The sequence below is a fragment of the Gasterosteus aculeatus genome, chromosome 12 (genome assembly GCF_964276395.1).
Source record: "Gasterosteus aculeatus chromosome 12, fGasAcu3.hap1.1, whole genome shotgun sequence".
Classification (NCBI taxonomy): Eukaryota; Metazoa; Chordata; class Actinopteri; order Perciformes; family Gasterosteidae; genus Gasterosteus; species Gasterosteus aculeatus.
The window spans coordinates 4,116,724-4,177,671 of NC_135700.1; the positions used below are offsets into that span (position 1 = coordinate 4,116,724).

The window sequence follows — 60,948 nt, forward strand, 5'->3', positions numbered from 1 at the left end:
TCCAATGTGACAAGGAGTTGTGGTTCGGAGCAGGAGGCAATAACTCAAAGGTGACACGGTGCATTTTCAAATCTGTTTTTTCAAATCAAAGTACCTTCGCCGGCTAGATGTGAGGGACGAGATTAGATGTTCAATCCCGACTACATCCGTCCCTTTGGCCCGGCAGGCTGCCACATGACATGCCACCACAACCACCTCGTTAGACATGGTGAGTTCAGATGAGCATCGGCTTCAACACTTTCTGACTCACCACCATGGTGCTGAAACAACACTTTTTATCATTTTAAGTCAATGGCAACATATACAAAAAAAAAAAAATTGCATATTGCTGGAGTTGCACATGTGTTCAGTGCTGAAAATTGGGGCCCAGAACCGGAAAAGTTTTGGACCCCGTGGCTTATGATTTGCATTTGAAATGTCCAGCGGGAGGAGCAACTAAACCAGTACCTAAAAAAACAGAGTTCCTGGCAGCCATGAACAAAACCGAAAGTGGTAGTTTTACCCACTGTTTTTGTGTCCAAGGTTACATCTCTAGAACGCTACATACTACAATACACATCGATCAGGATGAGAAGATACACAACATGTAAATGAGCGAAGTCTTGGCCATTGGGTAAATGTAAACATGCATGCAGCATATGGTATGGTATCTCCCAAGGTCTGTTATCTGTCCTTTCGCCGGCTTTAGACAAACTGTAACAAAAGCGAGGCCTCCAAACAAAACTTCCCTCACAGCTGCGCAGTTGTCTGCATTGGAACAAAGAAAAGACTCTTCTCTCCCTCTTGCCTTCTCCGAGGCAGCAAGATGAGAAAATATTAAAAAAGAAAATGACAGCAACACTTGTGGCTCAGTGCTATTGTACCAGCTGAATAACTAATCTGCATCTGCCTGCTGATTTCCACACGGCTACGTCCCTGACGCCCCCAAACAGGGCTGAGGTGGTGCTGGGATGGGGGACGACTCCGCAATCAGTCCCCAGCAGCACGCGGAGGTGCTGCTGTAATTAAGGAGCAGTGTCCTCCATGAATCCCATCCGTGAAGCAGGACTCTAATTCCCCACTAATTGAGGCCAACGCGGAGAGGGCGGAGGGAGGGGCGAGGGGGGTTCGGGGGCTCCTGCCGGGCGGACCGACCACTGAGTCGGATGATTAGCTGAGGTGTAGGAAAAGGTAACTGGCAAACCGAACGGCGGCAGCACAGCCCGACACACCTGCCCACCCTCTCCCAGCCCCCCTGCTCACTCCCCGCTGCTCTCCGATGGAAACCCGACCCCGGGTGGAGGCAAGCGTTCCCATTTTTAGCTCCACTTTAACGATATAGCCGCTTGCTCTGCGGGTTGGAGAGCAGGCGGAAGAGGAAGAGGAGCAGGCGGGCTTGATTGATTCGACTCATTTGGATTCGCGGCTATTGCGGTTGTGATTGCTGGCGACGGAGGTTCGTGCAGACTCCTGAGAGAAGAAAAGGGTGGGGGATGTGTTTACGGCACGCTCCAGTTGCTAAAAGTGCTCCGCCTGATAAAGGGAGTCGTTTGTGAAAATGGGATCTGATTACCCTGCTGTCATCAAGAGTTGCGGGGCCTTTTTTGAAGCTCATCATATTTTAAGTTCATTGCAAAGAAAAAACTAAAGCGAAGGTGGGGAGAGCCGTCACACCCGCTGACTCAGGTGCCTTCAGGTGACAGTTGTTTTGTATTCGTAACTGTGCCGTTCACCATCTGGGATGAACGCGATGACTCCTTTTCATGTGTGCTCTTCACCAGAGGCCCCCCGGGTAAAAAAAAAAGCACTGCGGAAATGGCTGTAAGGCACAATGTCACATCCGTCAACTCCTCTCTGTCTCTGTTTATATATGATATATATCTTTACATTTTAGAGCACTTTCCGACAGCTGACTGAGATCTACCCGCAGTCGTCACCATTGTCGTTGAACCTGCATACCTGCACATAGGGCCGTCACAATATCACATTTTTGTTGTGCGATTATTGCACCAACATTTATTGGGATATGCGATATTATTGCAATTTTCAGACCTGGCGTCCAGAGCGGGCGAAGCATCGGACTTGCGATGCGGTCGGAGGCCGGAAAGGCGCCGCAGCAGCTGCAGGGAGAGACAGGGCGGCTCTGACAGTTGGTCTGCCCGGGAGGAACGCAGGACGGCGTTCCAAAGAGACGGACGAGCAGTCCGGAGGAACCGACAGTAGTTCAGGTTAAAGACCGGGCCGATGGTTGTTGTTTTGGGTGATGTTTTAGCTTTGTTAGCTTAGTTGGGTTCACTGCTCCTCTTCACCAGTCGGTGTCGCTTTGTGTCCGTGTGCACGCTGCCTAAGCCCCGCCCCCCCTTTCCACGAGGAAAAATGACAGAGGCAGCACAATCGACTTATATCTTGGTGACGTTCTTTTTTATATTTATATGTAAAATGAATATCGCACAACCAAAAATGATTGCACGCCATTTCAGATATGCGATATGTGACAGTCCATGAAAACTGCTCATGCACACACAGCGTTTACAGCAGTAAAGTGCTTCTGATTGTGCCGATTACAGTTGTCACAAAACGCCGCTAATTTACTGCACCCCACTACTTACAGGTGGACTCCTTTGGCGCCTTTAGTGTCCTCTAAACATTTAATTCATTTGAAGGCCCCTCACATGGCCAAGTTATTTAGGAGATGTGAGGCCGAGGTAGACTAAAACAAAGCGCCAAATTTGACTTTGTCTAAACTTGCCGTGGATCGTGGGACGACTTTGAGATTTCGATCAAGTTATTCTGGTGCATTAGGCTGATCCGAGCTGTGGAAAGACCGACTTTACTGAGCGGCGATGGATAATTTGTCCTTTCAGAAGGATTCAGAACATCTTTCCATTGAGTTGAAAAAGCAGCAGCTACAGCGAATCTCCCTCTGAAATGACTTCAGAGACATTGTGTTCAAGCACAGGGCCTTTCACTTTAAAAACGCAATCTGTTCAGTCTCGTAAAGGCCTCAATTAGATGAAGGCTACCCTGATGTGGGGGGGGGGGGCTCTTCATCCTCTATGTGTGCCTCTCAATACAACAGAACGTACCGTGGGAGGTCAAGTAATGGGGAGTGCTGGGAAGTGTAGTCATTATGTTTGAGGGTGACGGCAACTAATGTGCGTTCGAAAATAATGTGCCGTTTTGTGACCACTGCTGTGTCCTTGTTTAAAGCACCAGCGCGGCTTGCATGGCACTCAAAAAGAAATAGTTAATTGGTAACCGATCTGACCTTGTTTGTAATTCAGCTTTGCCCCCAACAAGCTGACGGGCACATCAGTTACATGTGGTCTAAGAAATCCAGCCGGACCGGGTTTTATTCTTTATCTTTTTTTTTTATCCACAAGGGGGAAAAATGAAGGATCGCCTCTGAAATCGCATCTGGCATCACAGGCCGGAAAGTTGGCAAAATTGATGGAATTAACATATCTGTTGTGCAATCGCATTCCCCGTGGCCAGCGTGAGTGCGCAGTTCATCCATAAAATATGACCGTCTGAGAAACAAATATTGAAATCACACCTGTCAAAATGAAGTTTGGGCATGTGCATGTAGGGATAATGTTTAATTAGGGAGCAGAGAAGTCAATGCTTTGGCTTTTATGAGACATGGAAATCAAAGAGAATCTATTTGCATACACCTAGTATCGACGTTCGAGTTCCAGTTTATGTTGGCTGTTGTTCTTTGTTCGTGTTGTCGTTTTCCATTTGCATTTACAATGTGGAGGAATAGGGTAATAAAAGTACATCATGGTGTATTTATTGAGGATGCATTGCCCTCTGGTGGGCAGCCATGAAACGGCCTTATTTGTACAGCAGCTACCCAAGTGTGTGTGTGTGTGTGTGTGTGTGTGTGTGCGTGCGTGTGTGTAACAGCTCAAAGCGGGTTCATGCATGAGCTCTCTAGTTTACCTTGATGAATTCACATAGAAACATCTGAACGCCACTAAGACCAGCCGGGCAGGCAGAGCGACACGAGCACGGCGGCTCCGTGGAAGCTATTTCCTCGAGGTCCGAGGGTCAACATGCAGGTGGGTGCTGCTGCAGCTGGTGCCTCCAGGGCCCCCGAGGAACCTAATCATACGTTTCAGGGTGAAATGATGAGAATGCGGCAGCTCAAAGGAAGATTTGAGAGAACAGCGCAGATAAAATATGTAAAGGTTTTTCACTCGATGTGGATCTTCAGTGACACAGCTGGTACGTCCACCTTTTACCCCCTGAATCCCAAAGACCAACAGGACTCTTCAGATCGCTACATGCGTGTGGAGAATGTCGTCCTATGAGTATCTCCCGAAGTGACTATTGTAGAGGTTCGCAAGCACAAACACAGAGGCACGATGGGAAAGGCTGTAATGCTGGTTAGGTCATTAGTACACGTGTGGGGCCCAAAACAATAAAATGGTTAAAAACATTATTGTGTAAAGTGTTTTGCTGGAAAAGGTGCAAAGTTTCTTTTGGGTCAAAGATTTGTTTGCACGTACAGAAAATATTTTGCTTGTGAAAACAACGTCTCTCCCTTTAAAAGTGAACTTGAAGACTCCCAGACGACACCCACTGCAGACAGAAAACACACAGCAGGTGGGGTTATAAAGCGATTTGGGTGCTCCACAAGCCGACACTACAAACTTCTCAGAGTTTACAAAAAGCAAGGCTAACGAGATAAAAGGAGAGCGGGAGCGGCGGCGGAGGCGGGGAGGGCTGGGGAAATCGACGCGGCGTGGGAGGAGGGCCGTGGCGCTGGAGCGCAGAGGTGAAGGAGATGTAAAACAAAAACAAGAAAATGTGATGGAGACGGACGGAGGAGGAGGCTAACGAGAGGCGGGCTGGGATCCGGGCGGAGGGTTCAGCGGAGCCGGGGAGGTTTAGTCAGATATCCACCCGGCTCTTAAATCACCCGTCGTGACGGATGCACAAAGGCCTGGCTTGACGCCGGCGCTGCCGGTCGTCTTCTGAGCTGTTAATCACGGAGACCTGCGAGGGGCCGATCTCTCAACGTCGGCCGTGGAGACGCCTGGCAGCAACACATGAGTCCCACGCTGCGACCGCCGCGCCGCCGCGCGGCTTTCAGGGCCTCTTCGACGCCGCCATCCACCTGCAACCGCCCCGCGGCAAATACCGGGCTCTCCCCTCAGCAGGCGCCCGCGTTATCTGTGCACGTGTGTGTGTGTGAGAGGGAGGGATGGAGGGAGGAGACGAAGCCATGGGTGGGGTGTGTGTCTGTTATCTTTCTGTCTGTGTGGACACGCGCTGGGTGAACTCTGCAGGGATGAGACGGGTGAGGTGCCGTTGAAATATGACACCTCTCACTTGTTCCCGAAGCCTTCCCTCAGAGCGAGCCTTGCAAGAAAATAAATCAGACGCACTTTCTCTCTCACACACACACACACACCTACACGCGCACACTGTGTTACGACGTAGTTAGGCCGCCTGTCAGTTGTGAAGGAGTCCTATCAGGGTTCACTGCAAACAAATGGCCGCCTCAGCCTGACAGTCGGCTAGCGGAGGGACGCCGAAGCTGGAAACAAGCGCCGGCTCTGACTCACAGCTGGAATACGGACCCGGAGAGAAACAGCTGCATCGATCAGACGGGGGAGGGGAGGTATTAAGAGAGACAGGCCGATTTGGGAGTTGACAGAGCGGGGCTTCTGCTTCAGCGCCGCGTCTACGATGTGTAGCCTTTTAACAGAGAGGGTTGAACTGTGCACTTATTTTGTTTCAGACGAGCCTTTCTCGTAGAAGGGGGTTGTTGCATTTTTCATGACGAAGGGGGAGATGCGGAATGGTTTAGAGACAAGACAAAGAGGCGCTTTGTGAGGGGAGTGCAAAGGCACAGCGGGCGCCTCAGGCAAACGCTAACGTCAGCATGCTAACACGCGCACAGCCAGGATGCTAACGTGCTGATGGTGGGCCTGCGACGTGCATCATTAGAGCTCGGTGTGTTCATTTAGACACGGCGCAGCTGCAAGGCCAGTGATTTGTCGGAATGTTGATGTGTTCTGAACGGGACACGAACATCTGTCCTACATAGTTAAAAGGCACGATTCACTAAAAAAAACAAATGTGAAGGTGCATCCCGGAGACGATTTCACTGTGTACCAACAGTTCTACTAAAGGTTGGTCGAGTTGTTCCATACGAAGGCCAACAGGACGGGTTTTCCGCACTCATACCGAGACAATGGACTGTGGAATATCACTGTTTATCTATTAAAAGCCATTTTTCCCGTCTCATCGACCGCAGTAAAACAAAAAAAGCATCAACGTGATTCAAGGAGAGGATGATCGGTTTAAAACACAAGTTAACGAGGAGTCTGGGAAATCATTTGATACCAACTTTCGCCTCAGAGCATATTCTTGGTCGGTACTAAAAATGGTAACGAGGTCCATAACCCAGCCGTACCCGAGGGCACCGATTCTAGCTGAGAATTGACAAATTAAAACGTGCCTCAGCTCTTGTCCAATTCCTGCCTTGATCTGGGTCTTTCATTGTGAAGCTCAGGCTGGATGTGGCTCTGTGCTGAGATTATCAGGAAAATATGTCATTGTGAGCCGACATGGACGGGGGGACTCAGTCCCATGGTGGAAAAATAACTGGGTTGGGGACATCCATATGTGTTCTAAATACACACATACGCACACACAGACGCTATAAATGCATACATTCAACCAGTTAACACATGCGTGCTCCCAGGAAAGCATACCAAACATGCATGCATTGCACGGCCAAATTGCACAAGCATGCTCCACCCCCCCTACACACACACACACACACAACTTCACAGACAGCCTGGCGCTCAATAAACATGATACACATTCGTGTGCGTGGGCCCGGCTTGTAGCGTCTGGCTCACAGCATGGCGGTAAACAGCGTGCAGCCGAGGCGATGTGGGGACGCGTGCAGGCGGGTTGATTAAAGAGCAATCGCTGCCCCCGCGGTGAGAGAAAGGCTGGCGTAATCACCTTAAGACAACACGGTTTGGGAGCATAAGCCTCTACACACCTCAAATTATGAAAGTTTTTAAGAGGGGTGGTAAAAAGTTGTGGGATGCCTGCAGTTGGCAAAGAGGCCAATAATGGTGCAAGTGGATTCCCACTGAGTGGAAGGCAAAAGGGGGGTCTGATATTCACTGTGCTGATGGGGGGGGGGGGGGGGGGTCACACTTTAAGGACTTGATATTTATAGTTTCCAATCTTTTTGCTCTTTATGTTTTCTTCTCACTATGCAGCTATCCGTCTGATGATCTTATTATATATCATCCATATCTTTCAGGGATTTTAATTGTTATGCCATTCAAAACTTTTAAAGCTGCTCTGTGAATCATTTATATCACACAAAGGGGGCTTTTTTAGCACCTAGCGTTTCACTTTCGTAAAGCTCATCACAGTTGTTGTCCTTTGAATAATCCTCACTTCTCCGATCGGTATTTCCAGTCGCAGCCGGTAGATGTTTCCGCTGTATATTTGTAGTATTTTTGTGACCATGAAGAAGCATATGGACAGATTGGGCGTAATAGTTTGAACTATGATGGTTTCTTCTTTGTCTAACTGTATAAGTAGAATTGGTCCGCTTTAAGCAGCCAAATTACCAGGCCAGGGTTGGCGATTAGTGATCTAGGAGTCCACACTTGCAGAGGTCTCCATGGTTCCCGTTCCTATCGAAGGGACATGCACTATGTCACTTGCTCTGCGTGTTGCCATCCCAAATGCCAAAATGATGACCTCACACGTCGCCTTGTATTTTCATAAACAGTTGGTACAAAATGTGGATTCAAGGAAGGTGAAAAGGGGAATCTTGATCCATTATTAGGCTCAATGTGCAAAGAGTCGAACAAAGCCGTGTTTTCTGAACGTGGCTGATTAACGGCAAACTGAATCGTATTGTGGCCTCACTTATCGAAAGACCTCAAACCAAAACCACGTCAGAGGTACCTTTTGATCAGCCTCAGGAACCTCACGCCGTGTTGACTGTACCCACGCTCCCCCCTGCAATCATCCTCTTCACCCTACTCCCCTCTCCTCCAGACCGGCGGACAATGCGGCACATTACCACCCCCCCCCCCGCCCCCCCACATCGTAGCTCTAGTCAATAGAGAGAATGCAGGAAAGAAAAGACAGACCGATGGATGAACGAGTTGTATTACCATAACCGCACACTCTCGCCGCGACAGGACATGGGCATGTTTCACGTACAGCGTTGATGTGGAACAATGTATTCCAGCTTGTTCCAGAAATGATTCAGCAGCATAGAGACAACAAGCAGGGGGGGGGGGGGGGGGGGGGGTGAAGTGTAGGAGGCATCTGACCACTCATTAACTGGCACAATCCTCAGGTATATAAATGACATGTCACAGATCCACTGTACATCTGACAAAAATGTAAAATCATATATTAAGAACCATAATAACTTAAAAGAAGACGTATGGAACCAGACACCTTTAAGAATACAACATGTAAGTAAAGTGAAGCACTAGTGTCCTTTCCTGTTCTCCTGATGGCTTGTAGCTTTCGAGGTTTCAAAAGGTAAACACTCAACAAAACGACAACATGTATATATTACATCCACAATTCTTTCCAGTTACAATGAGATTGATGAAATGACGACTTTCGCTCTTTGGCAGATGAACATCATCAGCCACACGGCGTGCTTTCACAGGGAGAGTTTGTGGTTTCTCTCTTTCGCCCGCTTTCCAAATTCATCAGTCAAGTAGTCCAGGAAGAAAACACACTGCCGAACCACAGTTGTGCGTGTTGTGAGAAAAATATCCACCAAACGGCTTTTGTGGCGTTGAATGCCACCGAGGGCCGAGGCATGGAAAGGTCTCAGAGCCTCCCGCTGGAGCATGACTTGCAGCACTGCTGTCCATAGAACTTGTGGTTACAAACGCCGTGCTGGGGAACCAAGTGACACCAGCTGAAATGATCCACGCAGGGTTCATCTGCAGAGAAAAACACAGAAAAAGAATGATAATAATGTGTAAAAGCAGTATGACTCACGCTGTGTTGCTCTGTGCCTAGTGGGGACATCGCATGAGGCTAGAACTCATGGTTATATTTCCAATGGTTCTACCCATGATGGTTATTACTGTAATACATCACCAACCAACGGTCTAGTAGCCAGATACAAGCAATTTGAATTCTTAATTTAAATATTTTGCTGATGTTTATTTGATAATGAAACAAAAGTTTCCATTTAGAAAGAAAAGAAACAGCAGTTAATCCACTACTAACAGTCCTTTGAGCTAAATCCAATGCCAACGTGCAGATTGTTTAGTGTGTTTTATTGTTCACCATGTTAATCTTAGTTTAGCCAGTTGTTAAATATCAATATAGATGATAAAATAGGCTTGTAGGTGACCATGATGGGAACATCCATAGTTTTGCTGGTGACAAATGACCTACTGTACGCATGGAGAGTTCACTGTTAAATGTGCTGCAGGTACAGCGGTAGCTCACTCCGTAGGGACGTGGCTTTGTGCCCGGAGGGTTGATGATTCAAGTCCCTGCACGGAAAACAAGTGTGGAATGTGGAATGGTGGCTGGAAAGGTGCCAGTTCCCCTCCTGGGCCCTGCGAAGGTGCCCGTAGCATCTCAAAGTGCCCTACAGCTGCCCACTGCATCCTAATATCGGAACTCCATTGGGTGAATGTGTGTGATTTATGTGCGACACCTGCATGAGCTTCCTTTCATCGGAATAAAACCCCGATTTAAAAAACACGGAAACAACTCCCACACACGATTCTCGAGGTTATGAAGTGAAACTGGGTGAAATTCATCCTCACCTTTGCCGTCCGGTGTTGGTCCAGCAGCTGTGACCCGGCCGGGGCGTTGTCCCGTAGCCGGGGGGGCGGCGGGGCAGAAGTGTGTGTTGCACGCCCTGGAAGTGACCGGCCTCTGGTGGGGCAGGCAGCCGCCTGCGGGGCGACCTTGCCGGAGACACTGGATGGACCGAGCCTGGACTCCTCCACCACAGGACACAGAGCACTGTGTGGCAGGGCGAGATGGGGCGGAAGGGTATAAACAGGGAGCAGGCGATGAAACGTCCAAGCGCACAGAGAAAGGAGCAGAAGAGGGAGATGGTGGAGGAGACAAGGAACAGATGAAGAAAACAAACATCCCATCCAGCATGTTCTTGCCCTCCAGCGAGCTGTCAGCAGAAACCTTCTCTGGTGGAAACATACCGGGATCACAAGCTTGAGATCAAGCAGAATACCACGCGTGTGCTATGAGACTTTGCATAATAGATGATATAACACATAGCCTGGATAACCTGCTCCCATAGACTCGGTATCAGTGGGGGGTTTGTGATTGCATCAGAGGTTCAGAACTATGTTCTGCAAACTACCTGCACTGTACAGCTTGTTTTGGGGGAAACGGCTATTAGAGCGCCCATGGTCATGTGTTGTGTATTGATTGATTGTCTTTGGGCCCAGACGCTATCTGATCACTTCAGGGCCTCCCAGAAAAAAGGGATGTAGAGAACAAACATCAATGTTTTTGTTGTAATGTTTTAAGAAGTGGGTATGGGATCAGAATTCTTTAAAAGTTGTTAAACTAAACGAACCAATTTGAATGAAAAGCCTTCTCAGATTCAAATTCATTTTCCATCCTTACAACTGCCTGACTTAAATGTGAGCACTTTAATTCTTTGTCACATCCCAATCCCACTTTTCTTTTGCGCTTGTTTTCCATTGGCCGTTTCATAAGCCTTGTAGTTGTAGTTGTTGTTTGGTACGGCTGTCGTCCTGCCAACTGGGCAATTCATTTTCTCTTACTACAAAAGGGCTCAAAAGAAGGTCTACAGCCCAATGGTTACCACTTCTTCATGTGGAGGAACAAAAGGCTTGAAAGGCCTGCCTTATAATTGTGATAAGGCAGGCCTTGAAGGGGTTTTAGCGAATGGTCGCTTGCAGCTCCTATGGATGAAAACCACGTGCAGTTTTAATGCCGGTAGAGGGAAAGTTACTGCATTACCTCGGAGACGGCGGTGTGACCAACTTCGACTGACTATAGACGTCCTCCCGCACACAGACAACCTGTTCTTTTACTTCAAGTCCCTGCCCAGGTGACTGATGTAAGATTTAAGTTTCATCCCGGATGCGATGGCAAATCCCCATTTGAGCACCCGGTCATGCGCTACATGTCACAAGACTTTCTACCACATGTAAGAGCGCTTCCCAACTGGAAGACTGGCAGCTGGAAGGCGCACAGTCCCACCAGCCTCTCACGGAGACAGATTATGATCAAAGCCTGAGCTGATGTACCTGTTGCCAGGGAGACGGGTACCAGCCCAGGGTCACAGCACCAGAGCTGGTCCTGCCCGGGACGGCCCGAGGCAGCTCTGGGCACGGACCTCTGTTGCAGACCTGCTGGAGATCCACCAAAGGCTTGGCTATATTTCTGCACCTCCGGACGGGAAACTCCACATACCTGTGTGGGAGAGGACAGTTTGTCGGCTGAAAAACGACTTCTCCCCCAGAGCATTGCAACTTTGAAAAGATTGAGACTGCGATCCCACAGATCCCACCGCGGGGTGTGCAGAGCGTCTGAGTGAGCGGTTGAAGGCACATACCCTCCCTGCGAGTCCCTCTCCCCGCAGCGAAGCTCCCTCTTCTGGATGCCCGAGCCACAAGACCTGGAGCACTGAAACGAGAGCGCAGGCAGGAAAGACACTTTTACCAAATCAACTCTCCGATTGTGCAGTGGGGGGGTTACCATGGCAGTGGAAACCACAATGTGTCCTGTGTTTTTATGTGATGTACAGAGCAGTCTGTATGTACATGTGTGAGAGAGCGTAAATGCATCCAAACCAACGCTTATGCGGAACTTTTGCATTCCATTTTCAGCAGCATGAACTAACTGCTCATGAACTCTTGCTCACTCAAACTACTATAAATGAGGACAAGGAAGAATTTACAGAAAACAAGCCAGGTGAGAGCTCACAAATCTTTGGCCCTGGACACTAAAGGAAAAACCTCACTGAATTCATGATTACATAATGAGCAGCATGATGAAGCAGCCGCATGAGTTTCTTAGATTTATACTTTACGGATTCATTAAAACACAGATTTATCTTCCCAGCTGTAGGAATAGTTTAAAAAACACATAAACAACACATCGCAGTTGTTTCGAGGACACTTTGGATTAGTTCTGGAGAAAGCCGGCATATCTTGGAAATGAATAGTGAATCCTGGGTGGAGTAAATCATCCGACAACATCCAACTTTTCATTTTCACAGAAGTAAATTGGCAAGGCAGCAGAGTAAAGATGTAAATATGATGCTGACCTTTCAGCAGACTGGGACATTTATGTTGTGTTTTTGTAACTTATTTTCTTTGTTTTTACTGAACTTTCCTTCAGTTAGGATTTGTGACAGCACATGTTTGCATTGTCCAACCAACAATTCATAATTGGAGAAAATATAACCATATAACAGGTTAAAAGGTTAAAAGAAGAAAGTCCTACATTTGAACATTTTTTCACACTTAATTAATAGATTAATGAATTAAAGTCGGATAAAGTGAATACTTGTTTTCAAATTAGCTCCTTTGACCTTTGCCTTTGCTTCATCATTGGACACATCAGAAGAGTTGAAAAGAAAAATGACAACCATCTGTATTCCACCATAATTCCACTTCATACTTTTTCCATTTAAATGTTTAGTCATCCTTTTTCCCTCTGCACTGTAATGGGAAAATGATATGTGACCCTTTTAAATGCTTCATTCGTATAACCAGTTTATTAGTTGCAAGTGCTTAGGTCACAAAGGCCCTGACATACGAACTGATGTCTCCCACTTGGATTAGATGTTTCCAGCGTCATAGCTGTAGAGACTGAACAAAGTGTTTGTTATGTCTATGACCACCTTTGTTTTAGCATGTTGGGAGAGCAAGGACACGGTCAAAGAACTGATGTGTCTCACATGGACAAGGTGTTCCCAGTACCCTGGCTGTAGATACTCAACAAGATGGTTAACGGTTTCTGTTGACGCCACCGATATCTAAGTTTAGGTATAAGAACTGCCTCGATGTGTTGGGAAGAAAAGGAGGTTCTTGACAGTCTACTGACCACGTAGCTGTTGTGACCCTTTTTCCCTTGCAAGGAAATAAACGGAGAAAAGACATACTTGACTCAGAGCCTTTGATTCTTACTTAACGATTGTCTGTGCAAAATCTTCCGCCACAGCACCCAATCCAGCTCTTCCTTTTCTTTACTCTACAACACCTTCAGTGAAGGGATGCGATGTTCATCATTGCTGGTGATTCAGTGCAGATGTCTTGATACTGTATTGAATTCTGATCCATTGCAAATGCCGGCCTTCTCCCTTGTGTGATTATGACCATTTCTGAGAAACAAAAGCTAGTACGAAGCTTTTATTTTCTTGATTCTGGACAAATAGGCAGGCAACACAACATGGAAACAATGTACTCAACGTAAATCTGATCCTTATAACGCACATGTAGGTGTTTTCAGTTTTTTTTTTTGAGAATTATTAAAGTGAAGAAGTCAGAAGTCTCCTCTCTCCTACCTCCCCCCAAGCCGCGGTGACCCACTGCAGCCGCTCGTTCTTCGGGCAGCGCCGCAGGACGCAGGTCTCCTGGGTTTTGGGCCTGTGGTGCTGTCTGCACATGCTGTCGGGCACCACCACCGCCTTGGCCCCGGGATCAGTGCTGCGGCAGAACGCGCTGCGCTTCCTCAGGCCGCGGCCGCAGGTCTTGGAGCACTGTGAACGGACACCAGGACGTCACGACGGCGGAGAACAAGCGGCGTAATGAGAGGAGGGATTCGCTGTGTGCAAAGGTGAAATGAGCATGCACCAAACTTTTTCAGTACTGCTTTGACCTTAAGCTTTCATCGCCTTCAGCAGAGGTCAAACCCTTTGGCACGGTCAACGCGCTCGTAAATTCGCCACATTACGGTCTAACATTAAATAAAATGCGCCAATAACGAGCAAAAGAGAGTGTGTGACCCCCCCGAGGCATCAAAGCGTCCACCAAAGGCAGTTCTGACTGAAAAGCAGAGGTGGACAGCGGTGTCAAATCGCCCTGCGGGGACCGAGAGACACAGCTGTCAGGGCAGTTAATGTGACAGCGTCACACGAGCCGACGAGACAAAGGACTCGTACACATCTGTGCATACGGATTGACGCGCTCAAACAAGCGTCCCTGTCGTCCCTGTTGTCGCTGAAAACTCTGATTGATGTTTGCACAGACACTGGCCGTTGCCTCTGGGCGACCGCCGACTGAACTCGGACCGGTGGGACCAAAGAGCCCCCCCCCCCTCGTCCCCCCCCCACAGCTGTGACACACCAGCCAATCGTCCGCAGATTGGCGCTTAATGAGCAAACAGAAGCCTGTCTACTGTGTGAAGCTCTGTAGTTGCACTTGGTCAACAGCCAGAGGATCCAAAGGCGTAATAAGCTGTTTGGTGATTCAAAGTGTTTGGTTACTACCTTCGAACTACCTTGAGATTCAAACGTTGAAATAAGATTTCCTAAATAAGAAGGACACGGGGATGAAGGGAGAACATTTCGTTTGGGATGAGTGGGAGTGAAAAGGTTTAGCAGATGTTTGAGGATAAAGGCCGAATAGTCTTACAAGTGCCCAGTTGAACCCATCTGTAGTTTGTTTTTTCGATGTTCGTCCCGTGTCCAACAGAGGGCAGCAGAGTGTTTGATTTAGCATGAGTGAAACCTCTTGACACTTGTGAGAGTGTGTTAGTGTGTGTGTGTGTGTGTGTGTGTGTGTGTGTGGTGGAGTGTGTGCGACTTTCCGTCATGCAAATGTCTCAACGTGCATCTTTGTTTAAACTTGTCGGTGGACGCTGATCACTCATAGCCAACAAATGAATTTTGACAGCTGGCACGCGTAACCTAGCAACATTAGTGGCAATGCTGAAGTCAGCACTTCTGTTTGAACAGCAAGTACAGAGGTAACTACACGTCACAGCAGGAACAGCACAGATGTAAATAAAGAATAGATGAAGTATTTGCCTTATTTCAGCTGCAGGGTCAGAGTAACAACCAGCCTGCAGCCTGCAACACTAGTAACGCGTCATTTGAATACAATAGTGTCACAGAAATCCCTCATGGCAGCGGTTTAATTTACAATAATCATTCCAAACTCATAACGAAGCATATCGTTATGAGACAGAAAATGAATGGATTGAAGAAGCCGGCTCCCTGCAGGCAAACACTCATTTTTGTCTCACAGAATGTATGCATTTGCACGCTTAAACCTACTAACACACACTCGTGCGCGCACACAGGGAGAGAGACTGTCAGATGCCTCTCTATTCCTCTACTGACTCAAGCAGTCAGTAACACAAATTAGCTTCTAAGTCACCGGGCCCCGGGGCCTAAGCGCCGGTAAGTATGTGCATTACAACGTTTTCCTGTAATTTCCCCACAAACTCTCTTAGCTAGATTGTGTCGTGTGGGACATAGAGTATCACTGCTCTGTCTCTTTATTTATACATGTTTGGAGATAAATGTGTCTGTGAACATGCTCATGAGGGGATTTTTATCATCTTGATTTAGCGTAAATAAGCAACTTAACACAAAAGAACTGAGGCTGATTGTCTGAAGTTTTGGAGCTATTTGGCACACCGGCATGTAACAAAGGTGAACAGTTGACCTAAACACACGTATTTTCACGAACCCACCTGTGACCAGGAGCCCGTGCTCCACTCGGGCGGGCAGGCCTGCGTGTGGCACGGCTGGATCTGGGCCGGCGAGATGACGGGGCAGAGGGAGTGAGCCGCCACCTCCTCCCTCTGATAGGTCACCTTCCTCAGGCAGCGCAGCGTCCTGGTCTGCTGACCTCCTCCACACGAGCGGCTGCAGAGGCCCCAGTCTCCGCTCGCCCAGCTGTGGTGGGACAGCGAGAGGGAGCACGTGTGAGTCGGATGGAGCGTTTTAATGCCACATCACTGGGATCCTAATCAGGACAGCCAACCACAGGTTCCGAATCACTTATTCTGGGCCCAAACATGCACACATAGAAAGGACCACTTCACCCTAAGTTAACAGTGACTATTAAACCACCTCATGTTTAAGCAGTTAAAATGTTGGGTCTATCTTGCGTTACTTAAATTCACAAAAAAAACTCAACCTGCCTCTTTTAAAATACTCACAATATATTTCACACATTGACTTTTGGTAGTTAAGGATACATACAAAGAATATATATATATATATATATATATATATATATATCCGTATCCATCCATCTCTTCCCATTCTGAAACTAAACAGGACGACCATATTGTATATACAACGCTCCACAACAGCTTGGCCTGGTCTCCCAATGCCAACCGCAATGTACAAGAGACAATAAGGGACAGTGGACAGCGGATGTCTCTTCCCTCATTCATTCTTCTTCGGCCTCCCAATGCCGGATCATTTTATTTTCCCATCTCCTCCTCCTTTTTGTCCATTTTTTTTCTCTCCTCTCTTTGAAATCCCACTTTGCCACTGCTGCTTCTAAAATAGCTTCCTTCATTGGCACCGGGGCTGAAGGGGGAGATTACAGCAAATGAGTGGCCTGACAACCGCAGGCTGAAAGGAGGAAGACGGAGAGATGGGCATATGGCTCAGTCCAGTTCTGAGACGACATGCTGCCGCAAAGACCGTCCCTCCGCGCCGCCGACCTGCTCCAGGGGAAGAAAAATGCTTTCATTCTCTGTCAAGTGCCGCAGACGAATGAAGCAGCGGAACCAAAACTGCAATTTGGAAACGGGAGGGATGGGAAGCATCGGGCGGCGAAAGCATCAGTTAGGGATTTTTGGGGGCTGTTTGCTTATTTTTCCTCCTCCGTTATGCCTGGATTATATATAACGATATGTCATTTGGGGGAAAAAAAGGCTCAAGTGGCTACAAACCACCACTGGCCAAGCTGTAATTTGTATCACTGAAATGTTGCAATATAGAAGGTAGAAGAGTGCAGTACTATCAGGAGGTTCTTACAAGCTGACCCGTGCGTTTATAGCATGTGTGTGGCTGCACATCGGTTACCACCAGAGAATCAACATTCATTTTAAACCTAATACTGAGTTTGGGTGTCTTTCCATTATATTATATATATATTAAAAAGATTCCTAATAACGATGTGTTCTTGTGAGCCCAGGTTGGTACATATTTACATTTGTGTGGTTTGGTGAGATTTTCTGTCTGCACTCATTTTGCTTGTATAAACATTCTTTCTATCTCGGTTCATGTGATATTTTCTTTTCACAGTATTTCACTCCAAATGGTCATTCAGTAGCTCCGATAGGGGCTGACTTTGAATTCCTTTCTTTTCCCCCTTTACAATGTTGGCATTTAGTCGTTTAGTTGCTGGAACACTTGGAACCTCGAATGCAATATTTATCGAAAATTCTCTTTAGTTCCAAACAAATATTTCATTAAATTGTAAATTAAAATTGAATTTAACATGGCATTAAAAAACATAAAAAAATGCTGGCATTTATTTAGTTTGCATTGAGTCTTCATTCAGTCATGTATTGTTATCTAGCACTACCATCACATGGTATAGAATAAAATATGTAATTATATTTTTCAATGTGGTACTTGGTTCCACAAGAAAAAAGAGGTACAGGTAGGCTGTGTCTCTCTTTGGTCCGTGTCATGCACTGTCCCAACCTGTGCTAAGTGACTTCACAGATGCTCCGTGCAAAAAGAAAGCGCAAAATAACTTAAGGCAGCAGACACAGAGCAGCAGAGGAAGGTATGTGGGACGAAGATGGGGACGGGCTGTGGAGAAAAAAAACAACTTTGAAGTAATTCTATGAAATACGAGCATATCTTTCCCAAAACTGGGAAGGTTGGAATGGCGTTTCTTCAAATTCTCCTTGCAAACCTCTTTTTATGACCATAAAACTAGAGCTACACCACCGTCAAAAACACGCAGTTCTGTGAGACAGGCTACCGGCAGCGTGAGCGGTGAAGGTTTAAAGCACCAGGGGGTAGATGGGGGGGAAGGGGTGAGGCTGTTTGACTGCCTCTGCATGGCTAGACGGGCCGGGCCCCGTGGGAATCCTGCCGTCTCTGCACAATAAAACATGGACGGGCCTGTCAGCACCCGAGATCCACGCTGCAGAGATAAGCACGCACTTTTACATTCCCGCTCCCGTCAGACACACAAACGCACACACACACACAGCGCACATGCATCTCACATGATTGTCGATTCATCTTTTCCCTGCTGAGCTCTTCAATGGTTGCGTGTGCATCCTGGAGCTCCTAATGCAGTCATTAAAGCGTTCATGCTGCTCATTCAGCTTAACTTTCTTCCTGTGCAGAGCCCATAAATTGGCCCGTACACACACCCAGCAGAGAAACGGTGTTTGCTACTGTAGGATCCACACTGCTTTCTTTTCCTGAATGGACAAACATGCTGTGGTTATTTATTCAGACTATTCCATTTTTTTTTTTTTACTCAAACAAAAGGGGGGGAGCTGTTTAATACCTTTCGCCAAGATAAGAGATACGACGTGCCCGGGATTAGCCCCCTCTCGGGTGGTGGGAAACTTGGTGAGAAACAGAAGGCTGCATGCTGGAGGTGTAACCGATAGCAGTCTGGCTTGTTCAACCTCTGACACCGGAGAGAGTTCAGTTCGGACTTGTTGTGGCACGGCTGATGGAGGCCGAAAAGACAACATGGCTAACATCACACACACACACGCAGGCTGCCTTTCTCATTTTACCGCGGGGTTTGGACCTGAAAAACATATTTTAGCGACATACAGAACATTCGTAAAAATGTGTGTGCATGAGAGCTGTATTCGCGCGTGTGGATGTGTGTGTGTTCTCTTTCTGAACGCTGTAAATCAGGAAAGCTCCGGTTCCCCGAGCCGAAGCCCTACTTTGGAGAGAGGCCATTTATTTGGTGCTGTTTCAACTTGTTACCCCGCTGCACCGGTCCCCGAATGCACAGCCTCCTTTAAAAATGCATGCCATTAAGCACAATGTCTAGACAAGAGCTGAGATAAAACATGAGCATGATTTTAGCCACCGAAATGCGCTCTGGGATGAGAATATTTTGGGAGGAATGATGAAACCAAAAATCACTCCGAATTGGTGTAGATGTGTCCCTGCCTCACTTTCTTGTCTCTCCCTCTCATTGGCAAGTGCTTGTTACAGTAAAAGGGCCATTTTACAGACTTTAAAACATGTTGCGGAATTATGACAAAAAACTGGGTTCGACTGGAATGAGCCTCTGACTGGGCCGTAACGGTATTATACCGAATCCTCAGACAGAAATCCACCCACCTACGATATGTTTGAATAGCTACAAACAAAACTCTTTAAAGGTTTGAATTATTTTAAAAAGATTTAGGCAGCCTGGCAGCTGTGTGAGGTTATAATTGGGCAACACGGTGCTTTGAGCTACATGCTAATGTCACCACGCTAACGGGCTAATGCTTAGCATGCAAGCTGTTAACCATTTTCACATCATAGATTTCTGTGTTAGCATGCTAACATTTGCTAGTTGCTTGAAGCAGATTGCAGCTGAGGCTGATGGGAAAGTCTGAGGATGCATTATTCATATTTTATTCATACATGTTATTCTTTTATTTAGATAAAAGAATAATAACCTATAAGTCAAAAATAAATGAGCCAACATCTGACTTTAAAGTCCAACATTCTGTTATGACAACATGCAGCTATTTTAAAAATAGATGCTTTTGCATTTGTTAAAGTGTTAAGTTTACAGTATGTATTTCAGTTAGGACTCCACTCATTGTGAACTGAATCATCTGCTTGGAATCCAGACGGAACCTGTCGTCATCAAGTAGTAAGACCAAGCTCAACATCCTAGTCATGACATCATTGACATCATTTGCTGCCGTCGAGTGATGACAATCCACGTGACACATGGGGGACGTACAGCTGGAGAATAAGTTAAGAAAGGTACAAAGGAACAGCTTTATATGCCTTTTCTCACATAGAGTGGGCGGAGAAGGGTGGATGAGGGGAGAGGAGGAGAACGCAGGCGGAGTAAAAGTGGTGGCTTGCCACGGCGAATGGTGCAAAGGCACCTCTAGACTGCTCCACCACAGTGTGTGTGTGTGTGTGTGTGTGTGCCTGTAATAAAAACAGCGCCTAAGGTTCCTGAACAATTGTCAACACGAAGATGCCACATATCCCACAGCCAACGGCACACGAGGCAATGACACACACACACACACACACACACACACCACACTCACTATGCAGGGCAGGGCTGCGTGTTGCAGAGATGGGAGCCCAGTGCCGGCCTGGTGTGAGGAATACACATGGTGGAGTTGACCTGAACCTTCTGGTCCTCAAGACAGATGGCCTTGGTGGAGATACGACCTGGAACATGGTGAGAACGGGAGAGTTTGTGGAGTTATTATTATTATTATGATGATACTCACGCAGCCATCAACTGTGGAGGGAGCAGAGCTTTTCAGTGTAAACCCATTGAAATACACCACTTTCTTTATTCTCATTGTTCACTTGGTGTCTTTGCCATCACAAAATGCACTACATTCTGTAAAAGAATGTTGAAACATCGGGTATTCCAGTCAGTCAGCAGGTCTGTTATTTCTAGCTGAGAGATGTATCTCTAGTTAGCGAGTTAAGAGTATTAAGCTTCTTGGCTTGAGGTGAAATGCCGTTTTTTCAAAAAAATACATACATCTTAGTCTTTGGTAGCTTAATACATGAGCTTGTGCAGAAGGAAGGTGGAGCTGCATGTCTTGGACAAAGAAAAAGCATTGTTATGCTTTTGAAGTGTAAAGCTATTATGAAGGAATCATTGCTTATCACACTTTATTCTAATGTAACCACCTTCAGCTACTTTGCATACACACATGTACCTATTTGTATAGTGTAAACCTCAAAGCCACGAGAGAAAAAGCTGCTTCAGCATGGGGAGATACCCAGGCTTTACAAAAGCTGTCATGTAGGGAAACCAGCGTTCGAAGTGATGTGACACGCGGACACATGCAGAGTTCTTCTTTTCTTTCATCCTTCCACAGAGCCTCACCTCCAGCACACGGAGCGGAGCAGTCGGAGCGCACCACGCCCCAGCTGTAGTCGGGTTTCCTTTCAGCGCGAGGCAGCGTGTACTCCCACACCACGCCCAGATTCTTCCCCTGCAGAAGGATCTGTCAGGTAGAAGCACGCTACGTCAGAAATACATTAGTATAAGTATGTATTTTTACCCATGAAGCATCTGGGAGAGAAAACTGGACATGGTCATCGATCTATCTTTGGCAGGGGACCATGAGATACACATTCATTCCCGATTATGGAGACTTTCAAGGGCATCATGCTTTTGAATGATTTATAATTACGTGTATATACGTATATATACAATGTAAAATATTGAAGTAACTTTCCCGGAATATTCTGGGACGGTAATAAGAATGATGGTTTTAATTAGGAGAAAGTTTCAGCTTTAAAATACAGGGGAAGTTAACGTTTCAGGATCAGGTTCCATAACGTAACACACAACAATATATAACATAACACAACATTAACATTGTTTCTTTAGTCAGAAACACAAATAAGGTATTTTAACTTCAAGGAAACGTTTGAGTAACCTTCTTAGAACATTCAACTCACTTTCTCCGAAAGCTTTCAGAAAGTAAAAATAATGCGGATTTTAAGTAGAAAAAACATCCAACAAATGTTATCGTTAAGCTTTAAAAAAACGTGTGTGAATGCATCAGAATAACTTCAAACAGCTAGGGAAAGGTTCAGGCCTGCATCGTGTTACAGGCATATTGAGTGAATTCTTAATTTATTTAGCAGCAGCAGATATAGAGTCATTTTTGTAATATGTGGGCGCAGCAGTTCAAATCATTTAACGTCAAACGTTGAACTGTTGGGCTTCATTGGTCATTTTGACAGGAAAAGTGGTTTGATTGTTTTTGAGAGATTAGTTTTCTTTGCAGTGTAACAGAGTCAAAACTACGCTACACACTATTATTGTTTGGCCTTTGACTCCATATATTTTAATAGGTGTCACAAATGTATTCTGTAGCTCCAAGAACATATCCAGTGTGCCTCACACCGTTTGAACCACAGGGTTGGTTCATCTGCAGCGAGAGGAGAGCAGCCACGGCCCATCTGTTACGGATTCCACTGCAAAAAACTAAAGGTAGGACCCCGGACAACGTGGCAGCCTAATTCAGCCATTAAATACCCACTGAGCCGTTAGAGCCGCTGCCCACAAACCAGCTGGCTTCAGAAATATTAAGGAGCCCAATATGTCCCCAGTCCAAACTGGCCGGCCGCACTGTTACCAGCTCTTTTTGTTTTGACAGCGCAGTACAGTACCGAGGGATGACTTCCATTTACGCACCACATCCTTTACGGGCTGGTGATTCTGAGTTACCCTTTTCTATTCAGGAGATTTATTTGGACATTGCCCTCAAGCCTGAGTCCAACAGCTGAACAAGAGCAGACGTAGCCATTAGAGGACAAGCATAACACACATGGGATTCACTGCCGTGGTGGAGAACTCAGTCACTGCGTTGGACAGTGTTTAGTCCAGTTTAGTTTATTCCAAAGCCCACCTTAATTAAGTTTGGTTTGGTTGGGTATGAATCCTTCATTTGTTTGGCAAATGTCTATTCTATCCTTCCCTCAACAAACGTATTAAGTCTCTAGAGTATTGTTTTTTGCAGAGTACATTGTAAAATCTTCTATCTAATCTTCTGCACCCGCTGACTGTGCCGATCACCTTCGAGACAGGAGGAAAACAGAGATATGTTTATGTGACAAGAATCACAGAGCTGTCCAATGGAACACACCAACATATGGTGGTACAGTGTTTGCAGAGTAGTGAGCAGCTGGAGCAGGCACATTCACATGCAAACTTCATCTCACTAAAAATGAAGTCACAGGTGTCACACGCATGTACTGTTTCCTTGACAGTAGTCATTCCAAAGTCAGACAGAGCTTCAGTTTAATCAGACGGATTTGGGCTGAAACGTCCGGTGCATATTATTCTGAATTGATGAGAGCATTTGATGTAACTCAGGCTCGTCTTTCATTTAGGGGCTCGGCGGTTTGATCCCTGGTGTGTCGATTGGGTCCCTAACACTGTGGAGCTGTGACTCGGGTCCTGATGAGCAGGAACACAGGGGGTGTGTTCCAGCACTAAACATGTACAGTCCTTTAATCATTGTACATACATTGTGTTCTTTTAAATAAGGCACGGCATTAATTACTCCAGTAAATGCGTATTAAGTAAAAACAGAAGGCTACATGCATGTTTTAAGGACAATGGAAAAGCAAGTGAGGATAAAGCTGCAGGCTTTGTGCGTCTATGAAGGGTCTGCGTGGTCCACACATTCACAGAGCTAATGTAGATATAGATTATCTAATTGCACAAGGCGATTGCAGCACACACATCAAATAACTACTTCAGGGGAACCGCTTTAAGCTGGCAGCATATGCTGCAATATTCTTGTATAAAACTATGGTTTGGCAAAAGTCTCGTTGACAATATTTATTTTCTAGAGAGCAATACTGAACAATGTGCCTGCCAGGTCCACCATGCGTGATTGACAGGAGCCTATCCTCCGACCTGACTGCATCAGACCCCAGTGTGTGTTTTCACAACCTCGCCACCACACCACTCATCAGCTCACATGAGACGATGACGTGTTATAATGTGTCAGTCAGACTTTGTGGGCCCACAATGAGCTTTGCCCCGGCCTGGCGTGACGTGGCCCTCGCCGTACCACAAGATGGACCAATAGCAGTCCTTCTCTGTATCATCCGAGACCTCAGCCATGTGTTCCTCGACCTCTTGTTACCTTCCCGTTTCTTCCTCCCCCTACCAGCTGAGCAGCCTGTCACAGTTTGCACTCACACCTCACGAAAAGCTGAGTAAGAGTCTGTGAGTGATTGATGTGTATGCCTTCCGCCGACTATTCTTCCTTGTGACAGCGGCAGTAAAGTCAAATGTGTGAAACAGATGAAACTGCGGGAAAAGAAACTGACTCGCTTTCCTTCATTTGGCTGTTTCCATTTGCAGATAAAGAAGCCGTGCTGTGGCCTTAACCTCTCACAGCCAAAGAGTTCAATTGCAGAATTCTTAATCTTTTAATCTCTCTCTCTCTCTCTCTCTCTCTCCATCCTTCTCACCCTATCAACCCTGTTTCTTCGTTTTGTAATTACACGACATACTTATGGAGATTATGCTCGTGTCATCTGCAGATCCGCAGCAGACGTATGACTGGGACACATGGACAAGCAGGGGGAGACTGTCCGACTTAGCCATGTCTCTTCCTCCTCTGGGTGATTTTACTGTCCATCTATGCAGACCAGTGGTTTAGTAGGATTAGTAGAAGCCATAATGTCACTTTTATATATTGATATAGGTATTAATTCCCTATGTTATCCATCTTTTCTTATGGTATTAGCGTGCTGCTACTACTAAATACAGCCATGGGAATTTTATTAGTAAATTCCCTTCAGCCATTGCATTAGTTATTTTATCGTAAACGATACGAACAAAGTTTCTGTTTATCGCAAAATTGCTAATCCGTATATGTTGAGATACATCTCAGTCATTTTTTGGGACATCCATATAATAGCAGTTGGGATATTTCAGTCTGGACCAACAAACTGCCTCACGTACGGACATTTTCGTTCATGAAGCCACACGCCAGAAGGCAAAAAAACCCCGGAATCATCACCAGCTCCCAATAGCAGACATTTCAAAAGGGGAAGTTTCTCCTAACTTATCATAAAATGTACCTTGTGTAAATGACATCTAGATCGTTACTAGTCTGCATCTCTGCAGGAATTCATCTCACAGGACGCAACAATTGGCTGTTCCAATGGCGACTACAGCAGCTGGCCACAAGTGTCTTTACTCAAACAGCTGGAGCAAAGGGACATTTGCTGGTCAAACAGTGACCAGTCAGACATTCCCCACCGGTATCGCTCCTGTGTTCATCTGTGCTTCAACCGCAGTGTTCCAGTGTCCCAGACGAGCTTTTATCCGACCACGACTTTGTCGACGTGTGGAGACGACAACTAAAGCCCACATGTCTGCTCTTCAACTGGTTTCCACTTGTGTTTCCACACCTCGGGTTCAGAGTGCAAAAGAAAATAAATGCTTTCTCTGACGAAGCTACGTAAGAAGAACACCCCACACCTCCCACCAGCCATCTCCTAAGCCCTGCAGCCATAAGGATAATGACTCAGCCACTTGTGGAGTAATTGTTTCTTCTCCCTGGAGGAAAGGCCTGTCCAGCATCACATTCTGCCGCTGCACGACCGGTAAAGAGCCTCCCTCCCCTCAAAGCTCCGGTTTCTGACATAACACGGCGAACAACAGCGAGGCGCAAAAAGGGACCATAAATCACACCAGCAAACTATGCAGAACATCTCACTCAGAGCAACCATCTCGCTTCATGCTTTGCATCCCGTCCTCCAACGGCTGGTTGACTTTACTCGCTCTGTTAGCCACGAATCACATGGCTGCACCAAAGCAGTGTTGAGATCAGCGGCCATGGGGGGTCACATCCACGGCTTTGAGTGTGTACGTGGACAAACACGGTGACTGTGTTACGCTGGAGCAGGCAGAACCATGTAAGGGGCAGGCGTCTGCCATGTGAGACGACGGCTGATTCACGCTCATTCGAAGGCATTTGATGCTGAGGGGGGGGATCGTTTCAACTAAATTACACCAAACATATTTACCCATTTACCCTTTTGTGTTCAAGCAGATTTATCTGTTATTTTTGTCCACGATTAGAGATATATCTGCAATAAGCGAAAATATTGAAAACGCGTTCAGATAGACTGCAGAGTGGATTTTAAAAGCAGTGCGACTGCAGTTAATGGACAGTCATTAGAGTGGCAAAGGAGGAGGATCTTAAATTCACTTTGACGGTTTGTTCTGGATGGAAGGACCGTTTAAAAAGTTTGACTTTGATTTTAATGAATCCTTGACATGCCACGAACCGTCCTTGTCTTCTCCTTCCTCCACTTTTTAGCCTTATGGTCTCTTTCTTTCACCCACAAAGAGGGCTGCTCTGCACAAGACAGGCAGCTTGAACCCCCCCCCAATTTATCTGATTAAAGCGTTCCACTCCAGCCACCCATCCCCAGATCATCCCTGACGTAACCAATCACTGAACACAATTAGCATCGGGCAGATGCACCGCGGACCGTCACAACCACCCGGCTTCTCCCGACTTCCCCAAACACATTTTTTCATCTAAGCCTATTCATATCCAGACGTATAAAAAGAAAAAAAAAGAAAAAGCAGGGACGCGGCAGCTCTGCGAGGGACCCTGTCACTGTCAATTGCTCCTAACGGACGTCTCCCGGCGGCGGCGGCGGCTTACTTCAAACACCAGCGTCTCATTAGTAGGGCCGGCAGCATAAAGGCTCTCCGGCTTGTTGAAAGATCGCTGGTAGTCAAACACGGTCCCGCCAAAGTGGAACTTCCCCGGCCAGTCCACGGTCCAGTCGCCGGTCAGGTAGTACTTCCTCTTTAGGGAGCGGGCAGCCAGGTAGCTGGGGGACGCCTCCATTTCATAGACACGAATACTTCGTGCCCCAGCCGGGACTGAGACCATGGAGTAGTACTCTGGGGAGAGAAGGATGAGGAAACAACATCAACCAATGAGTTCTTGATTGCTGTTCTCTCACTCTCATGTCAGGTTTCATCACACAAACTCCAGTGTGAACGCTGACAGAGACACCAAACAAAGACCGGCTCACCGTTGGCCCTGTGCTGAAGGGTGTATTGGCCCTTGAAGAACTTGCAAGTGGAGTTGTCTCCCTTACAGGCTCCGCAGGCGTCCAGGGAGGCCTTGGAGCCCAGTATCTGGTCACAGCCCACGGCCTGCGCACGCAAAGACACAAAGACTTGGATGTGGACACACGAAGAGGTGTAAACTTATGTATTGTGACAATTCAGGGGTAAATAATTGTGTTAACATTCATTTCCCTGGAACTACAGCACTGACATGTGGTTGATAAGGACAACATAGCTAGGGAGGGTGATACAGAATTACCATACGGATTGTGTGCAGAGAAAATATAAAATTTATAGATTTAAAATTTAATTTATAGCTATAAATTTGAGATTCAAAGTTTGTTCAAAGAAAGACAAACTGAAAAAATACTGAAATAACTTCAGGGATATTTTCTCATTACCGTTTATTAATTACATTAATAAATAATGATAACACAATTGTAATAATAATAATTATGTTGAGCTGCCTTCGGCTGCTGGTATGGAAATCATGACGGCTTTGTTTCATATAAAGCATCCATTTATTTACTTGTTATCGGTTTTGGTTTAAAAAGGCTGGTGAGGAAAGCGCTGATTAACTGGAGCGTGATATTTTTAATCAAACGCTGATATCTGAACCCTCCTTTGTATCAGCGGATAGGCGAAGCCGAGGGTGACGGGACGTGAAGGTTTCACTGAGCAGCACAGGGGATCCATCCAGACGGTGTACCTCACACACTCCGTCGATGCAGATGTCTCCTTTGTGCTCCGAGCAGGAGGTGCCGTCCTTCACCTTGCCGGACATGGCGAAGAAAAAGTCGTAGTCTTCCGCAATGCAGTACAGCTTACAGATGTCTTCGTCTGAACGGAGAACCGACAGACAAACGCAACGGTCCATAAGGAGGAAATGCAACTTCCGGGTTTTCACACGATCTTCTATGACTTGGTAAACGTTGAGAGTTGCTACTGTGCGGCAACCGTTTACACACATAGTGTGCGCAACTCCTAATAAAGATGAATTGGATAGGACAGGAGCTGAATATGAATGCACCCAGGGGCGTTCATGTGCGGCTGCAGTTTTATTATGTGGTTCAAATTAGTTATCCCAGACAAGCCGCTGCAGCAGTCTTTGATTCAAATAAATGACGGTGAAGGTGACTTGGCCCGCGGTCCCAGAAGGCAGCTCGGAATACGTTCCTCTCTACATCACCTCGCATTCATCAAGAGCTTAAACAGGGCCGGGACGACGGCCAAGCCGACGGCTCTCTCTCCCTCGCTCTGTGTAACAAAGCTGGCCCGTAGGCTTCCTATTTAAATCCATCCCCACTGTGTCAGAGGGTGCAGGTGGCTACACGTCTCCCCCTGCACATTACACAGTGATAGTTTCCTCCAGCTTTTTAGCCCTAATCATTGGCGCAGTAAACAGCGGTTGGCATTACAGAACCACTTCATGAAAAAATAATAATTCCTCAGGTAGAACGGGGTTTACAGTGAAAAGATCTGCGGAATTAAGGAGAGAAAAGGCTTGCACTGAGGAATCTGAAATTGTCTTCATAATCCTTGGCTACGGTGTCTTTTTACAATAGAGAATAAATAATTACACAAAAACATCTCTCAACAGTGCAAGACGAGAGAAGAAAAAAAGCACCAAAACAACCTGCGGGCAAATGATGCAATGAACCACAAGACAGAACCGACTTTGTACTCGTTGGGTCAGCTTACCGTCCACTTTGGTGTAGGGCTTCCACTTGTAGTACCAGCCCCTGAAGGGCTTGCTGTTGTACTCTGCACACTGCTGGGCCCGAAAGCCCACAGACTTAGGAGGACACGGCCGAGTGTTACACAGTTGGTTGAGGCGGCTGGAGCCCGAACAAAATTTACCATTGTTTTGTGGCCTGCGTGACACACAAGAAAGAACAGAAGAAGAAAATGTTTAAACTCATGTGTCAAAAAAGTGAAATCGCAGATCAATACAGCACTAAATAAAAAGTTCCCTGATGCCACGCTGCTGTGCAGAGAAGGTGAAGCAAGCTGAGGGAACCACACCCACAATGCACATGGGCGATGAACTTACTAGTGTCTTTACTATTTACACTACATATTTCATATGGATCTATGCATCTCCAGATGCAGGCGTTTGCATGTTGACCACTAGTAGCGCTACATTTAATGTACCAGTCAAACTTTTGGACACATTTTCTAACGCCATTCATCTCACAAGTTGGATAAACGCCTCTCCGCCCGAGGACTTGATTCCCTGTGCTTCAAAGTGATCAATATTTCTCACGGATTTGTGAATCTCTTCTTCAACTGCTTATCTGGGGTCGGGTCAGTGGGGCAACAGTTCCAGCACCTCCCATTTAGAGGTCCTGATCCCAACTGCTTCACAATCACCTGACACAGCTCTCGCGTTGGCCGTCGATTGGACGACCCCGAGATGGGAACCCCCCCCCCTCCTCCCCCCGTACTCCCCCAGCACTCACTCATCGTTTAATAAGTGAACAACAAACTATTTTATGTCAAGATTGTCAGATGTATATATTTTTTCTTAAAAACAAAATGTAAAGTTGATATTGATAAGAAAAGAGCATCTTGAAGGTGCAAAGGGACACTTTTACATCTCCAAATCATTGTGACTGAGAAGACAAAAGAAACAAAATTAGGAACATTTAAGTTTCTCTGTTACATTTCCTGTCATCCATGAAAAAATATGACTCCAATGATTCCATCTCATTCAATGTATATAGTATAGTATTAAACAGGACTACACATAATGTTGGTTTCATGGGACTTTTGAAAAGAAGTTTCCACACAATTACTGCTTCTTAATAAAAACAGCCGATACAGAAAATAAACACGTAATGGAGCTTTAATATGTATCTAAAAGGGATGAAAGCATTCACTACAAGAGCCTGGACATCTAGCGTACATAAGGATGCCGTGTCTGACTTCTCAGGCTTTTGAGACTCATGCTGAGCATTCCAGCACAACAACCTGCTGAGAAAATTGAGTTTAGCTATTTACCAAAGTGGTCGGAGACTGGGGAACCATGCTGATCAAACATGTCCAATAAAAACAATTCAGTAAGTGGTGCAGTGTAATGAACCACTTTGGAAAAGGAACTCAAAAAGCATTACACGGTTAACACCAGCAGGAGTTTGCTCTATTTATTTTAGATTTCTTGCACCAACGCAACAGTGCTAAACACGCCTGAATCAAACGAACGACAGCAACAATCAGAAGCCAAACTGCATGTTGTTTCACTATATTTGTATTTAACGCAGACTGTTCATCCCCTCCATTCAGACCTGGACTCACTCAAACAGCTTCCTCGCTGCCAAGAGGGATGGAGCTCATCAAGGTGCGTGTGTGTGTGTGCGTGTGTGTGTGTGTGTGTAAATCTGCTCGGTGCCAATCTTGTTTCCTTTGGTGAGAGGGGGATTTGGCCCAGGTTTGTGTACAGGCTTGATCACATTAAGACTTAGCTGCAGACAAATTCACCCCACATGCGAATGTGCTTACGGCAGGCCAGTGGGGGACTACGCTGTATATCAGCCAAGGACTTCTGATCAGAGCCCAGCACGGATCAAGGACCATTAACTTGAGAAAGTTAAATTCAATTCCTGGATTATGGACGGGCCTCCCCGAGCTTTGAAACCCTCCTGTTTTCTTGACCTCCTTTTCTTCTTTGTCTTTCTCTGCTTTCCATTATCATTTGAACTGAAAATCCATCAACATATAAACCAGATATGTAAAATTTTGTTGTATTCATTCCTCTTCTAAATCTAAATCGCAGCCCCCACGCAGCCCTCGGAGCTCTTAAGGACGCTTAAATGCCCAGGGAGGGCGGTAAATCTGCCCGGCGACAGAAGCCGAGACTTTAAAGTCCGAGGTCACCATCTCCCTTCCCCGCCCCTCACATAACTTCCTAAATGGATCCTGATTCCGCTGCTCTGCCACGGGCTAAGCACATCTCTTTTACAAGTCTAGAGGGTGCAGCTACCCCAACAATCGCCCCCTCATCAAACACCCCCGCTCGCTTCAAATGGAGTGTGTGCGACAGAATGTCCTTCCAACAAAACCAGGTCAAGATGGTGAACCTAATCTCCCGGGCTTGTTGGTGAGGATTAGGTTGACTGTGTTTGATCTGGCAGGTGGTCTACAGGGAAGAGGAGGGATGGAGGGAAAGAAGACTCATTTTCCGTCCGGGAGCAACTCGTAGAGGCTTCGGCTTTAAACGGGTGACGCGGTAGAACTCTTTTACTCGAGTTTGTGCCAAATCAAATTAAACGCATTTTAAGACTGTTGCTGCCCAGTGATGATTTTATTGTGGGGCAGATGTGAAAACGTTGGTCTGGTCAACTTCTATACGATTTTGACAGACCTTTAGAGACATGGATTCATCTACACGTACTGCACGTCTGACAAGAAACTATGTGTCTCCATTGTGTCATCGGGTCGTAGCGCCCATAGTGTACAGGCAGTCGGGCTAATCCTTCTTGTTCTGCCCAGATTAAGTGCCCTGCAAAGAGTAATCGCAGGGATTACCACGGACAAACACTAAGACGTGACTCGGGGGTACGTGAGCGTCTTCGGGTGGCCGAGTGGGTTGAGGATAGTGAAGAGATGCCACGAGACATTCACCAAACTAATTCTGCTGTCTCCACATGTTTATGGGATCTGGCAGCCAGTTGACCCATTGCGTGTTTCGGAAATGGTATCGCCAATTGTTAGACTTAATATTTAGCCCTCCCCGTCTTTCCATCCCCTCTCTGTCCCACTGACCCCGAAACTCTCCGTTTGGCAGCACCAACCCGTTTTGAAGCAGCTGCTGCTACAAAAGGCTCTTTAGTGCCACAGGAATTATAAATGAAGTTGACAGCTAACCTGGTTTAAAGGACTCTTTGGGCCGTTTTGGTCTGCTAGTTCTGGTAGTGTGCATCGCACCCTTTTGGTCTTTGAGGCTTAAGAGACGAGTGGACTGACGGACGGAATCAGTGTCTAAGTAAGCAGCGATGAAGCCAGTGGAACGCAGTAAAAAGGGATTTGACATTGGAAATAGCTGAAAAACTGAAATAGGTTCAAGTCGTAGTTGAAGCGGCACTCAATTTAGTCAGTAAGAGAAGTTTAAATGGAAGTGATGAAATATGTTCAACATTTGGTTTAAGTTCAGTTCAAAGTGTAACTATGAACGGAAGCCTTGAGTCAAGTTGAAGAAGTAGAAGAGTAAAAGTGCTGAAAGAAGTTACATCTATCGAATGGGCCTGGAGTCAGTTGAAAGAAATTGGTGCAAGTTCATAATGTATAAACGGAAAGATGCTGAAAGTTAAAGTGTGAACATTAGCAGTTGGAGTAATAAGTGTATAAACAATGGGGGTTGTGGGAGTTAGAAAAGCTGAAACCCTTTTTTGACCGAGGTCAGTTGAAGCGTAATTATAGGATAAAATAACAACTAAAGCATTGAAAATATCAGTTTTATATATATCTTGTTTGAATTGTATATAGTTCATGAAATAAAGTGCCTGACACAAGTGTAATTGGGTCTAATTGGGGCATGTCAATCTCCACTTGCTCATTGGATGGCTCAGCATCCGGCCACAAATTGAGGCATGAGGTCCAAATGGGTCGTATGTAGTCCTGTAAATGGTAAATGGACTGTACTTGTATAGCGCTTTTCTAGTCTTCTGACCACTCAAAGCGCTTTAACACTACATGACATCAATCACCCATTCACATCAGTAACTAACATCCACACACTAGTCGCTGTCACGCCCTAATTGTGTTCACCTGTGTTCACCTGTTTTTCCCCTGTCTCCTCCCACACCAGGTGTTCCCTGTTTGTCAATTATCCCTTGGGCATATAACCTGTGTCTTCTCCCTGTTCTTGTTGCCAGTTTGCCTTGTGTGTTTCACCAGGTCTTACCAGCGTTGTATCCCCGTAGTTTCCAGTCGATTCTAGAGATTCCCCGTGTACTGACCCCTGCCTGCCTCCGACAACGACACTGCCTGCCACCTCTGTACCTCCGACCTCCTGTGTACCGAACTCCGGCCTGCCTCTGACAACGACACTGCCTGCCCGAATTCCTCTTCATTAAAAGACATTTAATATTCCTCACATCTGCGTTTGGGTCTCTGTCTGAGTTGTGATAGTCGCAGCTACAGGAGCAATGTCTGGTTAAGTGTTTTGCCCAAGGACACATCGACATGCGGGTCAGCAGAGCCTGGGATCGAACCGACAACCCTCTGATTGGAGGACGACCGTGCTCCCCACTCACCCACAGTCGCACAGTAATAGGCCTCATCCATTGACAGTTGGGCCTCAAAGCACAGCTTTGCTCTCACACCAAACCAGTGTCACACATGGGGCTGTCACAATAACTACTTTTTGTGGTACAATATATTGCACCAGAATTTATTGGGTCAACAATATTATTTAGACTCATTTTCAAACCAGTTTATGCCACTGATTAGATAATGACAATATAATAGCATAATAATGCAAGTACGCTAACAGCGGTTAATTCTTCATAATATTTAGACTTTGGAATCAGAATGTGAAAAAAATATCCTAAATTAATAATACAAACAAATAATAAATACACCTTTTGTTAACAAGTGCAGAGGACACGGAGCAGGACGATGCATCGTGCTCGGTGCAATGTGCAGAGAAAATGTGTTCACCGGTTCACACCTTTTTATGTAAAAATGAATATAATATATCGCAGCACCAAAAATGATCGCGTTAATTTCCATATACGGTGCGATAAGTCAATATATTGATTATCGTGACCGGCCTAGTCACACACACAGGGAAGAGGGGACGCTGGAGACGCTGAGTTCAGACAGAAGTGTGTGTGTGTGCACCTGTGTTCAATCATTAATTAAGCATTAAAGCGTTAAAAGCATTAAACATTAATTTCTCCTTGGTTTTAAATATGAAATATCAGGAGTGCCTTTAAGTGATCTGTGTTGACTTTGTTTCCTGTTGGTCAGCCTTTGAAGGTAAAAATAAAAAAATAAAATTGTAAAAGTTATGACTGGGATGGGGAAATAATTTAACTGTTTTTTTTAGTTCCCGTAGAGAAAAAAATACTAGCACATAGATAGACATTTGAAGCGAAGCAACAACATAATGTTAGTGTGCTTTGCAAGACGGATTATGAATTACACACGCTACACATAAAAAGGTATGAAGGGCTGCAATGGCATGAATACCATTGCAGACATCCTGCTCATTTCGTTGGAAGGGTCTGTGCTGCTGGCACTGGTTGACTTCTGCAGGCCAAAACAATCAGTTGTTCATGGCATTCGCACACAATTTGATTTACTTCTCATTTCTAATAAATTTAGAAATGGGTTGTATTAAAAGTGTAATATCGGCTAAAACCATCCATAAATCTGCAGATTGTTCTGAGGGATTTAGGAAACAGCAGTAAACTTGAGGATCCCTCACGTGCCTGTAATAACGTGCACGCAGCTATAACCATGAGATGTGCGCTCTGGGATTACGTTTTATGAGAGTGTGCAGCTAAAGTTGACGTTTGCTGACCGTCTCGCCAGCTTGCAAGAGGAAAAGAGCACGGAATCGGGAGGTTGTCCTCGTGTGGAGCGCGGGGACACTGTCTAGTCAGTGCGTCTGTCTGTCCGGACTATCATTTTGACAGAAGAGGGCCGTTATGTGGCGCTGGTGTGTGTGTGTGTGTGTGTGTGTGTGTGTGTGTGTGTGTGTGTGCCTGTATGTAGAGTGTGTGTTTGCTTCCCTGTGCTGACAGGTACCTGGCAGACGGCGCTGTCAGGTGTTCAGAGAGAAAGTATTTTGGGACACGGGGCTTTCAAGAATTGCTTTTGGGCCCAATCTCCTGTTTTTCATCGTAAATGCAGTTACGTGAACAAGTGAAGCCCTTTGCCATCTGTTGGCCAGCGGTTAGCAGTAACAAGGAGCGTATGAATCAGGTGAGCGTGTCCATGCATGTGTACCTCGGGCTCGTGCAGGAGCGCTCCCTGTACATGACCCCTCCTCCACAGGTCCTGGAGCAGTCCGACCACTGGGACCACGCCGTCCACTGGCCGTGGACCGCCCGAGGGCCGTGCTCCCCGTATTTAACGCACTGACCCCTTCGGCACCACTGGAGAAAAAAGAGACACACAGAAATCGCTCTTATCAGAACTTGAGAGTCGGTCCCGGGTTTCTCGGCCGGGTTTCCTGGTTTGGACAAATGCCCGGCACCACACCTGGACACACACACTGAATAGCTGCAGCCAAAACCGACGGACACACACACATGCGCCACACCCGGGCCATCCGAGCCAAGCCCTGCGCTCAAACACATCATCACCTCTCTGTCTCACTAAATATCATCTTTCCATTGTGTGAAGGGATACGGCTGTTCCCCGTCCAGCTCGGGGACGTAAGAACTCTTCTGCGGGGACGAGCAGGCACAGAGGCTGTCGGCTCCACCTTTCTAAGCCAAGATTTACTTTGGCTTACTGGAAGTTTGAATACTTGAACTTGCAATTCATTTCTACTTGGCTGTTATGCTCCCAGACATCCTTTCTAACAGTTATTTTAACACTTCACTCACTGAAATCGAATCCGTCCAAAGCAGCGTGACATCTGGACATCAGAGGCTGATTCATCTAAGCCCCCAAAATGTCGGCGATAATCTGTCATTATACAGGAAAGATGTGTGGACCCCCAGCAAGCTCATCGCATTAAAGTGAGTTGGACTGTAAACTGTGGTGAATGATTTCCAACGGAGGAAGAAGTCATTCACTCACTATCACTATCACTACCGTATGATTATTAATAGTTTTCCAGGTTGTAAAAACACATGAACATTTTGAGAATAATTTTTTCCACTCATTTATTTGCCTGTTTGTTCGTATGTAAATGGTAGAAAATGTATAAAAAAGGCACTTTTCATGTTTTTTTATCTACCGCAGGGGCATCCAAGTGTGTGCCCCACCTTATTTCCTTCTCTGGAAACGCTTCAACGAAGCGTCTCCATCATGTGTCCTCCGCTGGAAATGCTACGTCGGGCTGCGTGTGTGTATCTTCTGTCGAGCATGTTCATTTCTGTGTGCACGCTCTCCTCACCATGTTGGGTCCACAGCCGGTGCCCTCTGCAGCGGGCATGTACTTGGTCTCGCACCGGTGCCCCGTGCGATGACACCACAGGGACTTGCAGATGTCCTGTCAGACAAGTCAAAAAAGCACACACACACACACACACACACACACAGTATGAGTTGTCAATCAGAGACAGGCTTTTTTTCACTGTCATCAGTTCTCTTTCTGCCCGTACACTGACAGCCTTTTGGCTTCGTCTTCCTCCCCTCTCTCCTCCTCCTCGACCCGCCAGCACCTGCCTCCTGCCAGGACCACCATCACGCTGGTCAATAAGCCCCCGCCAAGGATAAGCCTCTCCACAAAGCCTCGGTGTCAAATCGAATCACTGTACTTTTTTAATGAAACGGCCTTTAACTGCATGTGTCATCTGACCCAACAATGCCGAGAGAGAGCGGGCGGGCGAGCGCGGAGGGAGAGCAGGGGGTCGGGAGACCGGCGGCAGAGTCTGGCAACCCGCCCAACTGCGACTGACAACAAGAGGGAGGCCAGAATGGAGGCCGCTCCGGTGTGTGTGTTAGAGTCTTTGTCCTCATTCTCTGACGCCGAGCAGCTGATTGACAGCCATACCCGCAGGCTGAAAATCATTCTACATGAGCCTATCAGGGACAAAAAACAACAACTGTGAAAGGCAACCCTGAATCTGCTAATCAGCGTGTAGGTTCATTTACCACCCGCTGACTTCTGCCCAAATGAAGAAGTATTTGATCTTCTGTTAGGGAAACATAGCAGTGGATTTGGAGAAACCCTGAATAGCCCAGGCACTGAAGTGCGTGCAAATCCATTATATATACGATTTGGCAAAGTCGATTTCCCAGCAATTAAAGCTGTAGGCTACCCCGTAGTATTTAAAACACGATTTACATGTGAATAAACAACACTGAATGCAGGCAACAAAAAGGCTCAAACGACGAGGCTTCGGGGTGGTGGGCGGGGTGGGGTATAGGCTGAGGTTCCCCCATTCAATTTGTAGAATGCATTTGGAAAGGTGGGTCGAATGTGGGGGGTTCGGGGTTGTTGTGCAAAGATCATGCTAATTAATAAAGTGCCAATTAAGCACTGCACCATTAGCGCTGGAAAGCAGACAATCGCAGCCCCTGTGTGATCCGGGTGCTCCATCTCGTCTGGGGAGCCTTATTTTACGCAAAGGGACACATGAATGACCCTTTGTTTAGGAATGTTGGGGTCCGTGTAAAACCAGGACGATTCACATATACTGCTGTGGATCGGCTTCTTTGTCACTGCACAATACAGGATTAGTTTAATGATCCGCTTTTAGGAAGCATCCTTTGTCTTTTCTTTGCTCCTCTTGCTTTGGTGTATAGTGTCTTTGTTGGATTGTATGACCTGCTGGCAAACTTTCTCAAAACAGAGACTTAGAGAACACCCCGCTTTAACATTCAGGGCCCCTGGCCTGTTTCATGGCCTCTGCTGTCGAAAATGGCACGCCCATGATAAAAAGTGTAATCTCTGGAACTCCTTTATCTGTCTGGATTAAGGGGAACCCCTGTGAGTGTTCTGATAAATATCTGTTTGTATGTTACTGCCGAAGAAATAAATCAATATACCACAAAAACAAGCGGAGGAATTTGGAGAATCACCTAAAAAAAAGAAAATCACCAACAGCCCTACAGGTCCGATAAAACATGGAGGAACCAGGGTAATAACACTTAAGTGACAGCCCAGTGTGTGGACAGTAATTATGGGAGGTCTCACGTTGGTAGAGTACTGAAAACTACTCTAGAAGGAGGCTTTTGTACAGGCCTTACGGCCCAAATCCTCAAAAGTCCATCCGAATCGCATGGTTCAATCACTTGTTTTTTGATCCTGCTCCTATTGGATCCGACTAATCCCACGCAGAAAAGAGCGACAGCTTCCTTAGCCAATGAGCAGAGCGCAAAATATCAATTGAGAATTACGATTAGCTGAGAACCTCTAAAACCTGTGCGGGAGGCACTGAAATTGCTTGTGAGGCGCATCCAACGGCCGATGCACGTTGTTCCGTACTTTAAAAAAAAGATCTCACCTTGACAAAATCCAGGCTGCACAGTTTGGCCTTGGAGCCGAACTGCCACTTGCACTGCGTGTCTGCGTTGTACAGCTGCCCGGGAAGCTGTTCGGGGTACTTGTACTGACCGATCTGCTTGGGCTCGTCCACCAGACAGGATGCCTGGGCTGTTCTGGTGAACACAGCAAATCAACCGTGTCAGTCAGCGAGAAACAAACAGCGACCGGACTGGCAACGCTGAAAGTGTTTGTGCACTTGGACGAGGCCATGAGGTCTACCCGAGGAAGCGGCTGAGGTACTGCCGACTGCAGGTGGACCAGGAGAAGACCCCGTTGTTTCCAGCCAGAGTTGGGGACATAATGTTGCCTTCGGTCTTGCGACAAGGGTTCCCCTCGCCGTCATGGATCATACCGAAACTGGATTTTAAAAAAAGAAAGAAAAGAACCACGGAGGTTAATAGGTTAGAAATGTGTTCCTCGTGAGGAGAGGTTTGCGTTTTCAAACGGAAAGAGCATGACGGTTATTCATTTTTTAGATCAAGCAGATGTCATCGTTTAGCCACACGATGTAATTAAATAATCCTCAGAAAATCCCTCATGCTTGCTGATGCTAACTTGCTCGTTAATCACTGCGACATGTTTAGCACTCACTTCCTTGTTAATTCATCCACAGTTTTTGGCCTTGAGTCTTATCTTGTGCATCTTATAGATATTCTGACATATTGTCAGAATTATTAAGAGTTTTATGGAAACAAACACTGAGTTATGGGAGCAGAGACAGTTTCCATTATTCTCTCATAAAGCGTCATGGGGTGGGTGACGTAATGCTCCGAATCCACAGAATGTTTGTTGCTCTAAGTTAGACTGTGTGTTTATTTTATTAAACATACATTCATTACAACCACTCACAGCGGCGATATTATGAGTGGTATACTGTACCGCTCTAGGATTACATTAATGGCCGACAAAGTTTCATCTGCTTTGAGCTGTGTGGTCCGACAACGAAGAGGATTTTGTCCTACTTGTGTCCAGACTCGTGAGCGATGGTGAAGGCCAAGCCCAGTCCTGTATCCTCGTTGATGGTACAACTCCTGTACTTGCTGCACATCCCGCTGATTGGGGCAAAACCTGCATTGAAAAAGTAGGAGTGACAGCAAAAAAGGTGTTCGGATGGTGCAGAGATACATCTTTAAATCGTGCACTCTGCTCCTTTTGGGCGGCACGGTGGCGTGGTGGTTAGCACTGTTGCCTCACAGCAAGAAGGTCCTGGGTTCGATTCCACCCAGTGGCCTTTCTGTGTGGAGTCTGCATGTTCTCCCCGTGTCTGTGTGGGTTCTCTCCGGGTTCTCCGGCTTCCTCCCACAGTCCAAAGACATGCTCTGGGGATCAGGTTAATTGGGGACTTTAAATTGCCCGTAGGTGTGTGAATGTGAATGTGAGTGTGAATGGTTGTATGTCTCTGTGTAGCCCTGCGATTGGCTGGCGACCAATCCAGGATGTACCCTGTCTATCGCCCGAAGTTGGCTGGGATGGACTCCAGCCCCCCCGCGACCCTGTGTGCAGGATAAGCGGTTTGACAATGGATGGATGGATGGACTCTGCTCCTTTTAAGGCACGCTAATTGGGGAGAGGACGTCTTTGTTTACCAAAAACTCCGTCCTACATGTCCGCGCGGGTACAAAGTAACGCTTTTCTTTTCAGAAATATCTCTTTCAATGACTTCAAACGTGCGGACGAGGAGCCCAATAGCAGAGGAAAATATCTGCGTAAACACTTTGTTGGTACGAACCGCTTCAAAAGCCGAACAAAACCAAACATCAAACCATCACATCCTGCTGTCCCTTCCCCTGCGGTGCAACCGAGCACATTCTTTCCGTTAGAAAGTCTGACACATTTGGCAGACAACAAATGTCTGTCATATTTGCATATCGCGTACATAAATGCGTGGCGGGAGATTTCACACCAGCTGCAACATCAAAAGCCTTTCTGTTCTTAGACTTTGATGGCCGCTTGGTTTATTGGAGGAACAAGACAAGCTGATGAAAATGCTCTGTGTTCTGTGGGGTTTTTCTCACCTCTTCTCTGGATGAAGCCCCCCCCCCCCAACGGACCCAAGATATAAGAGCACGTACGGTAAAAATATCAACACATGGTTGATAAATATCCAGATGTTGAACATTAAAAACATACAGCTAATAAATGCCTCTAATACTGAGTCACCTTTCCACTTTTTGTCTTCCTACCTCATACAGTTAATGAGAGACGGAGCTGCTATGAGATTAGCAACAACAAGTGGTGTGAAAGCAATATGATTATGGTATTAGTCAAGCTTAGTTGGCTGCGTTGATGTTGGTTCAGCTGCCTTTTGTTCCAACAGGCGTAAAGATGTGGTCATGCACTGAACACAAGCCCATCCTAAAGTGCAATGCTGGTCACTTCAGGCGGGTTAAGCCCGATCCTTGGTCCGCATTGGTTTGTCTTTTTGTTGTACTTTGCCGACCGAGACCTCTGCGTTCGACACGTTTGGTTGTTTTTCACACGGATTTGACAGACTACCGTGGCAGGATACTTGACAAGGAGCTGTGACAGTTAGTCGAGGTGATGTTTGCCTTTGTTGCATGTCACACCTCCTCCGATTTCTTGCCTGTCACTATCTGCAATCACACATACTCGGCTTTACGACAGGGTTAGAAACACTCCCAATAAAATGTAGCCTTGTTCGAATGTCCACACCCTCAGTATCACCTCTTCCCCCTTCGACATGCCCAAAATGCACAACATGACTAGCAATAGCAATGGATTGTGGGAAGTCGCCAGCGCGAGACAGCTGAGGACTGTTGAAGACAGCTCCCACGTCTCACAGAACGCCGTCGTTGTCCTGCTAATGGTTAGCTGTCTTACCCAGGGTGTCACATGGCTCATTCTTCCAGGAACAGATGTCCAATCCAGTGAGGAGAACAGCATGGTCGTGCCGTTTCCCACCTTTCCCCACCAGACCTGACTGCCATTGACAGAAACTGTTGAGGGACTGGTCAGCATGGTGGTTGATGGTCAAGCCCAGCTAGGAAAAAAAATTAGATACAGAGTCAGAGTGAATCAATCCATCGCCGGTAATAACAGCAAAACAACATATTTAGGTGGGATTTTTAGTATCAGTCAACTCACCGGGTCCTGTTCCAGTAGCAACAAGCTCACCACTACAATGTTGATGTCCGTCCCAATAGTGCCATCTTTGAAAAGGCTGGAAACCTGCAAAAGAGACAAATTGTCTTCACCGCTCATGTTATTACGAGAGTTGAGACTAGAATGGTTCTATTGGTCCTCCTGCTGGGAGGAGCCGAGCAGTAGAACCCTCACTATGTCCCATGTTGCTCCCTTCTCCCACCACTCACCATGTTCATGACGGTGAGGACGTAAGTGGTAACGTTGTCCCTGCCGTGTTCCTCCAGCATCTTCCTGTCCGCCACCACCAGCGTCTCCACGTTCAGACCCCCCACCCTGTTGGAGTTAATGGGCGATCTCTTCAGCCTTCCTGCTCCTTCCGCCTCGGGTACCACAAAGTCATCGAGCATGATGAAACTGTCTTCAGCAGGAGGCTTGGGAGCGTCTAGGAGGGCAAAACAGGAAAGGACGGAAGGGGGGAAAGGCAGAAAGAGCATGAGGGAGAGAGATGAAGACCGCAAGAGAGGCGGAGAGGGAACTTGGCAGTGGCTCGTGCCGGGTGATAAAGGGTACAGACTTCCGGGGTTTAAAGGACAGGAAATGTACTTCCACCACGGCTTCCTACCTCTCACCACAATACGGGAAGATAGTAATGATAATATTGGTCTAACTTAGTAAAAAAATGAAAATGTTTTCAATTTTTGCAAAGAGATGCTATGAAATATTGCTAGATCAGAGATTGTTTGTTCCTGTGCTTCATTGGCCCTTGTATGGTCACTTCTTGATAATTGTGTTTTCTCTTTTTTTTTACCTTTTACCTACTTCATAACACTAAAGCTAAAAGATCCACAGCAAATCCAAAAAGTTTGCTTTACACTGTACACCACATCTTATTGTATTGGCACGTATGGTGGTTGTCCAGTACATGATCGCATCCCATCCACACAGGCGAGTCTGTCTACATTCATATATGATTATGTAATTACATTGTTACAGTTGGTAGTTGGATTGGCTTGGGTTAACTAGATGATTATCTGAATTATCCATCTACAAGTTGCATGCATTTAACCACATGTGTATTCAAAATAAAAGCACATGTTTTAAATTAGGACCCTAGCACTGACGGTAGGGTGCATTCACACCAGATCCGGCAATGCAGGTTGTGCGGCGGTGTAGGAGTGTCCCTGTCATGTTGTGAAGCGTGACCCTCAAGCTGACTGTTTTTTGAGAGAGGTGTGGTTTTATGATCTTTATGTCAGTTCCAACCGCACATGGAGGCAGCTTCACTCATTTCAGAGCAGGTAGCAATGGAGGTTTCTAGCTGCAGTTTGTTTCACAATAAACAATACCAAACTTTCTACAGTGAGCATCCACAAAGTCAGAACATACACAAATAGTTGTGGCAAGCACGTGTATTTTTCTAGTTATCCTAGTGTTTGTTCTTTGTTATTTTTACTTTCTTGTTCTTTTTTAATTGTTGGTTTTCATTGGCCGCCGCAACAGGACGCCGGGCTGCGTTGCGCCAAAAGTTGAGTCGGCATTATCTGGTGTGTGTGCCACCTCAGTGTTGTTTTAAACTAAATGATGAAATAATTAAAGGTCAGCTGATGCTTATCGCAAAGCACAGCCATTTTCATGAAGGGTGCAGGTAATAAAGGAAATACAAGGATTGTACGGTTCCCTTACATACATTGCTTGCGGCGTCCGCAGAAGTGCAGCTTTCCACGCTCGTAGTCATGGTGATGGGTCTGCTGATGATGATGCTGATGGTGAAGGTACGGGTTGTCGGGCGTTGAGGAACCGGTGCTGGATGAGCGGCCGGATCGTCGGTGCACAATGTGTTCCGCAGAGCGCTTGTAGACAACATGCGGGTGGTGACCATCGGGGGCGCTGTAGCTGTGCTGTGCAGCCAGATGTTGGGGTAGCGGGGCAATTAAATACTCTTCCTGAGACACGCGGATCAAACCTGACTGGAAGATACAGAAAATACATGTGCAATGGAACTATTTCTACATTGTCCATTTGTTTTTAAAGTTACAGCTTCTAAAGAAAATAAGTGGCTTTTGAAAGATACAATACAGAGAGGGCTAACACAACCGGATCTGTCTGCCCTAGAATCCAACCAGTCTTAACTCTATCCTAAAATGAGCAATGTCCAAGAAAAAGGTAGGAGATGTCTTATTTAGCTGGAAGACATAGTGGGTAGGGTTAACTTATAGCAGAAAACATTGCGTAGAATAACACATTTATTTAAATAAGTAATACTGCTAAAAAATAGTGAAACATTATAATGATGATTATGTCAAATAATAATTCATTGGATGGGTATTTTGCTTTTGGAATTGTTATTCTGAGCTTTAAATATAGACAAAAAAGCATACTTATGAATCACTGCTTGAACCACTTACTAATCACACATTGTACTTGGACATGCATATATGGCTGTCAATTTTACTTTGAAATTCGAAGTGGATCCCGTCTTTGTTTACACCTTTCGCACAAAGCTGATGAACATGTCCTGCTCACAACAGTCTTGTGTGGAAGCAACAGACGAGCTCCGTCTGACCTCTAAACTGAGATGCTGAGCTACTGAACCTTAAACATTCCGTCTGAACAAGGAATTCTACCTAATTCTCTCCACAACCCACCAACGCACAAAAAAATAGCTGTGCACTCAATCCGCACATGCTCACTGACTTCATCAAAAACATACACATGCACCCTTTGACCCAATGACTTCTGACCTCTTTGTGTATGTGTCTGTGTGTGTGTCTGTTTTTATGTCAACCTGCTGAAGTGTATGTGTGTGTAAGTGTGCGCATGCATGTTAGCGTGTTTGACAGGACCCTGCTCCCGTTGAGCTGACCCCATTCCCCCCAGAGTAGCAGGTGGCAAAATAAACAGAGGCAAGACAAAAGGGAAGCCATGGCGAGGCTCTTGTTGTCAAAACAATGCCTGGACACATGGCAGACTGCCAACATCATCATCCATCCATCCAGCCATCCAACCATCCATCCAGCCATCCAACCATCCATCCATCCATCCTTCCTTCCACCCTTCCTTCATTCCATCTTGCCATCCATCCAACTATGCATCTATCTTTACATTCATCCATCTCTCGATACACCCCTTTATCCAACCTTTTATATTGCCTGCTATCCATCCATTCTTTCATCCATCAATTTATTCAAAAATGTGGTCCATCAATCGTCTTTCATATAAGACAACGTACTTCTATCCATCCATCCATCTCCAACTCCCAATCCATGCATTCAACCGTAGATTAATCCCTCTCCCCATCTATTTAACATTTCATTCATCACTCCTTTTCATAAATCATCTTCTCCATCCATCAAGCAATGTAATGTTGTCAAACCTCATTATTTTGACTATGTGTCATTTCAACAAGGTTCATTGGTTAGGATTTTTTTTGTTTCGATGGGTCAGTAGTTTAAACCCTATCATATCTGCCAAAACGTCCTCAAGCTAGTTACCTAGCAACTACCCTGACCTGCAGAATCATTCTGTAAGACTCAACCTACAAGGAAATGTCCCCCTGGGCAATGGACTACATATATAGAACATTTGAATCAAGAAACGAAAAGTTCCTCCCGAAATCGTTTAGAATTTAAAGCAGCGCTTGAAGAGGTCAAACAAATCAAAAATGTAAAAAAAAAAGGATATATGACATACTGAAAACTACAGGGAATATAATTTGGTTGGTTTAATGGTTTAACATATCATCTAATTGAGGTGGTCAGGATTAAAGTGTATTTCTCTGCAACCTTGAAGCTTCTGGAGTCACAGCAGGTGCTGGAGAGCTGTTCAGCTTTCCATTAGAAAGATGTTATCAAAGGAAAGGGGACATCAGACATGTATCATTTCGCAAAGAGGATATTAACATGATATTTATGGAAAGCGGGTATGAAAAGGAACAGTTTTATACACTGAGATTCCAATAGATAAACGTAAACTGGCTGTTATTCAAAAATATTTTTGTATCCAAGGAAACAGTGGAAAAGGGTAAAGACCAAAACGCAATGTCAGCCCTGCGATGTGAGGCTACGTAAAGAATGGAATAAATCAGTTGCTCTCCAGAGAGAAAGCTTGGGGTGGAATTCTTTGCTTGAAAAATACATTGTATTGCACCAACCCAGTGTCTGATTCCAGCACTTTCTTCAAACGTCATCGGGATTCCAAAAGGTATAAAGAATAGAAGAATAGCCAGTCTTTTTTTCTCCAACTTAACATCTGGCGCAGCTGTTAATAGACTTGTATCAATGGATCGACACCACAAACCCTTAGATACAGAACACATACCACTTTATTCCCTGCGTCAAAGACAGTTTTTTAAAGATACTGGCCAATACACTTAATGCTGTGTGATGCAAAAAAGGTACTTAAGCTGTAAAGAGTTTCACGGCGTTTACCCTCCAAGACTAGGAGGCAATGTTGATACAGCAGACCTCTAGTTATCTCCGTACATTAACACTTGGCTAAATTAAAGGGATGAGCCCTCACTTTGCCTCCCTCCCACGCAGACACACACGGATTCACACAGGCAAGATTACAGGTTGAATCAGGCCACAACCAATGAGATCATTTCTACATTAGAAAAAAGATGGTAAAGCCAAACCAAGCAGCTCCGAAAAACTCTCTCCCCCTTTTTGTCAGGAGAGACGGAATCTTTAGCTTGTCTGTGTATGAACTGTATTCTCTTTTAAGGTTTCCTACCATGATATTATAAGGCAAATGAGTAAGTGCTTACATGCTGTTAAAGACTGGTGCCGAGCGGCGAGAAGCCCCAAGCTGGTGATTACAGAGCTTTAAAGCACATCTGCACTCCAGCTCAGCAGAGGATCACGTGTGTGGTGGTGGTGGTGGTGGTGGTGGTGATGGTGGTGGGGTGGGAGTGTGTGGGGGGGTGCATACAAGGCACAGTGAGGCCCCTCAGGCACCAAACTTATTCGACGGCATCCCAATCTGAGTAATTATAGTTTGCTGGAGTGAATTATGTGTCTTTAAAATGGGTTTAGAACTGGTCCGAGGAAAAATGGTTATTTTGGATCTTGGATCAGAAGAAGATGGCACAGCAGACATGAGCCGCGCGGCAATGACAGGGCATAACCCTGTCATCCCTTTGATTTGAAAAATAACTGCATTTCCAAATTCTCAGCAGCGTTAAGCCATTCCGTTAGCTGCGTCTCCATTAGTTAAAGTACTGTATGTCTGGGTAACCCTCTTCATGAGAGACTGATTGGGATCACCGTGTGTCAACAGCCCTGGGGTCTCACGGCCTTTGTTTGGGATCACTAATTGTCTTTGAACAGCCTACTGACGCTCTCTGGGCACGTCTGTGAACAAAGCAGAGGTGGGCACACACAAAAGACATAAAGTGATGGTGTTGGATGAGCCTTTTGTCATTTGGAGCTGATGGTCCATGGTCCCATCGGTCATCCTGTGTGGACACAGTAGGGAACAGGAGGACTACTCACTACCCATACATATGGAAATGTCATCCTAGAAAGTGCCATTAATTGCACTTTAAACAGGTTACAGTGCAACACTTTTACTGCTGTAGAAATCCAGGCTACTGTGATGCAAAGTATCGTATTCGCACGTGCAATTCAAATAAGCTTAGAGAGTTCTGAAAATTGTGTTAGGGATCATTTCCATTTTCCATCAGTGGCATCTGGTGCTAGAAAAGGCGGAAGTCTGATAGCTCTACATATTTGCTTATTACACACAAACAGCCAAACGAGCTGATTCGATTGATGGTTGTTGAGGAAGCCAAAAAGATTCACTAGCTCGAAACGGGAACACAGTTGTTCAGTTATGATAAACACGGTTCACGCTGATCTAGCATTTTTCACAAAATCCAAAATAAAAAGCTTAAAATAAAGTGGACAGAATACTTCCAAAATGAAGAATAGTAACGTGATACTAAGATGAGGGAGCCCTTCAACTTTCAGCCCAGAACCGTTTAGTGTTGGTTAGAATGCCTCCCAGTTACACGCAGGTCTGACATTGTATGATAACTGCCGATAAAAAATAAATATGAAGCCGATGGACCCCCCCCCCAAAAAAAGTCCTTTTCTTCCACATCCACTCCGTGCTTCCATATGAAGCTCCCACAGCATCAGAGAACAGGAACCATATACGGCTCCGTAGCCTGTTTATTGACCCTTTTTTGTAATAACTAACGTCTCCACATACTTCTAGAGGAATACAATACTTTGTGAACACATCATCAAATCTTGTCCTGATGGTCCATATATCATCCTTTACTATCAACAGCCTTGCATTTGCGCTCTGACCCAAGGAAGACACCACGGTTGTGTCATTTTTTCCCCAAGTCCTGGCAATCTTTACAAACAGATTTGGTAACATAAGCAATAATATTTTATAGGATTTGCAAAAGAAGGTAGCCCATGTAGTCAACTGCCTAATACATCCACGTTAAGCACTCATTACTGATTTGAGGCCCCCGAATACAGAAACAGCTCCTCCACACACAGTGGAGAATGGGAGTATTCTCACCCAGCAGTCTGAAACCCTTCGTTTGTAATACCAGGACCAGGTTGTGCTCCTCGCAGTATTCAGCCCAGATTCTGCTTTAGCGCGAACAGAAACCAAATAGATTGTACTGAAATGTATTGGTTGGCGGTGAAAGGTTGGTTTTCACAGCTTTGATGGTTTCATTCACACCTTCTAAAATTAACTTTCACCCCGACCAAAAAAAGACCAAACAATAAGGCCAAGAAATACATTGGTATTCCTTCTCAAACAGGCAGCACGTGGCACTTTTCTGTAGCCCTGTTGAGCCACAGCACCAGTGGATGTGATGCCGTTGTGACAAGAGTAGGTCGGATCTGATGTATTGGCTCGGCTTATGGAAGTTGCAACATCCACTTGAGGAGCTCGGCACCAGCCATTAGTCTTATGTGAGTAAGACCTTGTACAGACTAGAAAGGACATTCAACCACACACTGCTCCTTCTACACACACACACACACCGTCCCACGGCCATGCTGAGAGCATGGCCCCCCTCTCCTGCTGGCATCTAACAGTGGCCACTACATCACTGTCAGGGCTCAGACCACCAGGGAACGGCTCCAGGCCACTCTGCTCCTGTAACGCCAGGCTCTGAGCTCCTCTGTGGCCCAGACCTGTCGCTGAATTATGACCAAGTCGGAGAGGCACATTGTACTGGGGAGACGTTCCAATTTGTTGGCCTTTTACAGAAAACCGACGGGTACAAACGGGCCGAGCGCCAGCAGGCTATCGGTCATTCACGTGTCATTTCAGCCCAGCTGAAGGGCTAAAGGGATTTGGAGCACAGGGACAAACACGCCGTATATTGAGTAATCATATGTTGTCTCAGCTCCTCGAGGAGTCTGATGGGATTACCATCTAAACGTGTTAAATAATCAAGCCTTTTGGTCCAAATAGTCTATGTCTTCCAGATGTAGATTACACACACCTTTTTTCAGATATCTGAAATCCCATACAGCAGTTTAGAGGTGGATCATAACTTCTAAATCATTAATTGCTCCAGAAATGCACATTGAACTTTGTAAAACTACCAGAAAGCAGACAAGTAATGGAACTCAAACCTGTCACATATATGATCTAAAACCACATCAATACATGCAGCCCTGAAAAAAGAGCAAAGGCATTCTTCACACGGCAGGGAGCCTCGTGCCCGGTAGACACAGACAGAGGTCGTAGGTTGAGCTCCCTCTTACAACAGACCCCGGTGTCTGCCACAACACTCGGCACCATGTCAACGACGGCCGTCAGACGGGTTTGATCTGAGCTCCGTGAAAAGATGAAGGGCAGTAAAGAGGAGGTGTGTGTTGACACTTTCCCTCGTGTTTCTTCTTTCACTGTCGCTGGGAAAACTCCCAAGAATACTCTAAGATGCCTCCCGAGCTCATCCGAAAAAGAAAAAAAAGCAAAATGCAGATGCTTTGTAGTACAGCTGTGTGGAAATGAAGAGCGAAACTAAGTTGGATTCTCTCAGCACAGAGGAAACTGAGCAGGGCAAGGAACTGAGACTCTCCAAAAGCGCACGTTCAGTCAGGCAATGTGATTTCTGTCGCGCCTTTGGTATCAACCCGAGTGAAACTGATCCCATGCATTGCACCCATTGGTCCGTTTCCATACAGACTAAACTGTCTTTGACCTGCCGGAAGGGGCTTGGGAAAGGTCACAGTAATGGTCATGGTCGGCTCGGCCACAACGTGGTGTGTATCCAACAAACGTTTCAGTCATGAAGACGTGCCGTCATGTGATTGATGACCAGAGATTACTTATAGCAGTGATAAGCAACTTCCGAATATGTTGCATCTTATCCTATACAAAACTTGCAAATTACAATGTATCAGATGTAGCTCTATAGCTAACGGACATCAAAATAAAAATCTCAAATTAAGATGCTGGCATCTACTGATGGAGGTATTTCTAATATTTCCCTCAAAGTCTTGCTTGTTCTAACTTCACCCATCAGATCTTCTATTGTAGGACTGTTCTCTGTCGTATCTAATACTTATCGCTATGACTTATTTTATAGTACTGATCAAGAATCAAGCAAAATTTAAAAACAAATGTTGCCTAGTGTCTCTCTTCTGCACTTTATTGTTCAGTTGCAATCTGCAAATAGGTGTCAACCTTCTGATTCTCTTGCTCTGTGGAGTGACTGTTTTTCTCACGGGCCCAGCAGCACAGGTCTCAGCGCTGCCCTCGTCACCCCAGGGAGAGGAATCCTATCCTGAGAAGGGGCTTGGAGGACAGAGGGGAGCAGTAAATCTCCTCTCCCCTCCGCATTCACACCAGTGGTAAGCAGCTCTGAACCCTCACTACATACAAAGAACCTGAGGGAGTCCAGGTTGACACCCACCACCACCCTCCTCCCCACATCCACGAGTAGAGAGGATTGGGGTCAACGGGCAAAGAGACCCTCAACAGAAGAAAGAAAGAGGACTCCCCGTCGTCCCCCCATTCCTCTCACGAATCAGAGCGCATTACATGTGAAACATCTCGTCCACGCTGGAGAGGCCAAACAACTTCGTTTGCCCTAAAAACACAGAGGGAGTAATCAAAAAGAAGAACATAACACCATGTTCAATTAATGAGGATTTACAGCAGAAAATCCCTCTCAGCTCATTCATCCTTCCGGCCCCGCTCTTAATACCATGTCGCCCTGGTCTTCATTTAAATGGCTGAATCCCTTCCATCTGCTTGCCCCGGGCCAGGGAGCGACCTGGTGGAATAGCTGCAGCTATTAGTGAGAGGGGTCATGTCCAAATACTTGTATTTCACGTTCCTTTCCCCTTTCTGCTCCTTACCTCTGCTTTGTTGAAAGGAGACAAGAAAATGAGGTAAGAGGGAGGCTTTTTTTTTTCTTCTCCGAAGCTCTCTCACCCTATTCCTCCTCCGAAGCCCTTTGATATAAAAAGTACATCTCTCCAGGTCTCTATTAAGAGACCATCCAGCCTTCCTGGGAGCTTCCCACCCACACAAAAACTCACATTCATTTTGCACAACACATTCTGTCTGTAGCCGTGTGCTTCCAGGCCAGCCCGCTCATTCAGTATTCCACCCTCTTTGCTATTCTCTCTCTGGTCTTTTCCTGGATTTCCTCGTCTTCTTCTTCTTCTTCTCTTTTTCTGACTTGTTCCCCTTAATCATTGTTTTTAATCCCACCCTAATCTCTTTGAGCCCACCACTGCCTCAGGTGGGCTTGGATGGCTCTTTCCTCATTTGTACTTTTGCAGGGTAGAGGCTGAGCAAGGGTCAACTGCTTCCGGTGTTCTAAGCCTCACAGCAGTCCAAAATCATAAACACAGAGGCCCAGAAAAGTCTTTCCTTTTCCTGCCAGCGATTCAACAGCAGTGAACATCCGACCAACAGCGGCCTCAGGGTCGGATTTGGGAATAGGAAGAAATAGTAGGCAAAATGTGGAGTGAAAAACAGACATGTTTTCTCTCTGACCATTCAAGTGCAATCGTGACCCAATCGCGTTTCAAGATGAAGGGTCAGCTGTCTTTTATTGTGAGTGAGAGCTCGCCTAATGAAAGGAACAATGTGGAGATTAGCAGAGCCGGCGAGGCGGCTCAAACTTCACCCTGGCTTTAATTGCTGCAACAAGAAGAGATGTAGAGGCACTGCAAGCGATAAATGAGCAGAGCCGAGCTGGAGGAGGCAAGAGGAGGCATGGAAGCCTGGGTGATAACCAGAAGTACGGCTTTTAATAAGTAGCTGTAGTGTGTCCAGCTGGTCCAGGCTGGTGGGGGACCTGTCGAGGAATGTGAAAGTCCTGCGAGTCCCTGAGGAGTTTGAAATAATCAATGAAAAGTTCATAACCAAATTCCAATTAAGGTGTCACTGATATTATGTAATACTGAGAAATGAAGTCAAGTCAGTAAGAACTTAGGGATTCATTCTTGTTTTTAGTCTTAAGAGATGGCCGATATCAGAGTACGGATCTGGAGTCTCAACGTCTTGAGCTTTGTTAGTATAACGATCAGAGGCAGAAGAGAAGAGTAACTCTGACCTGGCTATGTTGAAATTAAAAAATATATATACAGTTCAGGTGTTATCATAGCCAGTGACGTAGAGCAAATGCCATTCAGATGGTGTAACCATAGACCGTGTGTAAGAGGAGGCCGTAGCCCCTTGGACATCATCCATTGGTTTCAAAGCCTTAAGTCCGTCATATCTTTAGTGACCATCACAGTTTTTGGTCCGAAAGGCCACAACAGAGGAGCGAGTCCATCCAAATGCTCTAAAAGATATTTTTAGGATCCAAAACGTCACAATCAACTTACATGAACCGATAACATACTGTCAATGGAGAAAAGTTCTAAGACAAAAAGACTCCCAGGTCAAGACTGCGACCTCACTGACAGGGAAGCCCACCCTAAAGTAGACCCTGCTTCGTAGGATATTTGAGTCTAAATGGACTATAATTTAATAAATTATTCTGAAGAAGACATTAAACTATAGATCTAGACCATAAACTCTTGTCTACAATGATTACTGAGGGAGTAAATCATCATAGAGGAGTCACCCTATCAGACATTTGCTAAGCTAAACCCAACTGGACTGTTCATTCCATTGACACATTGTCGGAAACAAACTAATTAAATTGGCTCCTGGAAGAATTACTTCAATCTCCGCTTGTCTTCTCAGAATGTCCTGATCAATACGTTGGGTGCATTTTGGCGCCGCGATAAACAGCTCTATTGAATCATTGACTCTTTTTATATGATGTCCTGTCAGCAGTGTATTGTGTCTCTCCTTTCGCATTTTTTCCCCCCAGCCTCCCAATGTTCAAAAAGGTGCCTCACAAAGCTGGAAAAACTGATGCGTACACTCATGGTTAATGATGTCATGCTAAAGTTCACCCATAGAACCAAGCAAAACCATCAGTCATTACAGGACATAAAGGAACGGATCACAAGCAATGTTGGATGAGAAACTATTATTTCCCACAGAAAAGGCCAATAAAGTTGTCAGCAAATGAAAAACATCCTCATTGACATGTTTGAAATCATTTAGTTTGGTAATGTTTCACCCTTGTAAGAGGCGATACGCTCTCAAACCATGTAGAAGCACGTAATCCACTTCAGGAAATGTACAAGCTATGTGATAAAAGTAATGCAACAAAGTTATTTTTCAAAAAACAAAGGTCATCAAGACCCAAGAAGTCACATTCAGACACTTACCAGTCCAGAGCACGTCGAAATGGCTGCAGAGGAGGCCGAGGCGTTCCGTATAAATCCCTGATACAGGCAGTCGTGAAACCCAACATCATCCATCACCGTGGCGATGCCATCCAAGCCGACCGTCTGCACGGTGAACCCCGGGCCCACCACAGGGGACGGAACCAGGTCCAGATGCATGTCCTGCCCGAAGGCCGAGAGACGGTAGTGCAGAGAAGAAGACAGTGACCTCCTGCTGCGAGAGCTTCTCCTGGTCACATCATGGGTCAGGTATCCCCCCTCAGAGTCCACCTCCACGGGGGTCACAAACACGTAGTCTGCAGACCAACGGGGGGGGGATGGTCACATGAGAGAGATGACATCGAGCACTCGAATCATTCCTCCTCAGCGGCTCATTGGCTTTATCTCTTTTCAGTTCCAGCTAGTTGTTAACTAAGCCATTGACACCATGCCAAGAGTAAAAACTCTAAAGCAACACATCACAGCAACCTCGCTGCGAGTTACTTACTGTTAATGTTTTAGATCGCTGAAAAAAATGACTTGAAATTCAAACCAGAAGTGCAACCAGAAACACACACAGCGTGCATCGCCCAGTTGGAAGGCGTTTGTTGGGAGGGGAAGGTGCTGCGCTCAGCTGTTGCTCAGAGGAGAGCCCCTCATATGGGATGCAGATTACTTTTTAACAGAAGCCACGGCTCCAACAATCATACTTCCACGTATGTCAGATATGGGTCAATACTTAAAAGACAGAAGCTGTGGTTGCATGTGGTTGTCATGGTGTTACTTAAATGCAATCATGTTTACTAACCACCTCAACACAGTAGAGCAGTGGGAGATTCCACATCAGAAATCCACTAAAAAGACAAAGGTTTTTGAAGTATTCCCTCTCTCAGGTTTAAAGGTCTGAGTGTCTGCATGTTCTTCGAATAAACCCTCCAATGGAGCATCTTCACTTCCGAGTTTCTTTCCGCTGACGGGAAATCCCTGCACTCAGAGGTTGGTCCTCCACAGACAATGAAGCGCTCAGATCAAACAGGGGGGGGGGGGTCCCCTAACATTTCTTCCTAACAAGGACCCCCAATTAACAATGGAACTCTACCTAATAGCTTCAATCAAGAACATCTTATGGAACCACTGGTCCAATAACTCAGCCAAATTCGCTTTACCAAACGTGGAACAATGCCAGCTGGAAGAAACCTGCACAGATGTCAAAAGACGAGCACTCACCGTGATTTAATCCGTGTCTGTCGCTGGAGGAATAGCCGGCCGTGACTGTGTGCGCGCAGTAAACGTGCAGCGTCTGCAAAGACAATAATGAGAAAAAGAAATTCTATCAAGGGACGGGCAGCAACAGGTTACACGCACTGTAAGAAGTGGGAGCCAACAGGATGATGGATGGAGCTCCTCTGTCGAAACACGAGTTGCACCCAGGTTTGATTTAGGATGACAATCGCTTGTCCAACTGTTCTCCTACAGCCGGAGAGCACGGCGGTGCATGCGCCGCAGCGGAAAGAGACACGTGTTTGTTTGTTTTGGTCCCGGCCCAGATCGGTGCGTTTGCTGGATTTTAAGAGTGTATGCGTTCGCCACATGCCTTGACAATGTTCCAGGACAACAGGGTGGACAGGAGCTTGACTGAGCTGCAGCCGACCAGCGGGATGGGTAAAGTCCAGATCAGAAGAAAAAGGCAATCCATGGTGATGGCATGCAATCTTCCACCTCCGCCGTTACCTCATGGGAGAGCGCAAAAGTAGTAATAATCTGCGGTATCGCATAATGCAATGTGCACGCATTGTTTAGTGCTTCTGTCCCCGCTGCGCTTTGCTCGTTCAGGTGAAGTAGGCAGGTCGCAGCAGCCGGTGGTGCGCACGGACGCAGAGCGCACTCATGAGTGTGTGCGCGCGTGTGTGTGTGTGTGTGTGTGTGTGTTTGTCTGTGAGGAGGAGCGGCGAGTCGCGGTGTCGGGGATCACCGGGAGGAGCGCGCGGACTGAGCGCCCTGTCCCGGCTCGGAGTGGAGTCGGCCCGCAGGATGGAGCGCAAGCGAGCGGCCGGCAGCCAATCAGCGCGCAGCATCATTTACCACGCGCAGATAGAGAGAGATTCTCCTCCTGGCAGCCGCGGGCCTGCTGCTGCCTTCAGGTTCCACTCGTAAATCTCCACTTTAAGAGCACCGTGAGCGGTGATTTTTAAAACGAGAGGAGCAGGTTTTTGTTTCGCAGTAGAATGAAGCGAAGAAAAGGAAAGGAGGCACGTGCCCATTTGCGTTCTTTTTTGTTTTAAATAATAAAGACCTGCAAAATACAGTTAATCAGAAACCAACCTATGACGTTCTCATCTCCCGTGCTTTGCTTTGATGGAAACTAGTGAGTCAGTTACTGTACATTAATCTTTCTCTTTACTTACTTACTCAAGTATTGTTTTTCTGGCTACTTGATAGATTTACCTTGTACTCCACCACATGCATGTTAGTTAACTTTAAGATTAAAATCTGTATTTGCTGCTGACTTGTAACCCCTGAAAACATAATGACACACACACACACAAGCTCAGCGCTCCTTAATTAAACTTGCGGCGCTTACATTTTCCCCTTGAGGAAATTTGGGGATTTCTGGGAATATAAATGATGTTCTTATTAAGATCTATTTCGCAATTAAAACACACTAAAAGGCTTTTCAAATTAGAACATCATTCATTCCTCCGTGAAAGGTACAGCATTCTAGTTGGGGTTGTTTGACATGAATCAAACCACAGAGGATTAGCTCTGAGCCACACCTGCAACAAACACAACTACAAGAATAAAGAAAATCAGCCGCGTGGCAGTTAAGGTGCTACTCAGAATAATCACTGGTAAGAACCGCAAGACAAAAGAATCTGTGGCGCTTTAAAGCTGCAAAAACCTAAAAATGCCTTTGATGAATCCTGGCTTGACACCACCCAGTTCTCCACCTCTGCTGGTACGTCTTCCCACAACCTTTGTCACAGTCTATTATGGCACCTTTTGTTTTACTGTCCTCTTAACTTTGTCTCGGTCTCGAATTTTCCCAAAAGCTATTTCAATTTAGTTCTTCAATGCAGGTCTTCTTGAACGGTGCAGTTAGTTTAATCTGCGAATGTGAAACCGTCTACAAATTCCATTGTACTTCCATCACACCAACAAAAGCAACACAGCAATCCATGTGAACAAAATACAAATAACACAAGTGTGTGGAATATGAAAACAGTATCTTCATAAATATAAGGATTTAAAGGTATTTTGAGAGCTTGTAAATGTGTTCTGCCTAAATCTTTAAGTGCCTAAAGGTCAAGTCGGACATGTCAACGGGTCTGTATGGACATTTCACTCCCCATAACATTATATGGAGTATTTCTGAATGCTTTTCAAAGCAAGCTTTAGTTAATCATCCCACTCGTAGCATTGCTAACGGCTAGTCAATAAAACAAGCACACGGTTTGAACTCAATTAGAAAGTCTCACAGTGAAATGTGTCATATTTAAATGGGTTCACCCACGCTTCACTGGCTCTTATGGTTGTGGCCCGCGAGTTATGAACAGGTGGTCCTGCAATCGCCTTCTTCATTCCGCTGGCCCCTGAGCACCTACCCAGGTTTGCAGGAATGCACCGACAGACACAAAGGTAAAGAGAACAGCGAGCTCGCCACACAGATATTCACACTCCGCCGAGCACAATAAGGCTTCTCACAGCTCCTGCCAGCTCTTCTGGGAGGGCACAGAGCGCAGCCCAAATACAACGTCACCTTAAAAAACATTGCAATATGCTCATGGGGCCTATTAATGTCTGTGCTACTTAACGTGTGTCTAGAAGGTACTGCACAAATCACCATTCATCAGTCACAGTACTGGTCCTACAGTAAAAGGACGTGTGCTGTGACACTTTGCTGTAGCAGTTTTAAGGTGAAATACTACACATTGTTATTGGTCTTGATAAGGATTTCAATCTGGCCATCCCCATTAAACCTCGAGCAGAGGTTCAGCCAACACTCGCCTCTTTGAGGTGTCAAACACAGACTTGATCAACCCACACTGGAAAAACCTGCAGGAGGAGATTGACGATATTAGACAACCAGAGCGCAAAGCAAAAGAACCGTACTTTTACCATGAGGCTACGAACTGACATTGTGTGCAGGTGGGTGGTGCAAGTGCAAATTAGGTTGTTCAAATAGATTTGTCTTCCTGTACAAGATGTACACGTCAAGCAGCAACTCCGAATCAGATCACACACAGATATTGTGTGAAATTGTGGGGAAAACTGCAGTTTAAATATTGTGAAAACAAGGCTGGTGTCACAACAGGGGAGTTGAGTAGGCGGAAGCAGGACTCAAGCGCAGAGTGATTGTGATTGGACACAGGTGGATCAGGGACACGGCAGACAATCACAGGGGTTGACACGACAGGCCAGGAAGTGAGGCTAAACCAGGGACACAAGAGGCAGGAAAGCGACGGGGAGATTGCCGTGCCGTCATCTGCCAAGTGGCTGGGCGTCCACCTGGACAGAAACCTGGAATGGTCTAGCAACCTTCATGGCGTGAGATCTCGGACTCTTTGCACATTTATACCGAACCGTAAGGACAATCTGCAATTGAAAGTCTGGTTGTCGGTTTGGAGCTGAGAGCCACTCTGGGACCCATCATGCCAGGATCTGCTATGTTTCTCATTGTAAAACGAGGCAAACAGTTGCTGGAAGCATCTGACAAGAACTTCGCATTCCTCGCGGCATGCCAAAGCATGCAATAGACATTTTTGGCAGCGGTGTTTGTGCAAGTTGAATAAAATACATGAATTATTCCAAAATGTTAACTTGGCGGGTAAGAAAATCTTCTTGATGTACCCTGCCCAGCTCTGTCATTTTAGTGTTGCTATCTCATCCATAATAAACAGGAAGCCAAGTTGTATTTTAGGAGCTATTTCTACAAACCATCCTGAAAAAAGCCCTAAAAAAGGTCACGTTCTCTATAGACCACTATTGGACATGTGCAATACTGGTGAAGCAAGCAAAGGAAATGGAAATGCGGCTAAAGTGAAGCAAGTATGTAACCTTTGGAGCACATTAGTGGATGAATGCAGAACGAATTTACTATCTGTTACAATTTATGAGTTCCTTAGTACCAGACCTTCAATAAAGTTTCACTTTCTTCCAACATTGGATGTGACATTATGGAGCCAATCTCTTCAAAGAAATAGGCCTCCTTATGATGACATTATACCTCATTGGCTCATAACAGCGTCTACTTGTCGCTAAGATCTAAGACGCAATTTTGGTGTCCCTGTACTTGGTGTAAGTGTGCATCGAGGGCGCTGGGAAATTCCCTGCTCTGCACTTTGAAGGCTAATTGAACTGTCGTCTGCACAGCATGATGTGGAGTCAGTGAGGAACCACTAGCGCACGGCTCCCGCAGTTCCTGAGTTCTTCTACAAGAGGCTCACGTTAGGACGCTCCGGGTCGTTGATCTTTTTTGTCCACCCATTTTCACTCCCGTGCGGAGCCTCTGAGAGACACACGTCGTTGAGACGATGGAGACATCCAATGGAGTGGAAAGACTTGTGATGGGACTTGTAACGCGGCCAATGTGGCTCCTCCCCTTTCCTTTCTACAGGACGGCTTTCTCTCAGGACGGATCGTCGTCCTTCTCTCCCTCTGAGAGAGCAGTTTGGGTTGTCGGCGGTTGTTACAGATGCTTATAAATCTGAACAGTGTCACAGCTCGGCACATCGCGCTCGCCGCCACTGTGTTGACAGACGATGTGTTTATTTACAGCACGCTAAAACGACTGTCTGAGGCCATTAGCTGTCCCTCCCTTTCCCATGATCGACCCCTCCGGACGGGTTATTGAGTTACTGGGGCCTGTCAGGTCAGGCTGTTGTTTGTATCCCAAAAGGAATACAAGATATCTGGTTGCAACGGGAAGTACAAGAATTTGAGTATTCTGGCTGGGGATGGAAATAGATTTTAAGATTTTGAGACAAGGTCCATCCCCTGGGGTTCTCTGTCCTGGGAACTCCAAGTGAGAGGAACCAGCGTCAAATCTCCTTTTGAGAACTTAATGGTATCGAAGTAGTAGACGGCCAAATATACCTAACACAGAATTATGAACTCAGGGTAACACAAAAACTTATTTTAAAGGGGTCTCTGAAAGCTCTCTATCATGATGGTGAACATTCACAAGACGTAGAAGCGTAGAATCTGACAACGAAATATTTTCATTATTGAGCTACTCCAAGTGTCTTTATTTAAACCAAATAGAGTATTATTATTATATTTACATTCTGCTTGAGGAGCCATGAAGCTGCAGGTTGACCTGAACCCCCCCACTAGGATTGAGTCCTAGGTTTAGGTCTAGCTACACCTTTATAAATAGGCTACACTTGGGTTAGGTGTAGTGTTGACTGAGGAGGTGGATGCACTCTTTTCTGATTGGACGCAGGGCGTCATTTCTGACAGTCACATGGCAAATGTATTATACCTTTTGTTTATCTCTTTTCTAGTCTTCCGACCACTCAAAGACTTTAACACTATGTGTCGTCCTCCACCCATTCACACGCTGAGGACCGGTCAGTCCCATTTATCCCCATTCACACACTGCAGGAACACACTGTGGGAGCAATTTGGGGTAAAGTCGGTTGCCCTATGACACGTCGTCATGGTCAAGCGGAACCGAGGATCGAGCTTCTGCTCTACTACCGAGACACAGTCGCCCTTTAGTGGGGCAAGAGACGCCAGCTGTCACCTTAGGAATATCAGAATGACAGCTTTTCCGCCCGATTCATCCCCCGCTTCCCTGTGCTCTTGTTTGTTTGTTTTGCCCGTCATATGGCACTGCTTTACTTTCCAGCAGCAGGCTCCAAAATGGACAACTCCAGGAACTCCAGACGTTCCTCCTCTCTCCTGTCCTGTACTCTTGTCCTCATTTCAGACCTCATAAGTACCCTGCTGCTTGTATCTGTGGAACCCTTTTTCGGGGGTGAATTTCCGCCAGTTCTTCCAGGATTATTTTTGGCTGTGTCAGCGGTTGCCACAGCGGCAGGCATCTGCTTGCCTGTCAGTCACGTCTCGTCCTTTGCGGCGCTGCGTGATCTCCTCCTGCGTGCGGATAGAAATAGCTCCAGTGTGGGCCAACCACACATACAGTGTGTGTGTGTGTGTGTGTGTGTGTGTGTTTAGGGATGTGATAGCTTGGGAAAACAAAAGGAAATTCCGTTAAAAGGAGGATCTAGCTTTTGAAAATGTCTGAAGGAACAGGACGAGAACACAACTTCAGTCGCATATATTAGTTTTAAAGCCAAGCTGGTAATGGATGTGAATGCTTGCTGGTAGCTTATGCCTCTGAGTGTGTGTTTCCAGTCTCAGTCAGTGTCACCAACTCTCATCAGAGGAGTTCCTCAGTGAGGCCTTCAGGCATCTGTCTTTACCCCCCAGCAGCATCAAAGGCGTGAAATGTTAGAGACAGCGTCTCTACGATCAGTCATGTAGAGTGTGAGAGAACGGTACAGTTGAGGTTAGATGGCTTCATGGTGGATGTCGGACCTCAGCTCACAGGCTTGAGAAAACCATCTTAGACTTACTGCTAAAAGGACCGTGAAACTTCTACCATGGTATACGTATCTCGGATGGGGTAACTGTCAACTGAATGTTTGCGTAACCCTTAACCAAAAAAAAGACTAACCAATCCCAGCCCGGCAATGCACAGCAGGTTATTCAGGACATCTCTAGCGTAGCGGAGCCAACCTGTATTCTGACCTCAGGGTGGTGTATATTTTTATAGCTTAACCGATCCAAAAACATACAGTACGTTTGAGGAATGAATTTGACCGTGTTCTTACTGCCCAGAGCAGTTTATGACTGCAGCCCAGCTGCACACTGTCGTCTAAATAAATGTAGGCCTACTGCACATTTCAGAGGCACAGTTTCTCTTTTTACTAAGAAATTGTGTGAGAATTTTAGTTACATTCCAGAGATCTAAAAGCAGACCTTTTTCCAGACTGAGCTGAAAGGTAAACTTAACTGCGCCCTCTTCTTTTAGTCTCAGAGGTCCATAACAGTGTGCTGGGAAGGATGTGGCGTTTGTACGATTTGTTTCCTTCTTTCGGACACGTTTAATTCATCCAAAAAAGAAACTAAAACGTTACAGCCTTACTTTGTTTTTTTTTATAGTGATTCG

The 60,948-nt window shown here is 46.0% G+C and overlaps 1 protein-coding gene across 2 annotated transcripts; it reads right to left on the reverse strand.

Moving 5' to 3' along the window:
• Positions 1-8,127: 8,127 nt before the first annotated feature.
• Positions 8,128-54,829, reverse strand: adamts18 (ADAM metallopeptidase with thrombospondin type 1 motif, 18). Of its 2 annotated transcripts, none has more exons than XM_040167666.2 (24): positions 54,367-54,829; positions 54,000-54,072; positions 52,776-53,089; positions 42,734-43,013; positions 41,274-41,488; positions 41,047-41,130; positions 40,783-40,942; positions 38,904-39,009; positions 38,161-38,298; positions 37,901-38,054; positions 35,845-35,940; positions 34,725-34,873; positions 28,470-28,642; positions 27,478-27,608; positions 26,732-26,855; positions 26,353-26,597; positions 21,021-21,141; positions 20,218-20,344; positions 15,670-15,874; positions 13,535-13,729; positions 11,579-11,649; positions 11,271-11,436; positions 9,789-9,990; positions 8,128-8,945 (listed from the first exon to the last, which is right to left on the reverse strand). In XM_040167666.2, exons 1-24 carry the CDS (start codon positions 54,466-54,468, stop codon positions 8,830-8,832), a joined length of 3,747 nt encoding a protein of 1,248 aa, XP_040023600.2. In that variant the 5' UTR covers positions 54,469-54,829; the 3' UTR covers positions 8,128-8,829. The 2 variants fall into 2 exon arrangements, with proteins under 2 accessions (XP_040023600.2, XP_077941400.1); XM_078085274.1 differs by having other exon boundaries at positions 42,730-43,013; positions 54,367-54,762.
• Positions 54,830-60,948: the final 6,119 nt, after the last annotated feature.

Coding starts and splice junctions, on each gene's coding strand:
- adamts18 (XM_040167666.2), bottom strand. CDS start 54,468: ATGGATTGCCTTTTTCTTCTGATCTGGACTTTACCCATCCCGCTGGTC. Junction 39,010..40,782: donor TGAGCCATGTGACACCCTGG/GTAAGACAGCTA, acceptor TTTTCAATGCAG/GTTTTGCCCCAATCAGCGGG. Junction 26,598..26,731: donor CCTTCAGCACAGGGCCAACG/GTGAGCCGGTCT, acceptor TTCTCTCCCCAG/AGTACTACTCCATGGTCTCA.